This window comes from Triturus cristatus, chromosome 7 (genome assembly GCF_964204655.1).
Source record: "Triturus cristatus chromosome 7, aTriCri1.1, whole genome shotgun sequence".
In the NCBI taxonomy this organism is placed as follows: Eukaryota; Metazoa; Chordata; class Amphibia; order Caudata; family Salamandridae; genus Triturus; species Triturus cristatus.
The window spans coordinates 262,135,629-262,207,717 of NC_140590.1; the positions used below are offsets into that span (position 1 = coordinate 262,135,629).

A 72,089-nucleotide genomic window follows, 5' to 3' on the forward strand; every position below is an offset into this window, starting at 1 on the left:
CAGTGGATTCTTTGTTAGTCAGGGACAGTGAGGCATTTTATTATTCACTGACAGTTGGTTCTTTTAATCAGGGACAGCGGGGTCATTTATTATTCACTGACAGTGGGGTCTTTTATTACTCGTGGACAGTGGGTTGTATTTTTCATGGTCAGTGGGTTCTTTTGTTAGTCAGGGGCAGTGGGGTATTTTATTATTCACGGACAGTGGGGCGCAGATGGTCATGGCATTTTACCTCTAGCCTCAAAATATAATGAAATAATTGCCGTGCCGGAGGCTGTGCTTGGATTACTTTGCAGCGCGCGCTTTTCACTGGAGCGTACCATGGGGCTGGCAAACAGCTCAAATACACAGCACTTAGTGCCAATATCGTCAACAGTTGTCACAAAACACATAAGTACATAAATAAACCACACAACACTGTATTGTAAGTGGAGAAATATTGCTGCAGGTTTATTAGCATAACCAATATGCAAACATGGTGGGTTATCTTACGGGCGATCCCAGGGCAGGCCAGCCCCTATGCCGCCTGCCCGTCTGATAAGCCTAAAGTCACCATGGCAACGCCAAATGGTGTATACCAAATATTGGGAGGGGCCACCCCTCCCATCCGTGGACCCCCAGTCCACTTGCTTCACACGCCCCCTGCCCCGTGAGGGGTGGGCGGAGCATACATGGCAGCCCCCGGTTGCTCAGACCCACAACCGCCTGTCAGCTAACGGGGCGCCGTCGTTCTTCCAGGGGACAACGCTAAAACATCCCTGGGTATCCTGGCTTAGCACCCCGCGGTGCTGCTGCATGATGTACCCCTTGGTATGTGCAGACCCTGGATCGCCCTGTAACTCCTCCTGCAACACAAAGTAACATGTTAGAAAACCTAAGCCCCCCCCCTTTGTACCTCCGGACGCTGGGTAAGCGGAGGGGCGGGCAAGGCGAACGAGAGGGACAAGAGGGCGAGGAAGGGGCGGAGACCGTATAAATACCCCTGTCCCCTCCCCACCCCCGCCGGAAGTCGCCATCTGCTGGGGTCTCCCCTGACGGACCCAGGGACTAGACCTCTCACCCCTGTGCCTTCCTGTGGCACTAAGGCGGCCGCCCTTTTAGGGGGGGCTGCTGCGCAACCCCCCCCGGGCAGCCTTACATAGTGCCAATATCGGCAACAGTTGTCACAAAACACATAAGTACATAAATAAACCACACAACACTGTATTGTAAGTGGAGAAATATTGCTGCAGGTTTATTAGCATAACCAATATGCAAACATGGTGGGTTATCTTACGGGCGATCCCAGGGCAGGCCAGCCCCTATGCCGCCTGCCCGTCTGATAAGCCTAAAGTCACCATGGCAACGCCAAATGGTGTATACCAAATTTTGGGAGGGGCCACCCCTCCCATCCGTGGACCCCCAGTCCACTTGCTTCACATGCCCCCTGCGCCGTGAGGGGTGGGCGGAGCATACATGGCAGCCCCCGGTTGCTCAGACCCACAACTGCCTGTCGGCTAACGGGGCGCCGTCGTTCTTCCAGGGGACAACGCTAAAACATCCCTGGGTATCCTGGCTTAGCACCCCGCGGTGCTGCTGCATGCTGTACCCCTTGGTATGTGCAGACCCTGGATCGCCCTGTAACTCCTCCACAGCCTTGGGAGTGGCCACTGTCACTACCAGGGCCCCCCACCAAGGTAGACCTATTTACTTACAACCTGCTGCAGCCAAAGCTTCCCCTAGGTCCAGTAGGAGAAAGTCCATGCCTAAACTAGAGAGGTGCACCCCATCTCCCTCCAGGCACCCTGTGGACTTGACGTGTAAAAGACCATGCATGATGAAGCCAAGACCCTTTGCTCTGCGCAACTGCGCATGGCTCCCGGTAGGCCTTTTTACCTACAGCATGCTGATACCGGGCTTCTCCCAGGTCCAGCCAAAACAAGTCTACGCCCAACCGGACCGGCGGCCAGCATGCACCATCAGGACAGGTGCCCCCATCCTTTCTAAACTCCCCCGTGGATTTTTGACTGAAATGACCGTAAACCCAAAACTAGGCGTTGGTCCAAAGTTGCCTCTGCATGGCTGAATAACAATCCCTTTGACAAGACACTCCTGCCTGGCAGTGCCAATGCGGGAGGAGGTAAGCGTTGCAAGCCCGCCTTACTTCCTCTTTCACTCAGTTGGAGTATGTCCATCGCATTCCATCAGTCACCACCAAATGTGAAGCCTTGCCCTCCCAAAATTCTGCTAGTATACCAGGGAGAGACAGGACAGAGTGACCACAGAGGGGAACCAACGTGTAAAATTCTTCTCTATTTTGAATACTGGGAAAGCCAATTATTCTCCTGCTAATTTGTAGCTATAAAAGTGTTACCCCGGGGTTTCCCTTAATCATATGGACCATATCGCCCCCGTTGGAAGGCCACTTCCACAACCTGCATAGCTGCCAGCCAGTGCTGGAGGTCGGGAGAAGTTACCCGGTACCGATACTCGCATCAATGGTACCGGTTTCGTCGAACTCAAGGACGGGCTACTAAGTGAGCAACCAGGCTCTGCCCTTGTATCCAGACGTCAAACCCAAGCCCCTCTAAGTTCTGCTGCTTCACCTGCCTGTTAACATGAATCCCAGGGCAGACCACCGGCCTCTAACCCATGCATGGCCCTGCCTGAGCTAAAACACCTCTGAAAAGCATGACAACAGGCTAACCACCAGCATTGCATTCTGAATGTTCCTGACACTGCCAAGAAATATGTGCATAACTAAAGCAACTGTCCCCATGCCATAAAAGTATCAATTTAGCCTTCTATGAATGCAAGATGTGCTCTTGTGGCGATCCGCATTAGTGCTCCCTCCAAACCAGCAGCCCTAACCAGGCAGCCCGCACCCTATTGGCACTGGCACACTCCCGCCCCAGCTGCCCTAGAGTGCCTGGTCGTGTGTAGCCACAACCTCACGTTTTGTCACTGACGTTATATCGGGGTATGATGACACTTATCTAACTCTACTGCTGAGTGCCCGTTGCACCATCGCAAGTATGTCTTTGCCTACTCAGTGTCTGGCTGGAAAGTTGGATGACATAGGCAGCCCAGTCCCGGGCGAAAAAGCAGCTTTACAGTTTCTGGTGCTATAGACGGTACCCGTAGCCTGATGGAACAGAATGCAATTCCCTTGCTCCTGTTGAGCACAAACCTACAACCAAATGCTCACCATGGTTCAATACCTTGCTGCTACTAATCATTCCCTAGCAGAATGTTGACAAATCTATGTTCAGCAATGGCACTACTTAGCAGCCTGCATCCTTCTGCCAGTGCCGAAAAGACCTTTGTCATGCTGCCTGGCCTAATCAATCTTGCCCTGCTCTAGAAGCGCCCGCTTCAGCCCTAGAGCAAACAATTCGCCAGTACCCCAAACTGGCCCTGATGCGAGACAAACCATGCCAAGGCACACAGGTGAGTGTAATAGCTAATCGCAGGTCTAACAGCGTCAACAGGCATCCTCAGCTTACAATAGGAGTGATGGAGTAAGGGAATCCAGTGTGATAAAGATGACAGCCTCCCATCTGACCAACCGTGGTGGAAACCACTCCTGTATATTCTAGTACAAATGGTCCCAGTTCACCTGTCAATGCCTGATGTACGTGACCTAGGTACATGGTCCCTCTGCATGGCGGATGCCATTGAAACCAACATCCAATCCCCGATAAGTACCACTATCTACCTACGCTACAATCTTGCCTGGCGTTCCTTCATGCCCAGATATACCATGCGAAGATTGCTCTCCTCCGTCATTTGACCTGACCACACCTAGAAGAACAAACACAGCGAGAGGAAGCGGCCAGTGACCTGCCCCGAGACTCTACGAAATCTTCCTACCGAGTGATGTGAGAGCTCGCCACCAACCTCTGTCCAAGCCTGCCAACCCCACAAGTAGTTGGACCCCTATTGCTCCAAGAATTGGAGGGGGGGGGAGGAGGGGCAGTCCTCTCTGGAGATGTGTGTAATGGAGGACATGTGTCCTAGAGTACCTATTGTTTGGGTGCAAATATCAGTACCACGAGTACCTGATGTGTTTAATACTAATAACAGTACTAACAACTCAATCAGCACAGGGCTAGTTGCCCCCCGTCTTACAACCGTGTGTGACAAACAGGGAGATTAAAGGAAGGCTAACCCCAGTCAGACACAGAAAGACCCACCACGTGGCTGTGCCCAAAAACCACCATCCCGCATCAAACAGACCCGATGGAAAGACAACAAGAGCCTAACACTCAACACCCGCGTATACCCAGGAAATAACCAATCGTTCAACAATCGAGTAAATAACAAAGGACCTCCTTTCAGCATCTGAAAAGCCTAGCCATTTTAGAAGTAACCTGGGACCCCAATGCCAGACATCAGTGCAAGCCTCGGCACCTGTGGTGTGTGTGATCTTTGCCCACTTCCGTGTGAGCCAGCGCCCGCGATGCATACTTTCTTCATGATCTCTAAAGCACACGTAAACCACCCTAGCTGTTCCTTGCTGCTAGGTCATCCTACCCTAAGGAGCCCCAATGAACGACCCGGTAACATTAACACTCACTCAACACTAAGCGTAACTCTTTGCTTGGCCTAGGTGCTGAATGCAAAGTGACACCTCCCCCTGCTCCCGACCACAGTGGTGAAGCGTCCCAGGAGTGCCCGGCTAATATAAAAGACCCAGAAAGAACCGAGGGAGCCCTGCACAGCTACAAGTGTTTTCCAGAGTAAAAACTGGTCCGCAGGGCTACCCAGCATGCTCAGGCACTGGCTATGGCATACAGACCGGCCACCGACACACCGCGCATTTACTAGATGTTCCAAGTCCACTCGGTCTCATTTTCAAATGTCTATGCAAGTGAGCGCAAGGTGTTAAAACGATAAACATGAGCTCCAGTTACCTGACATACTGAGCACATAACAGCGCATCCCTAAATTTACTACGCGAGGAGCACTACCTACACCAGCCCATCTATTGGCTGATCAGTGCCTATAATTGCATATAGTGAACTAATTCCCCATCCTAGCACAGATTGCCCTGTCCCCTCCCCGCCCCCGCCGGAAGTCGCCATCTGCTGGGGTCTCCCCTGACGGACCCAGGGACTAGACCTCTCACCCCTGTGCCTTCCTGTGGCATTAAGGCGGCCGCCCTTTTAGGGGGGGCCGCTGCGCAACCCCCCCCCCCCCAGGCAGCCTTGCACAACAGCTCTAAAATCGAGTGCTGGAAAAGAGCCCCGTTGTTCGATGCTTTCTGAGCGTGTAAGGTCTGCGGCAGGTCCCGGCTGAGGCGGGGGCGCCTTCCCGCCTTTGGCCGCTGCTTGGACAGAGTGCGGCCGCCCAGCGTTACTAGGGGACCTCTGGGAACCCAGGAGTAACTGGCCGCCGATCACAATTAGGGATCTCGATCTTATGGTATATATTTCTTTATTTCCGTCGGTATTTATCCATATTTATGTTGTGTTTTGTGAACAAATTGTTGTAAGACTGTTTATTTCCACGTTTAACTGCTAAACGCGCCCTCATACTTTGATGTCTGTTCTGTTTCAGCAAATTAAGCAGCCCACTATATCAGAATACACCACAGCTGAATGTTACCCTTATTCCACAAGCATATGTTAACATATACCTTTATTTAAGTAAATGTACTCCCGATCCTTACCGTCCCATGCTGCCTATCCTGGAATTCATGAAAGACGGCAGGGAGAGTCGCTTGAAAGACGTCCGACTTTCTGTATTTGTCTGTCTGCTTTTATAACTAAGTGCAGACAAGACACACATCGTTGTTGTTAAAGGTTATCCTGTGATTGACGGGCAAGCAATGTGGAGACCTCGCAGCCTCAAGGAGGTGATCCCAGGGCTTCGGGTTCCAAATCATTTTGGCTGCAGTATAATTCTAAATATATAGAGCTGCAGATGTCAAGCCCCGCAGATACAAAGGCACTTAGAATCCATACCGTCTGACTGAAGAAGGCCCGTGTTATAATCCGCTCTCCCGAATGGAGTCGAAAAACCCTCAATTCTTTACACCTGCTTCTACCTGGTCTATCATTGTTGAGTCAGGAACAATTTTTACTCTCAGACTTTTTATGCTATTGGCAAATTTAGGCATGGGTCCTACTTGAAGGGGCCAAAAGGGAGTTCCCACCCTGGAAAAGGAAAGAACAGTCGTAAGATTTCAGTTTTCTCTCCGTTCAACTTTAATTTATTGTGAGTCCTTCAAGCAGTTGTTTTTAAAAGGATGGAATGGATATGGTCAGCCGCTTGGTTTAGACTGATGATGAACTGAGCATCATCAGCATAGAACAATGTTTCACCGCCCTATGAAAGGGTGGATGGGCGTATGGGTGGATGAATGCATGAAAGGATGGATGAGTGAAAGAATGAATGGATAAGTGAAAGAGTGGACGGACAATGAGAGAAAAGATGGTTGGATGAGTGAGAAAAAGGATGAATGGTTGAATGAAAGGTTAAATGGATAGATGAGTGGATGAATGGGTGGTAGGGTGGATGGGTGAGTGAAATGAAGAATGGCTAAAAGAAAAAGTGGAAGGGTGGATGAGTGAAAGGGAGCATGGATGGATGGATGGAAGGATGACTGAAAGGGTGGATTGATTAAAATCAAGAGGGGGAAATAGAAAGGGTTGAGTTTTGGCACCTTTTTTGTTTTCTCTTTTTATTAATGGGGTCGATGATGCTCTTCAAGCTCTGCGGGCCTACGCGCCCATCGTCGCACGGTGTTCGGTCCTTGTGTTGATGTACACCAACTATGCTGTGCTAATGTAAAGGACTCCGGTCAGCTTGCAGAGACTGATGGACACATTTGATGATTTTATGGAGGCCACAAAAATAAAAATTAATACATCTAAAACATACACAATGGCATGTGGTAAAAAGATGAAAAAGTGTAGGACTTTCTATATTAAGGGTTCCCCTATTGTGAGTGTGAACTCATTTTGTTATTTGGGAATCCTATTTTCTAATAATGGTTCATGGACCCAACATATACAAAATGCTCATCGAAAATGAACGGAGTTTGTGAAGGAGTCTTTGGTTCTCCCACAAACTTGGCAGCTGTCAAAGAAATGATCACCATATTTAAGGCGAGAGCGTTGTCGGCTGCCATGTATGGTAGCGGTCTCTGGGACTATACGCCCTGCAGACCCCTTCAGGTTGAGGAGAATGTTTTTCTTCAGCCTCCGCTGTGTACTCCGGCCTCTGTACCTTCATTTACTGTTCATATGGAGGCTGGGCTAACCCACCAGGAGGGCTCACTTTTGCTGAAGTCTATACTACTTTGGCATTCCAACTGGCAGAAGCTGAAACTCGTTTTACCAAGTAAATTCTTTCAGATTGTTTAGCATTGGCCCTCGCTTTTAAAATCCCCTGGCTCTCTTCCATTAACAAATCTTTTTAATCACTATTCGATTTCCCCGTGCCCTACGATCCATATAGTATGTTAGTTTTTCATGAGAGTGTAATTAAGGCTTCCTTTCTAAGTATTGAACATGAAAATAGAGCCCTTGTTGAGTCATTTTCTATACGTCAAATATTTCTCAGGAAGGTTACCAACAATACGTGTCCCTGGTGACTACTACCCAGCGGCGCTTTATTTTATCTCGGCTGCGGTTGGGCTTAGCACATTTTCTTGTTGCCTTCCCCATTATGAGGGAACTCATCGGTAAAGACCCCCATGCCCCTTTGAGGGCATTCCGAAACAAAGCACTCAGCATTTTATCTTATTTTGCAGCTTTTGTGATGATCTAAGGAGATAATATCTGAAACCGATCTTCCTTGCACAGAAGAGTAGGGGCCGCAATGCTGTATTGCGATATTTGTGTGCACAGGAGGCTCCCCTTATGCCTTAGCGTTGTTTATTTTACATACGGGGTGGGATTCACATTAGGAAAAGTATTTTCTTTTGACTCATAGTATGAGGTTGGAGCCAGGGATTTTTAACTGTGCTGTTTTTGTCTTGTGCACTGTATATCTATTTAAATGTTTATTACTCTTGATATATTGTTCTCTGTACTTTTATGACATATCATGATTGTGCCGAATAAAGATTTTGGATCGAGTGAGTAGACGGATGGATGGATGGATGGAGGAGTGAAATGATGATGAGTGAAAGAAGGGATGGATAGGTTTATTGCTTGTGGCTGCTCTACAACCAGCTCTGTGCATACGATGCCTCTAATGATTGTATCATCTGTTTGTAACATTTTCATTTATGTTATGTTTACGATGATGCACCGAATACCCCCACTTGTACCAATGGGGCCTGCCTGCAACTGTGCTGTTTGTTGTTGTATTTATTACGTTCCATGACTTGTCATGTGTTTTAAAAGCTTAATAAACACATTGGGGAGAGGAGTTGGCCCAACGGCTAGAGCGGTCGACCTCGAATCTGGGGAACGGGGTTCGAGTCTCGGCAATGACGCTGAACATCCCGTGATTCTGGGCAAATCACTTAATCTCCCCGTGCCTAACAACAAATGAATGTGTCCTCATGTAATGCCACTGGTGCTATGTAAAGTGCTCCGATACCAAAGATTCGGGTTAAGTTCGCGCTATATAAAACTCTGTTAAAAAAAAAAAACATTTACACACACAAAAAAATGCATAGACGAGTGAAACGGACTGTGAATGGGTGAGGAGTGAAAGAGCAATTGATGAATAAGTAAAAGGGTGGATGGATGCAGTGAGAGGGATGGATGAGCAAATAGGATGCATGAGTGAAAGAGTGGATGGGGGATGTCTGAATGAAAAGGTGGACAGATGATGGATGGATAGGTTAGGGGATGGATAGGTTCGATATGGATTGGCAGACAGACGGAATGGTGAAAGATTGAATGATGGATGAACGAATATATGGATGGCAGAATGTAACGGTTAAACAGTGGATATCAGTAGGTGGAAGGATAAATGGATAGATATTTGGATGGAAGAGACAAGAGTGATTTTATGGAGAGGGTTGCGATGACTTGTTACGCTTACTTTTTGCAATAAGAGCTTTGGTTCAAAGTGGGGGGTATTTTATTTTTCTGGCTACTCCGTGCATGAATGCCAACCTGGTTTGGATGAAGAATGTCAGGGTTTTCCTTGGAAAATCTCGACAATCTGCCCACTCTATTTAGTGTCGGGCAGACTATCATGTTTCTGCCGGCAGAGACTTGCTGGCTCTGCCAGTGAAAACCTTACACCGATGGCCCCTGAGTCTCGGAGCTGTCTGTGCAAGTACGTCAAACCATCTGAAGTATCAATTGGAGGTAGTCAGGGTAGGCCTTACTCCTGTACCATTTTGGAAAAAATCATCAAACCCTCTGTGCACACCCAGTATTATCCCAACTATCTCAACCATGTACCCTAGAGAGAGAGTGTCAAGTAGGTGATCTCATTTACCACTGATAGATGTATGAGACTGTATTTGTTTACTATGGAGATAAAGCTCTCCTTTGTCCATGTCATTTGGCTGTGGTCATCTTGCCATGGATCCTCTGAGAAGGACCATGATGGATGGGGTTCACTTATTCGTCAGTAGCTGATTAAATGTAATGATGTTTAACATGATCTAAATGTGAAAGAGGTTTCTGCTACATGTACAAACAAATCACATTTTTATTACATATTGCAGTTTTGGAAAGATAGAAACTGTTATATTGTCATGTGTTAATTATAAGTTAACATTGTGCAGGGTAAACCAGTGGACATGCTTTTTGTGAGGTCAAAACATTTGTTATCAACAGTCAAGCCATAAAGAGAGAATAATTACTAATATATAATATGATTTAATGCCCATTACGCCATTAATTTAATGATTATTTCTTCAAATTAGGGTTCTCAAAGCCTAGTCAATTACTTTTATTTATCGAAAATAGATAAGTGATCTGCTTCATTTTGAGGGAATGTTCATTTAGTAAAATCATGGTGAATGAAAGGAGAAAATATCCCAACAGTTAAAACTGATAGATTTGCTTTTCTTTGTCCACATAGAAATTATTACTCTAGCCTCTATACGGGAAACAACAGTAATTCGGTGTATAGATGAGAGATGATACATTTGTCTGGTCATCTTCAGGTGTAGTTTACTCTTATACATAGCTAGATATAAGAATACATGTGCTATTGGTGGCAGGTATTGGTATTGTCATGTAGACCTTATAAGAGATCTATTCTGCCACTCTATTAGGTCATTTAAGTCAATGGTGACGGTACATAGGTTTAGTGTTCAACAGTTCTCTTTCTCTATATGAAGGCTTTAAGTGTAGTTCCCTCTGCTGTCTACATTGATATCCCAAGAGCTATCCAGTATATATTGTTTTTTGAATAAGGTTTGTCCACATAAAGTTCAAAAAGTGGTTTGTCGCTTTTATAACTGTTTCTAACAAATGTCTTGTTCTCATTGCTATCCACTTTTTCTCTGGGTTACACATGCTGTAGTGTTGTCACTTGTCGCTACAAAATAACATTCAGGATTTTAATGCTTTTGCTGGAGATGATTCCAATAATGCAGGGAATAATAAAATATTCATATTTTGGAAATTGCAGCAGAGGCTCAGCTTCTAATATAAAAGTTACCAGATTGGTTTAGATGTGGCTACCTAAACCCTTACATTGAACTAGCAAACAAGGAATAACAGCGTGCAGGAACGCTTCATTTACATTTAATATGTAAACCCATGTTCTTCAAGAAAGAGAGAGTTGCTTTGCCCTGTATGCACAACTCCCCTACATTTTCCCTAAGAAAGAGACTGATGTATACCTGACTGGGTCATGGGTGGAATCAACGTCCACACATGGCTGAAACTGGTTTTGTTAAGCCAGCACAGTGTAAAGCTGCCAAATCCAGTTTTGTTTCTGATTGCCCACCACCATAATTGTACACGTCACCCCTTCATGCCCTGATATCTTCCCAGTTCCCCTGTAGGCCTACATGTGATTGATGATGCCCCTGTTCTTCCAGCATGTCTAACTCCCCACTACCTTTCTATGTCCCTGTAATGCTACTGTGAATGACTCACCCCAACCTTCCTGGCTTGTCAGAAGTCCCAATGTGTCCTGATGTGACTGCATTTCACTACGGACCTATGTGCATCTACCACTGGCCCATCTCTCCTGGCCTCTCAGAAGGCCCATAGTGTCCGGCGATCAATTCATGCACTTTCATGTCTACCTGTGATTGGTGGCAGATGTCCCATTATGTTCTAATATTGCTCCATTTTCCTATCGGCAATAATCTGGCTCTTTTCCAGTCCTGGTGGAACCATACATGAGACATAAATCATAGAAAAATGTGTATTTCACTCAATACTGTTGGGAAAGGCAATTTACCAAAACAGCATTTATCTATCACATTATGAGCCCAAAGTACCTGAACTGACAAGACTAATCATGTCAGTAATTTGCATTGTACTGTGCAATGCAACGGTAGGCTCTCAATCTAACGTGTCAGTACCCCTTAAGTTACAAAGGCGAATGACCTGCAAATCGGTCTTCTTGCCTTTGACTAACGAAATCCTGGATGGGCATGTTCTGTGCTCTTTACCCTCCACGCATCAGAAATGCAAGCTCTACCCTAGAGTAACCAGTTAGGCAGTGCTTAACTTGTGCAGGTGTTTGCTGGGGCTCAGTACCTTAACTCATTTTAGAGCACCAGTTCATAATTGCAATAACTGCTGAACGAGCAGACCATTGTAAATTTAGCCCAAAAGAACTGCTGCAGCACCTAATTTTGTGTGACGCGTACATATTTTTTTCAAAATGGTACCCTGCCATCACAAAAGACCAGTGGTACCAGTGCCACAAAAAAGCATCTCCCTAGCCCGGTTGCACTCTCTAGTTAGGGTAGCCAGCAGTTTGCCTCCCCTAGCAGATCTGAACCAGCCCGGTGGTAGCATAATTCTGTTCATTCTGCTCGCCTGCTGCTGAACGACTGACCAATGTGGGAGTAGCTGGCTGGCCTAGTATTGGGATGGCAAGATTTAGATTTATAACCTGAGCCAAAACAAACAGGAGCTCTCAGGTTGTCCCAAGGCAGTCAAATAAAACATCCAGGTTTCATTCATTGAAGTCGTTTTAGGTTGAGCCTGGGCAGCGCATGCGCTGCTCTGCGAGGCATGCTGTATTCAGGTACGGACTTGAAGCTCTGCCCACTCTCCGCCCATATTTTTCATTGGCTTGCGTCATTGTCCTTTGGAAACGGCGGCTTTTCATTGGTCAATAGGCTCAGTAGTCCCCCCTTGTCTCATTTTGTAACCTCCCATGAGGACACCTGCTATTACATGTTTTGTTACTCGGTAGGCTTTAATTACAGCCTTAAAGCACTATTTGCTTAAATGGACACGCTCTCCTCATTGCTTTAATTGATTTTTTTTTCCAAAGCACGGCATGCTCATACAGTGGTGGACATGCTTTTGGTTTATTTGCAGCACCAAACACGGCGCATGCTGTTTTTTTTTTTTTTAGTATTTATAAACTTTTTTTTTTAACTGACCCAGCCACGGCCTGTTCCTTAGACGAGCCGCATCTAAGGAAAGGGGCGAGGCCACCATTAAAGTGAAACCGCGGCATGGGGGCTTTTACACCAACATTTTTTTTTTGTAAAAGCACCCCATACCACGCTTTCACTTTAATGGCAGCTGCACCCTTTTCTTTACACATGGCTCATCTAAGGAAAAGGGCGCGGCCGACATTAATGTGCAAGCGCAACATGGGCGCTTTTACAAGCATTTGCAATGCAATAGGTGTCGCATTTACGAGAGTTTTGTAAAAGTGAGACCCTTTGCATCGCAAATGCTTGTTTTGTAAATGCTTGTTTTTGTTTTGTTTGCAAGTGTCATTGCAAGACAATGAAGACAAACGATTTATGAAATACATATAATAAGTTATAATCTACTTATCTCGGCATACATGCTGGATGCTACTTTTTGAAACAAATGGCATAATTCAAATTATGTAATTGTATTTCTGTTTTGATGTGCAAACCCAGCTGTGGGACAACATAGTGCTGAACGTAACAATCGGGCTAATATGCAAATTAAATCAGAGGACGAGCCATAACGAGAGATGTGGCCCAGTTAGTGGCATTGGGCAATGGTGGTTGGTGGCACCGGTGGTGACCCAACAAAATATTTGGGCCCTAGAAATAGTTTTTTTACAAGTTAAGAACTGCAGTTCGACAACTTACCTAACACTAAGACCCAGATTTCCAACACTCTCATGCAACAACACGCAACATCCAAAGTTGTTGCTTTGCGTGAGAGGGAGAGAGAAGGACAGCGCCATATCTACAGAGATATGGCACTAGCCTCCTCTCTCCCTAGTGCTGGAGCACAATCAGGCTGCTGAGTGCCCCACACACACCTTTGCACCATGGTGCAAAGGTGTCTGCATGAGTCTAGAATAGGCTTTGTACTGGAAGGGGAGCCTTCTAGTACAAAATACTATGCTTGGACTGACATTACAATTTTTCCTACTTTGGATGTGTGCTGCATAGTGGAGCACACCTGCACAGTCGAAAAAGACAGGAGAAATGAAAGCATTTCTCCATTTAACAAATGCTTTCAAATTGTATTCGTTTTTGGAACAAATCCCTGTCTACTATTGTTAGTAGATAGAGCTTAGCATCAAAAACCATGGGTGGTAGTACAGGAACGCCCATATACCGCCCCTTGATGCAGGGTAACGCAGAACAGTGATTCCCGCTGCTACCTTTTCCTACAAATCAATGCAAACACCAATTTGCGTTGGTTTGTAAATCCCCAAAACAATTCTTCATTAGTCCTGCATTAAAAAGTAACGCAAACCCGATGCAAAACCTTTGTAAATCTGGGCCTAGATCTTGAGTTGTAGAAGCCCAGTTCAAGCTACCTTGGGCTATAAGAAACGTTGAGGACCATGAGTGGGGCTCCTCTAATCCTGATGCTTCTGTTCCCTCCAATGCACCTGAACACCTGAGGAAGAGTATCCCCAGCTCTCCTTCCCTCAAGTTTCCTTTCCAGCTGCAGATTGTAGACACTGTCTACAGGGTAGAGGCAATCTCCTGGGTCCCAGTGTCTTATTCTGGCTTGCCATAACATTTCGAGAAATGCGTGTCACGTTCTCCAACTCTTTTGGCCAGTTCCTCTCACAGTTGCCTTTAATCCTTCCCACGCTCACTTATACCTTCTTATTTCTGCAGATCCCTCCTGTTACCCCTGCTAGTTGCCGCTCTGGCATATTGCTTCGCTGGCGGGCAACACTGCACATCTGCTTTGTCTGGTGAGATCTATAATTTTCACATTTTGTATCCTGTTTCTCCTGCTTCCTCACTCTCAACCGGTCTCTCTTTTACATCCTACTCACACCCCTATTGAGTTGACCTCAGGATGATGTACAACGCTTTCCAAATTACCAACGTAACATGATATAACATAGCACAGTCGCTGATTACATCTAGGCCTTGTTTAGCTCCCCCCAAAACTGAATATATACTCTATCCCTTCCATCAGGTCGCAGGGCGGCGTGTGCCCTCTGTTTGCCCATAGGGATGGCGTGCATGTGCTCCCTGGGTGGTGGAACACAATTGTGCCATATCTCATTCCATCTGGGACTAACCTAGGGTGGAGGGCTGCCAGGCATACTGCTTGCTTGCTTGCCATAGAGTTTCTTGGGTGACATAAACACCTCCAGTTTGAGGAGCCAGTGAAGAGTCCAGGACCACCTGCCCCAGAAACTGCTGGCACTGCAAGTGAGTGGCAAATGAAAAATGGAGTAATGGATGCAGCGGACCAGAAGAGACCTTTGCTGACAGCAACAAACAATGCAAGCAAGCTAGCCCTTGAGTAGTGCCAATGCTTTTTGGGGGTCTGCAGCCATATCCAAATTAAAGTCCTGCAACCATTTGTTGCCTGCCTCCTTACCCACCAGACATCGACTCCTGGGAGCAGACCCTGTCACTGGTGAGCTGAGGGGGTGACTTGAGATATCTGGAAATCGCACAAGGTCTTTTTAGGGATCCAGTCTCAATTGTGAAATGGCATACTGTTGCGCCAGAAGACGTTTATTAACCCCTAGTGAGTAATACACTTCTGCCGAGCTGTGGTTATATGACCTAGGTAAATCATGACTTTTGACTATCATCGGAGCTAGGGTGGAAGTAAAATAATATGCCCTATCCATCCTACAGCCCGTTAAGGAAACTTGCCCACAAAGGATGTCCCAAGGACTTTCAAGGATGCTGCTTACTAGCACTCAGGTACGTCTGGTATTACCACCTACCAGAATGACACCAAGTGGGACTACATGGGGAATGTGGTTCTCGTACACATGCCTAGGTACGCCTTTATAGGAAATACAACTAAGGCGATAAATGCACAGACTGGGAAAAAGTGGGGCCATGCAGGGCCTGCTGGGAGTCATAGCTAGGGTACTAGAAATCCTGACGTGAGACAGAGCTGGTCAAACGGCTGCTCTAGTCAGGATTGACTTGAGTGCTGATTTTGACACTGTCTCTCATGGTCTACTATTAGACAGGCTACATTGCGCAGGGGTGGGGGGCACGCTTTGGGTTGCCCGGCTAATTTCCTAGAGGGTCGTACCTTCCAAGTCACCCTACAATCATATGTTTGAACCATTTGACAGTTGAAACAGGGCGTGCCACAGGGCTCAGCTTTCAGCTCGACCCTCTTCAATCTGTATATGTGCCTGCTGGCAGACCTCTTGGAAAGCCATGGAGTGCAGACGGTGTTATATGCGGACGACATGCAACTGATTCTTACTTTGGCCCAAGACAACGGCCAAGCGGCAGAGGATTTTAAGCTATGTCTAGGTTACTTGGCTAACTGGATGAAAAACAGCTGCCTGAGATTAAATGCTAGCAAAACCGATATGTTTGAGGTAGGGAAGCAACCCTCTATCTGGTCCTCGATCTGGTGGCCCGGTGAGCTGGGTTCCCCACCGTCCCTGACCCATAAAGTTAAAAATCTTAGAGTTTGGTTTGACTCTACCCTATCTTTCTGGGAAAAAATCTCCCCCCTCACAGGTACCTGTTTTGAGATTCTAAAAATGATCAGGAAAATCCTCAGGCGTATTCTGGATTGTGCATAAAAACGGCTGTCCAGGCCCTTGTGGCTTCGAGACTGGACTATTGCAACGCCCTTTTATTTGGGGGCCTCCAAGAGACGCATACCTATGCTTCAGAGGGTGCAAAAGCCGACAGCATCTATGTTGCTGAACATCCCCAATTGTGCTCCCACAGGGCGAGCTCTGAAAACACTTCACAGGCTCCCTATGGAGGAAAGGATGTCATTTAAAGTCTTGTGCTATGTTCACAGAATATTGCAGGGCAAAGGCCCGAGATACCTTTTTCCGATGATTTGACCATACCATCCTTTGCGCTGTCTGAGATCTGCTGGAACAGGACTGGTCGGTGTCCCCAAATTCAACAGAAAGCGCTTTGGCGGTAACTTGATCTTACTTCCCCTACATCTCAGACTGGAACCCTCTCAAACTGTTTTCCGAAAACATCTTAAAATCTGGTTGTTTAGGAGAAGTCTAAATCAACAGTAGTGTCCGCCCAGTTCTTCCTCTCCCAGTCCTGGCAGAATTCAGCGCGGGGGCTCTCTGAACTGGAGTAACCATGTGCTTTGCAAGCTGCCACCATAAACATAAACATAAGCTGTAGTAATACCGGCAACACTAAGAGCCATCTCTGTGATATCGCAGAATTACTCTATACAACCACCTACAAATACTAACATTGCTATAGTGATATAAATGCCACTGTCTAATCCAGCTGTGGCAACACAGGGCACACTGGGACATACAACCAGGCAGTAGAAGGTGGAAGAGGTGTGGCGCAGCGGCCAGGGTGCCTGACTCTGGAACACGGGGTTCACGGTTCGAACCCCGGTGTCGGCGGCAGGTTAGCCCAGAACCATGTGACTCTGGGCAATAGCTCGCTTAATCTTCCTGACGACCCCCCATCGCCTTGACACCCTCGGGTAATTGTGCGCTTTACAAATACAGGATTTAATTTCAGTAGATGGACTACTTGGAGGTGAAAGTGCAGCAATACAAGGACCATCAAGAGGCACAGCTTGGGAAATAAGAAATGTAAAGAGGGTCTGTGCACAAATTAGCCATCTGTCAGATTAACAATAACCAAAATGTCATCTGAAATAAGTATTGTCTCCTAAATATGGTTTACAAAAATATTATGCAATTAGATGGGGATGTTGTATATTAACTCCAGAAGGGTGATATCTTTGTAGACCATATTTAGGACACTATTCTTTTGTCAGACAATATTTAGGGCACAATATTTTGGCATCATACCATAGATGGCCTTATGCTGCAAACAATTTATGAATTATACGGCCTCTTGCAGGTATAGCTAGAGCGATTGGACTACTGTACTACACAGCTTGGACGATCAATACACACCTGACTGGCAGAAACAGTGTGGACAATAAAGGGAATGCTGTGAGCTGTTATTAGGATAATACAAATCCTACGCAGGAAAAGAACTCTGGTAACGCAAGTCCTACTCGAAAGGCATCTCTGGTGATATAAATCCTACTGGGACAGGCAGTGATAGAAATACAAGTGCTACAGGGAGACAAGAGCGAGGGCGCTACCAGGCCTACTGGGAGGCAGGACAAGAACAATACGCTGCCTACTGAGAGACAGGACAAGGGCAATACAAGGCTTACTGAGAGACAGAGCTAGGGCAAAACATGGCCTACTGAGAGACAGGACAAAGGCAATACATGGCCTACTGGGAGACAGGACAAGGGTAATACATGACCTACTGGGGGACAGGACAAGGGCAATACGCAGCCTACTGAGAGACAGGACAAGGGCAAAACATGGTCCACTGAGAGACAGAAAAAGGGTAATACATGGCCTACTGGGAGACAGAGCAAGGCCAATACATGACCTTCTGGGAGACAGAACAATGTCAATACATAGCCTATTGCAAGGTAGGACAAGGGCAATACATGGCCTGCTGGGAGACAGAACAAGGGCAATAAATGACCTATTGGGAGACAGAGCAAAAGCAGTACATGGCCTACTGACAGACAGGATAAGGGCAATACATGGTCTACCGGAAGACAGGACAAGGCCAATGCATGGCCTACTGAGACAGAGCGATGGCACTACATGGCCTACTGGGAGACAAAGGACAAGGGCAATACATGGTCTGCTGGGAGGCAGGGCAAGGGCAATACACAGCCTACTGTGAGACAGGACAAGGGCAATACATGGCCTGCTGGGAGACAGAACAAGGGCAATAAATGACCTATTGGGAGACAGAGCAAAAGCAGTACATGGCCTACTGACAGACAGGATAAGGGCAATACATGGTCTACCGGAAGACAGGACAAGGCCAATGCATGGCCTACTGAGACAGGCCAAGACCAATACATGGCCTACTGGGAGACAGAGCGATGGCACTACATGGCCTACTAGGAGACAAAGGACAAGGGCAATACATGGTCTACTGGGAGGCAGGGCAAGGGCAATACACGGCCTACTGTGAGACAGGACAAGGGCAATACATGGCCCACTGAGAGACCAGGACAAGACAAATAAATGGCTTACTGGGAGACAGAACAATGGCAACACATGTCCCACTGAGAGACAGAAGAAGGGTAATACATGACCTTCTGGGAGACAGAACAATGTCAATACATAGCCTATTGCAAGGCAGGACAAGGGCAATACATGGCCTGCTGGGAGACAGAACAAGGGCAATAAATGACCTACTGGGAGACAGAGCAAAAGCAATACAGGGCCTACTGAGAGACAGGATAAGGGCAATACTTGGTCTACTGAGACAGGACAAGACCAATACATGGCCGACTGGGAGACAGAGCGAGGGCACTACATGGCCTACCGGGAGACACAAGACAAGGGCAATACATGGTCTGTTGGGAGGCAGGGCAAGGGCAATACACGGCCTACTGTGAGACAGGACAAGGGCAATACATGGCCCAGTGAGAGACAGGACAAGGGCAATACATGGCCTAGTGAGAGACAGGACAAGGGCAGTGCATGGCCTACTGAGAGACAGGACAAGACCAATACATGGCCTACTGGCAGACAGAGCGAGGGCACTACATGGCCTACTGAGAGACACAGGACAAGGGCAATACATAGCCTTTTGCAAGACAGGACATGGGCAATACATGGTCTACTGGGAGACAGCGCAATGTAAATAGATAGCCTATTGCAAGGCAGGGCATGGGAAATACATGGCCTACTGTAAGGCAGCACAAATGCAACACATCACCTACAGGTAGACAGAGCAAGAACAATACAAGGCTTACTGCGAGACAGAACAAACAGAACAATGGCAATAAACGGTCTACTGGGACACAGCACAAGGGCAACACTTGGCCTATTGAGAGACAGACCAAGGGCAGTACAAGGATTACTGGGATATAGAGCAATGGCAATATATGGCCTGCTGGGAGACAAAGTAAGGGCAATACATGGCCTATTAGGAGATAGAGCAATTGTAATACTGGGCCTACTGGGAGACATTTAAAGTGTAATACATGGACAACTGGGAAATACAGTTTCTAATGCAAGAAAATTCGGGCAATACAGGAACATATGGGAGACACAACTTAGAAAATACAAAGGATATTTAATAAACAACTAAGGTAGAAGCTACTGAGGGACACAACATAGCCAAAGTGAGGCATACCGAGACACAGCTAGGAAAATAGATCATTGAAATGCTAGATCTCACCTGCATGAAATTTCTAGCATGAAGAATACATCAGCATGGCTTTGCAAATCCCTTGCAAATTACACTCACTAATTAGAAGGAATTATCAATGGCCTGCGATAGAGATGGGCCACAAAACTAAACCTGAAACCCAGAAAGGCCAGAGCCTGCCAACAGTATGCTTTGAGGGTAACAGAGTCAGAATTTCAGAAAATCACATCCTCCTCCACTGTTTGGCATACCAGGAAATTCGGAACCCTATATGCCCGCGTTCTACAATCACTTCTTCTTGCGCTGCCTGGCATCAGGAAATCCTGAACCCTCAATACCTTCAACAATCACTTCCTCCTCCGCTGCCTGACATACCAGGATATCCATAACCGTCAATTACTACGTTTCTCAATCACTTCCTTCTCCGCTGCCTGGCATACCTGGACATCCGGAACCCTCAATACTTGCATTCCACAATCACTTCCTCCTCCGCTCTTTGGCATACCAGAACATCTGGAACCTTCTAAACATATGTTCTACAATCACTTCCTCCTCCGCTGCCTGGCATGCCAGGACATCCAGAACCATCAATTACTACGTTTCTCAATCACTTCCTTCTCCGCTGCCTGGCATACCTGGACATCCGGAACCCTCAATACTTGCATTCCACAATCACTTCCTCCTCCGCTCCCTGGCATACCAGAACATCTGGAACCTTCTAAACATATGTTCTACAATCACTTCCTCCTCCGCTCCCTGGCATACCAGAACATCTGGAACCTTCTATACATATGTTCTACAATCACTTCCTCCTCCGCTGCCTGGCATGCCAGGACATCCAGAACCCTGCATTAAAACGTTCCACAATAATTTCATCCTACAATTCCTGGCATACCAGAACAACCGAATCCTCAATACCGACTTTTCACATTCACTTCCTACCCTGCTTCTGGACATACCAGGACATCCGGAACCCTCAATGCCTACGTACTACAATCACTTTCTCGTCCGTTGTCTGGCAAACCAGGACATAAGGAACCCTCAAGGCCTACATTCTACGAGAAAAATGATCACTTCCCAAGAAAGAAGGCAGCCTTATTCATGAGAATACCAAAAGCAGCAAGGGAGCAACGTATGTCTCTGTCACAGTGGAGGGACCCGGTGCAAGTGAAAGGCGCAGCCTAGTCCACCCCCAGGAAACGTTGTGGGATGGGAAATCCTGACAGGGGATAGGTAGGGAAAGGGGAGTGGGTCGGTGTTAGGGTACTTAAGGAGCCAGGAGAGGTGGGTTCAGCCTCTTCCTGGCTCCTGTGCACCACTGGCTAGAGGGGAAAGGTTTAGTGAAAACCACCCACCCACCGTACACAGTTTGGAGGGCAGTGGCGGAGACTGTTTAGATCAGCAAATGCCTTAATAGGAAAGGTTGCAGGGGTGGGCGGTAGTTAAGGGGGAGTGGAGAGTCAGATGGGGGCGTATCCACCCCTCACGGGGTGGAATGAAGGTAGCACAGGTGAATGTAGATGTTGTGCGGGATTCTTGGATAAGGGCAAGGAGCCTTCATTGGAGGAAGTTTTTGGTAGGGGAAGTGAGAGATAGATTGGTGGCTGGAAGAAGGTCTGTGAGTGAAAGGGGAAAGATTAAAGCAAGGTCTGTGGTGTTGGGGTGAAAGCTTGGTGAGAAGTGAGAATTGTTCGGTGATGAACAGGATGACGGATCAATGATGTTTTGATGTGATGTTATTGTTGTTTCAAGGTTGAATAACTGTTTTAGCATTCCTGTCCTAATAAATGGCTGTTTACGCTTCAATGGTGCTATGGCGTGTGATTATTCAACGAAGAGACAACAGCGAGAAATAATGAGAAACAATAAAGAAATATGCATAACTGAGAAGCAAACAGCCCAAAAAGGCAATATAAACATTATTCATTTGTGTACAGTTTTACGTATCCCATGTGTTCTCTTTAGCAATACCTGTCTGACGTACCAAGCTAATAAAGTACTTTGTCTTCGACAGCATTGCCTTTCTCTGAAGAAGGGTGAGGCAGTGTACTGGGGCTAACAGGGGCTCCCTGGGGCTCTGCCTCCCACCTGTAACCAGAGACGGCCGCCCGTTGTAAAGTACACAGAGATACCAGAGGTTGAAAACAGAAACCTGCTCTCACTAGAAATACAGGTTCTCTGAAAGTACATATTTCAAAGTGCAGCAGTGGTTCTATTTCGAGATGGTGCTTCCTGGTTCCCCTGGCAGGCAGGGACATGCTGGTGCGATTCCAGGCAAGGTCTGTGAGTCTAGTGAGTCACTGGTGTCCATGTAATGTACTTTTCTAAATAATTTACTGTACATTGAACAGAGTGGCTGTACGTGATCATACAGCAGCCATCATATAATACAAGAATATTCCGCATACAAGGCTTCTGGTGAGACGAGCAGGAGCAGCCATGGTTCTTCGGGTATCCGTGGCTGCTCTACGGAGATCTCCCATCTACAGAGGGTTGGCCGGTCTGGAACTTGGTCCACACTGTGAAAATCAAGGCATTGTGTTTTGAAGTATCTACTCTGCTCCACCTGATAGGGCAGGGCCATCCTGCATTTGACTCTATGGATGCCAGGAATTCGAAAGAATGTCCACCTCATAGAGTAAAGGGAAAACCACGGAAGTTCAAGTCAGAGGAAGCTTCCCGCAGGACATCATGACCAGTTGGCAGGCTAGGGTCAGGGATCAGCCTTCTTTCCTCAATTCCCCCAAACCTGTGAGCTCCCCGCTGTGGGCCTACATAGACCAGAGCACCCATGGCGGGTGGGCTGCCGTCTTGACTGGTTAGTTCCAGCATTCTGCGGGCCAGCACTGGACTCTAAGGTTCGACTTCATCGATGTGCGCTGAGTATTCCATTCCCACAATTTGTCCTCCAGGTCCAAATCAGGAGAGGCCGTCTGCAGGAAGAAAGGGCATGACTTAGAAGAGGTTTAGTGAAGACAAGCAGTGGAAGGAGTACGTAGACATCATTCATAACATTGGTGCCGTCACTCTAGTCTATGAGGGAAGGGGAGCATCATGAAGTTTGTGTTTACGTAAAGTAGTACAGGGTGGCTCGTGGACAGGTTGTGACGTGTGTATGCCCCTCTCCCTTCTCTTCAAGTCCAACCTGCTCTCCCTGAATGCGCTACTGGGGCCCTTACCAGCTGTTATGGTTTGTGAGGGCATGAAATGGTGGCGAATGTCCCAATGTGTGAAAGATCTCTTTGAACGGGTTACAGCCACCTGTACGTAAGGTAGGGATGCCTGGGAGACGGTCTGTACCAAGCTCTCTTTTAGAGGAGGAGGAGTTTGTTTTGGAACATTTGCTCCACGTGTGCTGCATCGTCCCCCATTAGCTGCAGAGAATAGGTTGGGGTTGTACGCATGCCAAAGGAAGCTGAGGTGTCACCTTGTGCCCCTTTACTGCAACTGCTTGCATTTGTAAACAATGTATGTGTGTAATCTTAGGTCAGGAAGCTTTTAAACCCCATCACACTGGCAACATCCCCTTTATTTGTGAGAGAGGCCAAGTCAGGGGTTAATTGTGAATCTCCTATCTGAGAAGTAATACAGAACTTCAAACCATTGACCCTTTTATCATCCAATGAACTTCAAATGGCAGTGGATAAAGCAGAAAAAACATGCTTTGACAGCAAGTTAGCTTATTTAAATAAAATACACCCCTCACGTTTTGTTTAAAATGAAATCCCAAATTTCACATGTTTGCTTAGAAATAGTCTCAATTTCAGCCATTTTAAGCACAATTACACTTTGATGTGTGGAAACATACATGTGATTTACAACAAATAAAACAAATTAGAAAATGTTCTTTTCACATTTTTGAATGATTATGTAAACTTGTTTTTGGTAAACAGGGTTGGTCCATTACGAGTGAAGAGCGTTATAATGAGATTACAAAGGAGGAATCTTATAATGGGATTACATTACTTTTGCGACATCACTCCCTGTGACATCCATTCTGCCCATTGACTTTTTGTTTTGTCACTCACATTTGCTTGCTTTCAATTCGCTAGCTTTATTTGTTTTAGCTAGCCCAGCTTGTGTTTGTCACTCCCACAGCCAGTTCACTACCTCTCTGATTGGCTCCTTCTATGCTCCTACCAATAACTTCATGTTTAGAACATTTTTTTTTCTCTTCCTTGAAGTACTCCATGATAATACCTGTGTTTGCCAGCTGTATCGCGTGTGTGCTTCTCTTCCCAGCCCGCGCTCCGAGTTGTCTCCTTTCCTGTGTGCTGCTGTCCCCCCTCCTGTGCTCCATGTTCTTGTCCCTCATCTCAGTCCTTCTCCCCTGCCTTCCCTCGCTCTGGGTTGCTTCCTCTGTTGCTTTTCAACGCCCCCTTCCTCCATTGCCTTTGTTGCTTTTTCACCACCAACCCCAGCTGCAGCTGTTGCTTAGTGTCCACCCAGTTCCCCTCACTCCGTTGCTATTGGTGTTTAGTGCCTGCCAGTCCACCCCGTCTCTGTTGCTTTTCCCCACCCATCGGTTACCATTAATGTTTCCCTGCCCCCCCCACCCCCCACCCCCTCCATAGCGGTTTTCCCCCGGTCCACCCTCCATTTCTGGGTTCTAAAATTCATTTCCATTGTTGCTTTCTCCCACTTTCATTTTTTAAGCTCTTTGCGAAACTGGCTTTGCCAGTAGGTCTCAAAGGTGAGACCCGATGGCTATAGGCATCTGGGTGCCTGAAAGGCCATTTATGTGAGTGAGGCACTATCAGAGAGATGAGGTCAGCCGTGGAAAACTGAGCCGTGGGCCACTGATGCTCCAGCCACACGAATCCCTAAACTATGACTGCAAGCTTCAGAGAAACTCTTAGAATCGGCGGCCCTGTTGTAATGTCCGAGTCAGGGTAGAAATGCTACTGACGTGTACAATGAGCCCTAGGGACGTTTGTCTATTTGACAAATAAGCTGTATGTGTCAGCTGGTTTACCCTGGAGTGTGGGTTAAAAGCTGTGAATTTGAGTTTATTTTATCTCTCTTTTGATAGTGAGCAAGTGATCTCGTGTGAGCAGCGCCACTCATACCAGTGTAGGGTGTCACAGCACTTTACATCGCACACAGATTATACAGAACAGTGAATCATATGTGTAAACCAATGCATAGGAAATGTTAATAATACAATGAGGACTACAAATTGTAGGAGTCACATGCCATCCATACTGGTGGACAGTCATTGATCTCGAGAAACATAGATAGGATTTAAAACGTAACGTGGCTGGTGGGCGTCTGCTTTACTAATAAGAATTCATTTCTACCCCCAAAAAAACTTTTTAGCAACATTAGGATAAAGAAATACTGGGGAGAATACATAATGTATTAACCTATTTCTTTTAGTTGACGTGCCGCGGGTGATTAGAAGACTATTGGGAAAAATACATTCTCCCGATTATGTTTGTCCCGCTTTCCTCCTCTAAAATGTCGAATACCGTGTCCTGGAGGGCTGAGTGATTCCTGACGCCGCATCCTACCTGGCCATAAGTGAAACGAGTGCTGTCTCCCTCCCGCTGCCGCCATTCAATACGCGGCCGCTGTGTGGAGGGGACTACCTTTCCCAACAGCCCTAGCGCCGGACAGGAACCGGAACCCGCCGACTCTGCTATCCCGCCTGGAGGCGCTTAAAAACTGGCCTAACTACTGGCAAAGCGGGTGACTTTTCAGAATACCGTGTCCTGGAGGGCTGAGTGATTCCTGACGCCGCATCCTACCTGGCCATAAGTGAAACGAGTGCTGTCTCCCTCCCGCTGCCGCCATTCAATACGCGGCCGCTGTGTGGAGGGGACTACCTTTCCCAACAGCCCTAGCGCCGGACAGGAACCGGAACCCGCCGACTCTGCTATCCCGCCTGGAGGCGCTTAAAAACTGGCCTAACTACTGGCAAAGCGGGTGACTTTTCAGAATACCGTGTCCTGGAGGGCTGAGTGATTCCTGACGCCGCATCCTACCTGGCCATAAGTGAAACGAGTGCTGTCTCCCTCCCGCTGCCGCCATTCAATACGCGGCCGCTGTGTGGAGGGGACTACCTTTCCCAACAGCCCTAGCGCCGGACAGGAACCGGAACCCGCCGACTCTGCTATCCCGCCTGGAGGCGCTTAAAAACTGGCCTAACTACTGGCAAAGCGGGTGACTTTTCAGAATACCGTGTCCTGGAGGGCTGAGTGATTCCTGACGCCGCATCCTACCTGGCCATAAGTGAAACGAGTGCTGTCTCCCTCCCGCTGCCGCCATTCAATACGCGGCCGCTGTGTGGAGGGGACTACCTTTCCCAACAGCCCTAGCGCCGGACAGGAACCGGAACCCGCCGACTCTGCCATCCCGCCTGGAGGCGCTTAGAAACTGGCCTAACTACTGGCAAAGCGGGTGACTTTTCAGAATACCGTGTCCTGGAGGGCTGAGTGATTCCTGACGCCGCATCCTACCTGGCCATAAGTGAAACGAGTGCTGTCTCCCTCCCGCTGCCGCCATTCAATACGCGGCCGCTGTGTGGAGGGGACTACCTTTCCCAACAGCCCTAGCGCCGGACAGGAACCGGAACCCGCCGACTCTGCTATCCCGCCTGGAGGCGCTTAAAAACTGGCCTAACTACTGGCAAAGCGGGTGACTTTTCAGAATACCGTGTCCTGGAGGGCTGAGTGATTCCTGACGCCGCATCCTACCTGGCCATAAGTGAAACGAGTGCTGTCTCCCTCCCGCTGCCGCCATTCAATACGCGGCCGCTGTGTGGAGGGGACTACCTTTCCCAACAGCCCTAGCGCCGGACAGGAACCGGAACCCGCCGACTCTGCTATCCCGCCTGGAGGCGCTTAAAAACTGGCCTAACTACCGCCACGCGGGGACCGCGCGCGGGACTGCGCCGGGCTAAGCCCGGGCAAAGGGCGGGCCCTCTTAGGCCCTCAGAGGCACAAAGAGGCACGGGACGGCCCGAGCAGTAAGGCTTGTATTCAAAACATATTATCCGATTTATCGCTGAGGATATATTGTTTAGGGATTCACGCAAATATTGTTCTACAGCCCCACTGATTGTTTGTCACCTTAAAATTATAAGTTAAACGTATGTTAATTGTGATCCCGATTTAGTGTTACTGGAAATATAGGTTATTTTAGTCAATTCAAAATTAGACAGGATCATCCTACTGTTTATATTGTTGGTTGTAAATATGAATATGCGGGAAACTAGAAGTAAAGTCGTAACCGCAGGAAATAAGCTGACTGGTACTCTAGATGATTTTATTGTACGCACCAATAGTCTAATAGATCAAGGAATAGTATTAATGGAGAGAAGGGTATCCCAAGATCTAGCCTTTGCCAAGAGATCATCGATAGGCAATATTGCTGCGGCTCGCAGTCCTGATAAAACCATGCCTGAACCTCCCTTATTACAAGCACACGCACAGATACATAACAGTGCCACAATTGACCTGGTATCACAAAACCCAATCAGCACGGGATTAGAATTATTAAACCCTGTGGTAGAAACTCTGACTGGGGTACATTTAGATACTCAGGATGATACCATAACTCGAAAATTAAAAGGAAATAGGCAGGGGGCAATTCCAAAAAAGTGTGCAAAAAATAAAAGGTTAACTTATAAGAAGGTTAAGGCTAAAATTGTTAAGAAGGGTGTTTTTAAAGAGTCTGTGGTAAATGAAGATGGGATAAATCAGGAATCAGAACTTGAAGCTCCCAATCATAGGAAATTGTCTTTACCTATGATGGACGCTACCTTACCAGATGAGTCTTTAATTGATATCCTTGATGAGAGTAATATAGTGAGTAGGCTAGATGGTTATGAAGACAGGGAAAATTCTATGATATATACCTTGTCTACATTAATTAAATCTTTATTTGCCCCCATACAAGAAAGGCTCCAAGGCATAGAGCACCTACTCCAAACACTCCAAAAGGATATAAAAACACAGTTGGACACCCAGAAAAAAAAAGCGCCAAATAAAGAAATTATATTGGTGGACAAACCGGGGGTCTTAAAAGAGAACTTGCCGAAAGGGAAGAAAATAACTTCCATAATCCCTTTGTCAGAGTCCACCCGAAATGTAAATAAATCAGTAGTGAGTATAAGGACTCCTGGGGTATTAATGGCACCCGAAGTGACTGTGCCTACCACAGTTACGTGTGCTGCACCTATTCCTAATCAAGATAAATTGCAACAGGAAAAAATTGAAAAGAGCAGAAGCTTAGATTTGCCCCCGGATGCCTGCCCATATGTGGTAGTATTGACTGGGGTCCCTGAATTGGTACCCGATACTATGGAGCCCTTTGAAGCATTGAGAAACAAGGTGATTCACTGGCTAAACTCTAATTATCCTATACCTCTAGTTTTGGCCAGTAGAATCTTGATGGTTCGAAGGACATCATGGGTGGGCAGTAAGAGAAAGAAACTACAGGGTGACTGCGTGGTTATAACTTTTGAAAACCCGCAAACGGTAGATTATATCTGCCAGGGGAATCCTATAAATCAAGATTTACAAATTTCAGCTAGACCCCTATTCTATTTCTATACTCCAAATGAACAACTAGATGATAGATGGAGTTGGACTAGAAATGAAAATTGTGAGAGGGAAGGACGGAGAGATAAGTTGTATGGGGATTTAAACTTGTACAGACAAGGATGGAGGGAAGATGACCACTGGACTTTAATACAGCGAAGGTTCGGGAGAAATCAAAAGGGTGGCCCGCAACATTGGGGAAATTGGCCAGGCACACAGTCTGTTCCATTTGCCATCCCCTGTTATAACAGATTCAGTCCACTAGATATGGTCGACTGACTTTCAGGGTGTGAGAAATTTCCTGTTCTGTTACCGACTGCACATACTACCCTAAATCCACCAGCCTCTGGCCCCTCCAACGAAAATCTTGATAAGATCAGTATAAGTTTGTCCAATAGGACTTTGTCAGAAATCAAAGAATTTAATAATAAAGCTAGATTGTCGGGGCAAGAGTGTGTAAAAGGTAAAAAGAAACTACCACTTGATAATAGTTTAAACTTCGTCCCAAAGCCAAAAGGAAACATGACCGATCCTAGAGTTGAGATAGATAAGATTGACATAGGTCAGGTTGTCACAGACGAGGTAATATTATCCACTGAAAATAGAAACTGTAAGGTGATGTTTTGGAACGTGGCAGGACTAAAACACAAAATCTCTAATCCCTTATGGAAAACGGCAACGGACGGTGTGGATATCTTGGCCCTGCAAGAAACCTGGACAATAGATCCTATACATATAACTGGCTACAAAACTTATTGTACTCCCGCAGTAGGAGGGACACATGGGAGACCCAAAGGTGGTATAGTCACGTATCTCTCAAATTCATTATCATATGAGAGGGTACACTTTGATTATAACAGTAGTTACTATCATAAATTGGTGATAGATACCAAAACTGGGATCAGTCTTGTGATAGTTAATTTTTATAATAATATTCCGTGTACCGCTATTCAGAACACTATGAAAAGGCTAAATGAGGATCTACAAGGGGAGATAGTTAGCAAGACGAGGGAAGTAATGATTTTATGGGGGGGGATTTTTAATTGTCATCTTTGCAAAATGGGTCAAAAAGGAACTTGTGGATTAATGTTAGAGCAAGACATTAATCTTACACACTTTGACCATACTCTAACAGGGGACTTACTAAATGAGATATTATTTAATTGTGATCTGGGATATGCTAATGAATTAACTGAGTGCCCAACATCGTTTGCCCCGACCTTTATTGGAAGGGGCGCATCAACCATCATTGATTTTATTATTTGCTCGAATACTTCTGGATTTAGGGCTGCTACTTATAAGAATCGCCAATTACCACTGAGTGATCATTACCCACAAGTACTCGAAATTGATAGCCCATTTTTAGCATGCCAACATGATTGTCTACAGATACAGGCAGCCCCAGATGTGCTGATGGGGAGACAAAATGGGTATTCCCTTAAGTGGAGTAAGGTGGTCCTGAACGAATTCTTAGCTAAACTAGTTAATAGTTGTTCAGAAAGCTTTAGAGTTTGTTTAGATGAAAATTCAAAAAACGAAAACATAATGGAACATTTTAATATTATAGCAGCTACAATCAAAGAGAGTCTGAGGGTGGTTTTTAAAAATAGGACAAAAAATGCCAGAAGATGGTTTGATAAGGCGTGTACCAGAGCCTTGACTGAGCTCAAACATGCTATCCATTTGGAACCTCGAAACCCAATTCAAATAAGAGAGCTAAGGAATCGTTACAATCATGCATTAAAAGAAAGAAAGAAAAACATAAAGAGGATGGCCTGGGAACAATTATGCGATGCCTCACAAGCTAAAGATACAACAGCATTTTGGGGGGTGGTAAATGCGCCGCTCCTTTTTGATAATACTAAGGCACGTATAGAAATCGCAATTAATGAGGAGGACTGGGTTACACATTTTTCAAACCTTTACATGTGTCTTGAGCCGTCTTCGCAAGAGGTCTATGTCCCTTTTTGTGAGAATGAGCTGGAGGCACAAAAAATACCAGCCTCACGGCCGGAGGTTCCATGGGAGAAATGGGGGACATCTGAAAAACTAGTGGTAACACTGCCCGAGGTTCTATTGAGTTTAAAAGATACAAAGGGTGGAAAGGCATCGGGCCCAGATGGGATCCCAGCTGATCTGTATAAAGCTAACAGTGAGATCTGGGGTCCCATTCTGGTACAGCTTTTTAACGCAGCTCTGGCGAAGGGCCTGAGTCGGTCATGGTTTACATCAATTATTGTCCCCATTTTTAAAAAGGGAGACAGACAAAACTGTGCCTGCTATAGGCCAATATCCCTACTTGATTCGTCCATAAAAATCCTGGGAAGAGTAATTTTAGCTAAATTACAAAACTGGGCGGAGGAAAATGGAATAATAAGCGATCTTCAGTTTGGTTTCCAAAGAGGCATAGGAACTATAGAACAATGCTTAAACTTATTTTTTCTGCAACAGAAGTATACGTCGATAAAGAAGGAGCGATTATATCTTGTCTTTGTCGATCTTACTTCGGCTTTTGATTGCGTGTCCCACAATAAATTATGGAAAGTGATGCAAAGGATGGGAGTGGATGACTCAATCCTCTCCTTTTTGAGGGAGCTGTATTCTGGGGCTACAGCAACTGTTCGTTATGGAAAAGGGGGCGAATGCAGTAAATCCTTTGGGATAGGGCGCGGAGTACGCCAAGGATGTGTCCTGGCCCCCTTCCTGTTTTTGATTTATATAAATGGGCTGGAAGATCATTTATTGCAGGAGTGCGGGGATATGCCTGTTGCTGGCAATAGGCGCATTCCAGCACTACTGTATGCGGATGATGCCGTTTTAATGGCACGAACACCAAATGCCCTACAAAATCTAATAACATCTTTTAATAAATTCATGAACAGCTTAGATTTAAAAATTAACTGTAGCAAAACTTTTACCATGAATTGTGGAATACGAACTAAGAAAAGGATGAAAACCATCTCAATAAATAATGCTACTCTAGAAAACACTCCTACATTTTCTTATCTAGGTATCCTATTTCATGAGACTGGCACGTGGACAAATGCGATTAGGGCAAGAACTCTTTTGTTCTCAAAGACTATAATGGCCCTAAAGAGTTTTATACAGAAAATGGGAAAGAAGCCTTTTAGAGAAATTTTAACTATTTATAATGCAACGTGTATATCAGTGGCCATCTATGGAGCAGGACTCTGGGGGTATGCTAACATAGATACTATCCAAATAAATGAAAATAAGTTTATGCGGTACTTGCTGTCCGTGCCTGATAGTATTGCAACCCTAAATTGCCATGAGGAGTTAGGGCAGCCATATATTTCAGATATAATAAAAACTCAGCCCATTTTATTATGGCACAGGGTCTGGACTGTTAATGAATGTGTTGTAAACCGAGCCATAATCCAGGATGTGTTACAACTGGAAAATGTAAAAGTCTTCAAATGGTTAAACTATGTGAAGACTTTTTTGACAGAGATAGATTGTGAACAATATTTTGAGGATCCACTGTCAATGGTACACATCTCTAGAAAAATATTGAAAAAATCCTGTATGGAACATCTCAGGGAAAAAAGACTGTGTGAGGAAAGAAAGAAAAAGACTGTGTGTTCCCACCAGCTGATACTAAGTGGTCTAACTTTACAACCATATTTATGTCTCTCTATGGCAGCTCTTGACAGATTCCGTCTCACACGTTTTAGATTTAATATAGTTTTTAGATTATTAACTTTCCCACAAATGAATTCTTGGTCAAAAGAACTCTGTTTATGTCCATGTGATGAATTATCCTTGCAATCTGATATCCATGTGTTATTTTTCTGCAGATTTTATACCTTGCCTCGTAAGAAATTTATTGTCCCGATTCTTAAAGAGTTTCAATTAAATAGATGCCGCCCAGCGTTTTTAGAATTGCAAAGAATGGACACTGTATTTATTGTTGCCTCGCTGGCAGAATTTTTTAAAAATGTTTTTAAACTACGTAAATCAATGGACTGTTAACTGATTGAATTGCCCATATGGAAACCATTTGCACTTCTCCCCTGTAACAATAACTATGTATTGTTTTATTTTAAATTGTATTTGTATTTTTGTTGCTTTTATGGTTATTTCTTTTTAACCGAATAAAGTATTTTGAACTGACATGCAGCTCATGTAGGCTAGTTCATAGCTCACTGTGCTATATTAGGATTGTAATTTATAAACTGCAAGTAACAAAAGGGTCGCTGTGAAAAAAGCAGAACCCACTGAGCTATGTACATAACATACAATTCTGTGATCTGCATAATACACTTCTTTGCAGCAGGTATATTAACCCTCTACGCTGCTTTATGATGAGCCAAAATGCCAGGAGGCAAAGTTCGATCTCTTTTCAGCAAGTACATTAATCACCTAAGTTATATCGGCATCGCTATTGTTATCTGAAAATTGGTGGAAAAGTAAGGAACTCTGCAGCAGGAGCTTTTAAACCCATAAGTTATTCTCAAAACACAGCGCTCCTGAGCTCCGCGCCCGGTGCAGTGGCACAGGTCGCACTGCCCTAAAGACGGCCCTGACTGTGGGTTCAGCAGAAGATCCCTGGTCCAATAGTGTCCCTGTAGCTTCAGCAGGTCTGGTTCAGCAGGGGAGGCATAATCCAGTGCAGACTCTGTTGACCCAGTGCAGTGGGTGGTGGGAGTGAATCAAGAGCTGGTCGAGGGATGTCACTGTGGACTCCGCTGGAAGGGCTTGGTGCAGTGGTGTTTGCCACGGTGTGCTCAGTAGGAAGGGCCTCTTCCAGGGAAATCACGAAGGTCCCAGCAAGAGGGGCCTGGTCCAGTAATGTCACTGTGGACTCAGTAGAGGGAGCCTGGTCAGTGACGTCAGTGTTGGGTCAGCAGGAGGGGCGTGGTCTGGTAGTGCCACTGTAGACCCAGTAGAGGGAGTCTGGTCAGTGACGTCAGTGTTGGGTCAGCAGGAGGGGCGTGGTCTAGTGGTGCCACTGTAGGCCCAGTAGAGGGAGCCTGGTCAGTGACGTCAGTGTTGGGTCAGCAGGATGGGCGTGGTCAAGTGGTGTCACTGTGGGCCTGGCAGAAAGGGCCTGATCTAGTAATGTCACTGTGAACCCAATGAGGATGTGAACCTAGAAGGAGTGCTGTCACTATGGGCTTAGCAGGTGTGACCCAACCCTGTGCTGTTCCTGTATGGCGCCACCTGCACCTCGGGTCAGGGCGCCCTTAGTTGCATCTCGGGCGGCAGCCCACCACCGCCCCTCCTGCGCGGTGCACCGGAAGAGATTACTGCCCGGGGGCCCTCCAGTGATGTCATTGGAGGAAGCAAGGCTTCCGAAAGGGAGATATAAGGGGCAGGTTGGAGCAGGGTCATTCTCTTTGTCACCCCACTTTCTCCAGAGGTGCTGACTGGCAGCAGGTTACCCACCCATTCCTGGCAGAAAAACAGCAGAGGATACAGAGAAGTGGAATTTTATTTGGACTGACGGACCCTTTCACAGGGGGAGCATTCAGTTGGGCACCGGGCTGGCGGGAGAAGGGACTGACGTGCTGGTGGTCCTGGACTCTCCTGCCTACCCAAGATGCCAGAGTTATGAACTTTTGGGGGATGCCCCTGTGTTTTAGGTACCCCGGTGGAGACGATGCATTATGCGGTGCCCTGGTGTGGTACTTACCTCCGTAATGGAGGGCTGGAGAATGTTGCTACTAATGACTGCTGGTCAATGTGTTCCATCAATGTTTCAGGGATGCCCTGGGTGGTACTCAGGGGTCAGTGCCAGTTGGGGCCTGCTGGCACAATGAGCACAGGGGGTTTTCACCACAATGTGCGCTTCTTGATGGTTGCTGCAATGTTTATAATGTAAATACGGTCTTTCGCCAAACGTATGCACATTGTAGAAGATACCCTGAAGTAATGGTCACTTACCGTATGTAACGGTATCCCTACAAGCACTATATAGATGGAGCGCTAGGCATCTCCAAAAATGGTAAGCACTGGTCCACACACCACCAGGTGTAATGCTTCAGCATAGACAGTCCTCGCTCTCTAAAAACCTGGTTTGATAGAGAGCGGGCCTACACCTGAAGACAGGGAGGCACGTCTAATCATTTAAGTGGGGGCCCGTGCAAAAAGTGAGTTAAAAACCTATGCATTGCTCCAAATCACATTTTATCATATGGTATTACATGGTATTAAAAGCTGAAGTGTGGGGATTAGGGGAACTATTACCCCATCACCACTATTGTCGTCAATATGTTTCTGCCATTGGCTCTAATGAGTTTGCGGCATTCGTCAGGAGGAAAAACGGCTCCTATCTTGCCAATTTGGTGTCAGATATTGCCACTATCTTAGGGCGCCCTATGTCAACCTCTAACCTAACACTGGTGTTCTCAGATACCTGTGAAGAAAATACATATTTTTTATTCATATGGATGTGCTGTTCCAAAAGTAGGGAGTTGGTAACATCATACACACCATGCATGTGCAGAACTTGCATATGAGTGTGATATCACGTGACACTGCAAACGTCAAATTGGAATTAAAAGATTGATTTGTCATGAGTCGTGAGACCAGCTCACAACCTTACCCCAATGTAGGGTCCATAATGCCCCATAGGAGGAGGGTTCAGGGACCCCTGTAGTCCCACTCTAGACAGACACGCCGCATTCCCATGCATACTCCTACTGCCTCACGGTGTGTCCCTCGCTGTACACCTACGGACATCCACTCCTTCTCCCCGATGATGTTGGAATGGAGATTTTCTTGTCGTATATATAGGTGTACCTTAATCATGGAATGAGCTGATCTGCGGCACCTGTGAGCAACTTTGACTAACGTGGTCAATTCACCGTCAGATCCGATGTCTGAAACGCCCACGCCTGGAGGTCGTGTGGTGCTGCAGTAAACCCACGGGTGTGGTCGGTAAGCACGGCGTTAGTGAAACACCTGCGGTCGTGTAGACTAGCGCAAGTGTGTTTCGCCTAATGTCACCTGAATCTGCTTTGCATCTCATTGTCCTTCTGCAATTTAAGAAATGATTGACGTCGCTTATGCTTGAGTAAATGATCAAGTTAATGTGAATAAAGGACGACGCCGTGGCTGATCCACAAACGGTGTTGTCACTCCTTGAGACAGGATTGTGGGGGAGGGTTTGCGTAGTGGGCGAGTCGCACATGTATGCCCGCTGCGTTGGATGATCAGGCAGACCGCAGGTCAGTGACGCGAATGCAGGCAGAGCAGCAGAGCCCTGTCCCAGGGCTGTCACTGCAGTGTGGCCAGAAAGAGATTAGTCCAGTGAAGTCACGGTGGCCTGGTCAGGAGCAGCCGGCCCGGGAGTCACTGCATTGAGCAGAAATACCCAATCCAGTGCTGCTCCTGTGGGCTCAAAAGACAGTAGTCCTGGGATGTGACTGGGCCTGGCCAAGGCTGTCACTGGGTAGAGCACAGCAAGTCAGTCTAGTGCAGCCACTGTGGAGGCGGCAGGGGGGGGGGGGGCAAATCCATTGCTGTTAGTGTGGGCTAAACCAGGGGAGGGGGGCTTGTTGCAGTGGCTGCGTTGCCCATGAGGAGATGCAGCAACTGCACTCTGCCGTGAGGAGGAAGGAGGTGACGTGCCTCCGAGATGGAGCTGTGGCAGAGGAGACTACCCCTAACATATGATATGCACCATAGAGGAGATGAGGAGGGGGTGATGTATTCTATCGTGAGATGGGACGGTGCACCGTCACCCAGGAGCAGATGGGACAGGTGCATTGTCTCCCAGCAGGAGACAGGTGTAGTGTCTTCTTTGAGGACGTGGGGCAGTTTCAGTGTTACTCAGGAGGAAGTAGAACAGGTGCAGTGTCTTCTAAGAAGAGATTGGCCAGGTGCAGTGTCACTCAGGAGAAGATGGGACAGATGCAGTGTCTTCTAAGAAAAGATTGGGCAGGTGCAGTGTCACTCAGGAGAAGATGGGACAGATGCAGTGTCTTCTAAGAAAAGATTGGGCAGGTGCAGTGTCACTCAGGAGAAGATGAGGCAGGTGCAGTGTCTTCTAAGAAGAGATTGAGTAGGTGCAGTGTCACTCGGGAGCAGATGGGACAGGTGCAGTGTCTTCAAGCAAGATATTGGGCAGGTGCAGTGGCACACAGGAAAAGATGGAACAGGTGCATTGTCTCCCAGGAGATGCAGCAGATGTAGTGTCTTCTTTGAGGACGTTGGGCAGGTTCATTGTTACTCAGGAGAAGAAGAGATTGGCCAAGTGCTGTGTCACTCGGGAGAAGGTGGGACAGATGCAGTGTCTTCTAAGAAAAGATTGGGCAGGTGCGGTGCAGTGTCACTCAGGAGAAGATGGGGCAGGTGCAGTGTCTTCTAAGAAGAGAAGGGGCATGTGCAGTGTCACTCAGGAGCAGATGGGGACAGGAGCAGTGTCACTCGGGAGGAGATGGGACAGGTACAGTGTCTTCTAAGAAGAGATTGAGTAGGTGCAGTGTCACTCGGGAGCAGATGGGACAGGTGCAGTGTCTTCTAAGAAGAGATTGGGCAGGTGCAGTGTCACTCGGGAGGAGAAGGAACAGGTGCGGTATCTTCTGTGAAGAGATTCGGCAGGTGCAGTGTCACTCAGGAGGAAATGGAGCTGGCGCAGTGTCTTTTAAGAAGAGATTAGGCAGGTGCAGTGTCACTCGGGAGGAAAAGGGACAGGTGCGGTATCTTCTGGGAAGAGATTCGGCAGGTGCAGTGTCACTCAGGAGGAAATGGGGCTGGCGCAGTGTCTTTTAAGAAGAGATTAGGCAGGTGCAGTGTCACTTGGGAGGAAAAGGGACAGGTGCGGTATCTTCTGGGAAGAGATTCGGCAGGTACAGTGTCACTCAGGAGGAAATGGGGCTGGCGCAGTGTCTTTTAAGAAGAGATTAGGTAGGTGCAGTGTCACTCAGGAGGAAGTGGGACAAGTGCAGTGTCTTCTAAGAGTAGATTAGACAGGTGCAGTGTCATTCAGGAGGACATGGAGATGGTGCAGTGTCTTCTAAGAAGAGATTAGGCAGGTGCAGTGTCACTCGGGAGGAGACGGGGCAGGTGCAGTGTGTCTTCTGGGAAGAGATTCTGCAGGTGCAGTGTCACTGTTAGTCGCAGGCAAGTACAGCTTGATAACAGAGCATTGTTTTTAAACCTTATTTTAATGTCTGTTTTATTTTAACTGGCTGAAAATGTGATTTTTGCACTGACTTCCTGAGACTACTGAAAAGGTGTAACTTATTTTTCAAAAAATATGCGGACCTCCTAAATACGGTATTAATCGCTGACATTATTGTGCAGATCTCTAAATTTTGCCGTAAAACAGCCGACACGCCGGCAATCTTCCCCCATCCACCGCACCGCCCTGTGCTGTTTGAGTGGAGGGAAGTATTGTGGTTTTGGTCTCCTCACTTCTGGCGGGCCATCAGTGGTCGCCATTTTGGGAAGGAGACGGTCTAATCTCCTCCCTGTGCACCTCCCTTCCGGTATTTTAACCAGGGATGGCACCGAGGGGAGGCAAACACGCGCAGGCGCACCAAAGGCAAGCCCGTCTGCGCCCGTCAGCGTCCGGAACCCTCCAGCGCCAGAAATGCTGCCTAAATTATGCAAAGGGCATGCTTTACACGAGAAACCACCCTGAAACTTAATAATAACCCCCACAACTGCAAATACTCCATCGATGTGGCCAAATGGAGTGGCCCCATCAGCTGTAGAATCTGCAACTACAACTCTTGAAACTACTCAAACCACACCGATAAGAGACAATTCTAAACCTGTCTTTCTGCAAGGAGGGCTGGTTAATGTCCGATCGCTATGTAAACATGCTCAACACGTTAATGATCTTATCCTTACCGTCAACCTAGACTGTCTTTTCATAACAGAAACATGGCTAAAATCCTGATGTAATCCAGACATTGATTGCGCCCTCCCTTCTGACTGCCTTATTCATAGGCTGGACAGACCTGAACAGCGAGGTGGAGGTCTGGCTATTATCTATCGCAGTTCATTGAGATGTTCAGCATTTGAAATATCTGGCCTTAAATGAGCAGAGAGCATTGTTTTTTCTTTCCAATTAGAGGAATCCTTTGCCTTCTCAGGAAACTCGGTCTATCGCCCACCAGGCCCCAGTGATATATTTTTAGAAAGCGTAGGGGACATCGTGAGTGCACTCGCCCTTAGATTGGCTAATTTCACCCTTCTAGGACACTTCAATATTCACCAAGATGTCCGAAGTGACCCTGGGACCATACAATTCCGAGAAACCATGGCCACGCTTGGCCTAAAGCAGCACATATTGACCCCTACCCACGATGCAGGTCACATTTTAGATGACATCTGCTCAAACCTCACAACCCTTACGGTTAAAGAGCCAGTATGCCTCACCTGGTCTGATCACAAGCTAATACACCTGGAAATCAGGCGTCAGGCCATGACAAAACACACAGGTCATGCATACTCCAGCCTGATCCCAAAGCCTAGATGGAAGGATATGGCTACCCATCCTGATCTCAATCTAGCAGCCTCTGTAGTAAGCCTACACTAACAGGAGACCCAACAGAAGTTTCACATCATGGCTAACTAAGTTGAAAGATCACTTTGTGCCAGCCGGTCCTGAGAAATACCGCTGGATAAAGAAGCACTCAGCCGCTTGGTATACCAAAGAATTAAAGGAAATGCAGAGCCGCTGCAGAAAATTGGAACGCAGATGGCGACTCAATTACACTCAGACAGAGTGGACCAGCTTCAAGGCCGCTCTTAAAAATGACCATCAAAACATAAAAATTGCCAAGAAATCGTACTTCACCGATATGCTTGAACAGGCCAACTCTAACCAAAAAACAATTTTTAATACTGTGAGCTCCTTTTTAACCCCATGTCACTCAAACCAGAAATCCCCCTTTCACAGGCTCTCTGTGACCACATTGTGGATTTCTTCGAGGAAAAAGTCCAGCTGCTGAAAAAAGACTTTCCCCCTCCCACTTTGTCCCCTACTCACCCCAAGATTGCACTGGACAGCAACCAACTCTGCCTCCAAGTATTTCAAAATCTCAGCCTAGATCAAACACGTCAAGCAATTTTGGCTGTCAAATCTGGGTCTCCTTTTGATCCCTGTCCCCCTCTGATCTTACACGCCCTGATAGATATGGTCAACCCAATTATCCACAATATAATAAACACTTCACTGTCTACTGGGGAGGTTCCTAATGAGTGGAAACGTGCAGCAGTTAGACCCCTGCAAAAGAAACAGCTTGCTGATCCTACCACCCTCTCTGATCTCTGCCCCATTTGCCTCCTTCCTTGCCTAAGTAAGATAGCCGAAAAACTGGTCAATTCAGAACTTACGACCTACTGGGAAGGACCTAACATTCTACATCCAAACCAATCAGGTTTCAGATCGCGGCATTCAACTGAATCCGCCCTTCTGTTCACGGCTGAATCCCTAAAAGCTGCCCTGGACCAGGGAAAACACGCGGTGTTGGTCCTTTTGAACCTGTCAGCGGCTTTCAACATGGTCTCACATAACATTCTCCTAGACCGTCTCGGAACCTATGGCATTTCCCATCTTGAACTGGCCTGGCCCCCAGCCAATGGTGGCCGGCTGACACCCCTCCTCCCCCTAACATCGTAACTACTGCCAGAAACCTGGGGGTCAGGTTTGATTCTGCTCTGTCTTTTCATCAACAGGAGATATCTGTAGCTGGCACCTGCTTTTACTTAATCAAATCACTAAAAAGTTTTTTACCTACGTCCCTTTTCGACAAGGCAGACGGTTGCTACAGCCTTGATTACTTCTAGACTGGACTATTGCAACAGCCTTTATGCAGGAACTAATAAATCAGTATATCTAAGAAAAAGGCCCCCCTAAAGTTACTAGAGGTCCAAGAGAAGGGGGGAAGAGGGCAAGGGAAAACAATCAAAAACCTCTTTCAGGACCTATATTGCTTTTAACAGAGACCTATACAGGTTCTATCCTGCCAACCATAATTAAATGATTAAAGATACATCCAATACAGAGTATTATTTAGCAGTCATTTTATTTTTTCACTTTTTTCAATTTTTAAATTCTACTTCAATGATAACATCAGATACTTTATATACAATAGACATACGCATTAATTAGACCATCTAAGACAAAAAAGAAAAAACTTATTCTTAAATGTGAATACCCCCACCTTCTGAATGTTTTCGTTATTTTAACAGTATGAGTATGACTGATGTATGTTTGAGAATGAGAGCATGATGAGAGTATTTGTGTCATCTTAGTGGTGGGGTATTCACATTTAAGAATACGTTTATTCTTTCTGTCTTAGATGGTCTAATTAATACGTATGTCAATTGTATATAAAGTATCTGATGTTATCATTGAAGTAGAATTTAAAAATTGAAAAAAGTGAAAAAATAAAATGACTGCTAAATAATACTCTGTATTGGATGTATCTTTAATCATTTAATTATGGTTGGCAGGATATAACCTGTATAGGTCTCTGTTAAAAGCAATATAGGTCCTGAAAGAGGTTTTTGATTGGAACTAATAAATCAGTCCTTCATAAACTTCAGATGGTTCAACACGCTGCAGCAAGATTAGTACTCAAATGGCCCAGAAAATCCTATACATCGGTTGCCCTTAAAACATTGCACTGGCTACCTGTCCACAAAAGAATACTGTTCAAACGTCTAATAATCACTTTCAGAAGCTTTCATTCCTCTGGCCCCCATTACATTTGATCTAGGTTTACCCACTACGTACCTTGCCGCACGCTTAGATCTTCCAACTCAAATCTGTTAAAAACCCCCAAACTTCAAATGTATTTCCAAAGGAGGTAAATTCATTGCAGTGCTAGGCACAAAGGCATGGAATCAACTCCCTTGTAACCTCTGCTTCATTCAGTCAGAAACCCTTTTTAGGAAGTCCCAAAAAACCTGGATCTTCACCTCTTCGGATGCTCTATGCAGAGCTCTGATCTAACTCTTTCAATCCTGTTTCTCAGTAGCTGTTACGCTATACCCGCAACTCAACCAACTATAGTGCCATGATGCTTCTCGGAGTGACAGATGCGCTCTTTAAATACTACCTAACGTAACATAACATAACACTCAGGAGGACATGGATAAGGCGCAGTGTCTTCTAAGAAGAAAATCGTCAGGTGCAGTGTCACTCAGGAGGAGATGGGACAGGTGCAGTGCCTTCTAAAAAGAGATTGGGCAGGTGCATTGTCACTAAGGCGTAGATTGGGCAGGAGCAGTGCACTGTCTTCTAAAAAGAGATTGGGCAGGTGCAGTGTCACTCAGGAGCAGATGGGGCAGGTGCGGAGTCTTCTAGAAAGAGATCATGCAGGCACAGTGTCACACAAGTGAAATTGGGACGGGCAGCATTTCCTAAGAGGAGATATGGCAGGTGCAGTGTCTTCTAAGAAGAGATTGGGCAGGTGCAGTGTCACTCAGAAGCAGACGGGGCAGGTGCATTATCTTCTAGGAAGAGAGTGGGCAGGTGCAGTTCCACTCGGGAGGAGGTGGTGCAGGTGTGGTGTCTTCTACGAAGAGATCTGGCAGGTGCAATGTCACTCAGGAGTAGATGGGGCTTGGGCGTTGTCTTCTAAGGTGAGATTTGGCAGGTGCAGTGTCACTCAGGAGGAGATGGGGCAGGTGCTGTATCTTCTGGGAAGAGATTTTGCAGGTGCAGTGTCACTCAGGAGGAGATGCAGCAGAGGCGCTGTCAAGCAAGTGCAGATGAGACAGATGCACTGTCACTGAGGAGAGGGTGGGACAGGTGTGGTGTCTTCGAAGGAGAGATTGGGCAAATGCAGTGTCACTTGGGAGGAGATGGGACAGGTGCAGTGTCTTCTAAGAAAAGACTGGGTAGGTGCTGTGTCACTTGGGAGGAAGTGGGACAGGTGCAGTGTCTTCTAAGAAGAGATTGGGCAGGTGCAGTGTCACTCAGGAGGATGTGGGACAGGTGCAGTGTCTTCTAAGAAGAGATTAGGCAGGTGCAGTGTCACTCAGGAGTAGATGGGGCAGGTGCGGTGTCTTTTCGGAAGAGATGGAGCAGGCACAGTGTCACACAAGTGAAGTTGGGACAGGGTCAGCATTTCCTAAGAGGAGATATGGCAGGTGCAGTGTCTTCTAAGAAGAGATTGGGCAGGTGCAGTGCCACTCAGAAGGAGATGTCTTCTAAGTAGAGATTTAGCAGCAGGTTCAGTGTCACTCAGAAAGAAATGGGACAGGTTTGTTATCTTTTAAGAAGAGATTGGGCAGGTGCAGTGTCACTCAGGAGCAGATGGGGCAGGTGCAGTGTCACTCAGGAGCAGATGGGGCAGGTGCGGTGCCTTCTAGGAAGCCATTCGGGAGGAGGTTGGGCAGGTGTTGTGTCTTGTAAGAAGAGATTTTGCAGGTGCAGTGTCATTCAGGAGCAGTTGGGGCAGGTGTAGTGTCTTCTAAGAAGAGATTTGGCAGGTGCAGGGTCACCCAGGAGCAGTAGGAGCATGTGTCTTCTAGGAAAAGATGGGGGAAGTACAGTGTCACGCAAGTGAAGCTCGCACAGGTGCAGTGTCAGAGAAGATGGGGCAAGTGCGGTGTCTTTCAAGAAGAGATTTGGCAGATGCAGTGTCACTCAGAAGAAGATGGTGCAGGTGCAGTGTCACTCAGGAGCAGATGGGGCAGGTGCAGTGTCACTCAGGAGCAGATGGGGCAGGTGCGGTGCCTTCTAGGAAGCCACTCGGGAGGAGGTTGGGCAGGTGTTGTGTCTTGTAAGAAGAGATTTTGCAGGTGCAGTGTCATTCAGGAGCAGTTGGGGCAGGTGTAGTGTCTTCTAAGAAGAGATTTGGCAGGTGCAGGGTCACCCAGGAGCAGTAGGAGCATGTGTCTTCTAGGAAAAGATGGAGGAAGTACAGTGTCACGCAAGTGAAGCTCGCACAGGTGCAGTGTCAGAGAAGATGGGGCAAGTGCGGTGTCTTTCAAGAAGAGATTTGGCAGATGCAGTGTCACTCAGAAGAAGATGGCGCAGGTGCAGTGTCACTCAGGAGGGGATGGGGCAGATGTTGTGTATTTTAAGACGAAACTGTGCAGGTGCTGTGTCACTCGGGAGGAGATGCAGTGCCACACGAGTGAAGATGAAACAGGTGTAGCATTTCCTATGAAGAGATGTAGCAGGTGCAGTGTCTTCTAAAAGGTGATTGGGCAGTTGCAGTGTCACTAAGGAGCATATAGGGCAGGTGCGGGGTACCTTTAGGAAGAGGCTCGGCAGGTGCAGTGCCACTCGGGAGGTGGGGCAGGTGCGATGTCTTCTAAGAAGAGATTTGGCAGGTGCAGGGTCATTCAGGGGGAGCAGATGGGGCTGGTGCAGTATCTTCTAAGAATAAATTGTGCAGGTGCAATGTCACTCAGAAGCAGATGGGGCAGGTGCAGTGTCTTCTGGGAAGAGATTGGGCAGGTGCGGTGCCACTTGGGAGGAGGTGGAACTGGTGTGGTGTCTTCTATGAAGAGATTGGGCAGGTGCAGTGTCACTCAGGAGCAGATGAGGCAGGTGCGGGGTCTTCTAGGAAGAGATGGAGCAGGTACAGTGCCACAGAAGTGAAGCTGGCACAGGGGCAGCATTTCCTGTGAGGAGATGTAGGCAGTGCAGTGTCACTCTGGAGAAGATGGGGCAAGTGTGGTGTCTTCTAAGAAGAGATTTGGCAGGTGCAGTGTCACTAAGGAAAAGATGGAGCAGGAGCAGTGTCACTCAGAGGGGTTGGGGCAGGTGCAGCATTTCCAGGGAGGAGATGTCAGAGTTGGGGGTGGAGGAGGTGTAGTGTCTCCTTTAAGGCAATGATAGAGGGGCAGTGCCATACAAGAGGGGATTGGACAATTGAAGTCACTCAGATGGAGACAGAGCATGTGCAGCCTCTTCTACAAGGAGATGGGACAAGTGCAGTGTCACTCAGGAGGAGATGGGGCAGGAGCAGTGTCACTCAGGAGGAGATGGGGCAGGAGCAGTGTCACTAAGGAGGAGAGGGGGCAGATGCAGTTCCACTCAGGAGGAGATGGGGCAGGAGCAGTGTCACTCAGGAGGAGATGGGGCAGGAGCTGTGTCTTCTAAGACGAAATTGTGAAGGTGCTGTGTCACTCAAGAGGAAATGGGGCAAGTGCAGCGCCACGCGAGTGAAGAGGAGACAGGTGCAGCATTTACTATGAGGAGATGCAGCAGGTGCAGTGTTATGCAGGTGGGGTGGAGCAGGTGAAGTGTCTCCTTTGAGGAGATGATAGAGGTGCAGTGCCATACAAGAGGGCATGGGACAATTGTAGTCACTCAGATGTAGACAGAACATATGCAGAATCTTCACCGAGGAGATGGGGCAGGCGCAGTGTCACTAAGGAGACAGGGCAGGTGCAGTGTCACTCTGGAGGAGATGGGGCAGGAGCAGTATCTTCTATGGAGAGATTAGACGGGTGCAGTGTCACTCCGGAGGAGATGGAACAGGCGCAGTGTCACACAAGTGAAGATGAGACAGATGTAGCATTTCCAACGAAGAGATGAGACAGGTTCAGTGTCTTCTAAGAAGAGATTGTGCACGTGCAGTGTCACTCGGGAGCAGATGGGACAAGGACGGTGTCTCCTAAGAAGAGATTAGACAGGTGCAGTGTCGCTCAGGAGGAGATGGGGCAAGCGGGTGTCTTCTAAGAAGAGATTGGGCAGGTGCAGTGTCACTCAGAAGGAGATGGAGCACGTGCAGTGTCACACAGGAGGAGGTGGGACAGGTGTGGTTTCTTCTAAGAAGAGATTAGTCTGGTGCAGTGCCACCCAGGAGGGATGTAGCAGGAGCCGTGTCACTCAAGTGAATAAGGGACAAGTGTAGCATTTCCTATGAGATGAGACTGTTGCGGTGTCTTCTAAGAGGAGATCAGGCAGGTACAGTGCCACTAAGGAGGAGGTGGGCAGGTGATGTGTCACGCAAGTGAAGATGAGACTGGTGCAGCATTTCCTACGAGGAGATGGGACAGGTGCAGTGTCTTCTAAGAAGAGATTTGGCAGGTGCAGTGTCACTCGGGAGAAGACAGAGCAGGTGCATGTCACTCAGGAGGAGATGGGGCATGTGCAGTGTTCTGCAGGTGGATGAGGTGTAGTGTCTCCTTTATGCAGTGCCATACAAGAGGGTATGGGAGAATGTAATTCACTCAGATGGGGACAGAAAATGTGCAGACTCTTCTAAAATGAGTTGCGGCAGAAGCAGTCTAACTCAGGAGAAGCTTGGGCAGGTGCAGTGTCACTCAGGAGGAGATGGGGCAGGTGCAGTGCCACGCGAGTGAAGATGGGATCGATGCAGCATTTCCTATGAGGAGATGCAGCAGGTGCAGTGTTATGCAGGTGGGGTGGAGCAGGTGAAGTGTCTCCTTTGAGGAGATGATAGAGGTGCAGTGCCATACAAGAGGGGATGGGACAATTGCAATCACTCAATTGGAGAAAGAACATAGGCAGACTCTTTTCCGAGGAGATGGGGAGGTGCAACGTCACTCAGAAGGAGACAAGGTAGGTGCAGTGTCACTCAGGAGGAGATGAGGCAGGCGCTGTATCACTCGGGAGGATATGGGGCAGGTGCGGTGTCACTCCGGAGGAGATGGGGCAGGTGCCGTGTCACTCCGGAGGAGATGGGGCAGGTGCAGTGTCACGCAGGAGGAGATGAGGCAGGCGCTGTGTCACTCAGGAGGATATGGGGCAGGTGTGGTGTAACTCTGGAGGAGATGGGGCAGGTGCAGTGTCACGCAGGAGGAATTGGGGCAGGTGCCGTGTCACTCCGGAGGAGATGGGGCAGGTGCAGTGTCACGCAGGAGGAGATGAGGCAGGCGCTGTGTCACTCAGGAGGATATGGGGCAGGTGTGGTGTAACTCTGGAGGAGATGGGGCAGGTGCAGTGTCACGCAGGAGGAATTGGGGCAGGTGCAGTGTGACTCAGGAGGAGAGGGGTCAGGAGCAGTGTCTTTTAATAAGAGATTGGTCAGCTGCAGTGTCTTCTAAGAAGAGATTTGGCAGGTGCAGTGCCATACAAGAGGGGATGGGACAATTGCAATCACTCAATTGGAGAATGAACATGTGCAGACTCTTTTCCGAGGAGATGGGGAGATGCAACGTGACTCAGAAGGAGACAAGGTAGGTGCAGTGTCACTCAGGAGGAGATGGGGCAGGTGGTGTGTCACGCAGGAGTAGATGGGGCAGGTGCGGTGCCACACAGAACAAGACAGGCAGGTGCAGTGTCACGCAGGAGGAATTGGGACAGGTGCAGTGTGACTCAGAAGGAGAGGAGTCAGGAGCAGTGTCTTTTATTAAGAGATTGGGCATCTGCAGTGTCACTCAGGAAGAGATGGGGCAGATGCAGTGCCACGCAAGTGAAAATGAGACAGGTGCAGCATTTCCTATGAGGCGGTGTAGGAGGTGCAGTGTTACGCTGGTGTTTGTGGAACAGGTGAAGTGTTCACTTTCAGGAGATGATAGAGGTGCAGTGCCATACAAGAGGGTATGGGAGAATGTCAGTCACTCAGATGGAGACAGAAAATGTGCAGACTCTTCTAAAAGGAGCTGCGGCAGAAGCAGTCTAACTCAGGAGAAGCTGGGGCAGGTGCAGTGTCACTCAGGAGGAGATGGGGCAGGTGCAGTGCCACGCGAGTGAAGATGGGACAGGTGCTTTGTCACTCAGGAGATGAGGCAGGTAGAGTGCCACGCGAGTGAAGATGGGATCGATGCAGCATTTCCTATGAGGAGATGTAGCAGGTGCAGTGTTATGCAGGTGGATGAGGTGAAGTGTCTCCTTTGAGGAGATGATAGAGGTGCAGTGCCATACAAGAGGGGATGGGACAATTGCAATCACTCAACTGGAGAAAGAACATGTGCAGACTCTTTTCCGAGGAGATGGGGAGGTACGTCACTCAGAAGGAGACAAGGTAGGTGCAGTGTCACTCAGGAAGAGATGGGGCAGGCGCTGTGTCACTCAAGAGGAGATGGGGCAGGTGTGGTGTCACTAAGGAGGAGATGGGGCAGGTGCAGTATCACACAGAACAAGACAGGCAGGTGCAGTGTCATGCAGGAGGAATTGGGGCAGGTGCAGTGTGACTCAGGAGGAGAGGGGTCAGGAGCAGTGTCTTTTAATAAGAGATTAGGCAGCTGCAGTGTCACTCAGGAGGAGAAGGAGCAGGCGCTGTGTCACTCAGGAAGAGATGGGGCAGGTGCAGTGTCACTCAGGAGGAGATGGGGCATGTGCTGCATTTCCTATGAGGAGCTGTAGCAGGTGCAGTGTTATGCAGGTGGATGAGGTGTAGTGTCTCCTTTGAGGAGATGATAGAGGGGCAGTGCCATACAAGAGGGGATGGGACAATGTAATTCACTCAGTTGGAGACAAAACATGTGCAGATTCAGATTGGATACTGGGGTACCCTTATCAGTCCCTAGTATATGGTACACTATGTACCCTGGGCATAGGTACACCAGAGGCCTCCCAGGGGCTGCAGCATGTATTGTGCCACCCATGAGAGAACATTCAAAATGGCACCTTAGGTCTGCTACTGCAGCCTGTGTAAGGTGGCACATGCACCCCTTACTTAGATATAGGTTCCCTATATCTATTCTAAATCACTGCACATATAAACCTATCAGTCACCCCTATGGCAGGCCTTATCAATACTGAAGGCAGGGTGCTGGGTTTTATGTGAGAGGGTGCCCCTGCATGAGCAGAGCCCCTCTGCAGCCTTCGGAACCTATTTTCCGGGGTTGTCTGTGATGCAGCCAACCATATATATTTAAGTGCATTATAACCTTGCGGTAAATGCTAACTTTAAAAACTGGCGGGGAAGGTATGATTCCACCCTTCTAGAGGGACTTATGTGAAACACTGGTACACCCAGTACCGGCTTTCTCGACCTGGGCATCAAAAAATGGATGCTGCCAGCTACAGACACGAGTCTGCCCTCCTGCTGCTGAGCCAAGCTTGAGCAGAGGAAGGCCTGCCAATAGGTTTCCTGTCACAGGGAGGTGTGACCACCTCCCAGACAGGCTTTAGTGTATTGGGGCTGGGTGGGTGCACTGTGAGAGTGCCAGAAAGGCTGCACTGGGGGCACATTTGGTGTCCCTGTGCATAGTCCAGCTCAAACCGTTTGCAGGAGCCATTTGCTCCTGCTCTGGCGCGAAACTGGACAAAGGATATGGGTGTAGCCACCCCTCTGTCCTGACCCTCCCATAGGTGGGTCCCCAGAGTTTGTCCAACCCCTTCCTTGGGTATAAAGTAGAAACCCTGACTATAGGACTTTAGATTTTACCTGGACTAAACTCTGCAAGCAGAAACTAAGTACTTTGACAGTCTACACTTCGCTGGATGACAGAAGAATCTCCCTTGGAGTAAAGGACTTACTCCCCTGCAGCAGCAGGCACCTTACCACATCAGACTGGTTTGATCTCCCGAGCTCCTGAGGACTCCGACGATTTCTACAACACAGGAGGTGGGTTCCTGAGCGTCTCTGAGGTCGATCTGCTCTCTCAGCAATTCTGGAACCCGTATCCCTCGTGGGGACCGTGCAACCCGAACCCCTGGGCACCGTGTACTTTTGCAGCAGCATATGCTTTTGGCAGTCCCTGAGGCTGTGCTTTGGGCTACGTGTAGTCCTGACCCCGAGCAGTATTTCCACTAAAGATTTCCGGCCTCCGCTCCACAAGTGCTCCGTGGGCCTGTACTTCGTAATTCAGCTCGAGGTCCATTTGCGATCCCTGGTCCGTTGGCCTGTGGGTCCCTGTGAAGGTAAATTTGATTTCCCGTGGGCTTCCCTGGTTGCTCCAGACGTGCCCTGACTCCCCATTGCTTGGAGAGTCTCCAGGACCATGCTGGTCCTCACCATAACTTGTTTCCTCTGCCCGCGTGGGTTGCCGTTGCCAAGGCTTGTTGGTGTTCAATCCGGACACTGACCCCCCAGCACTCGACATCCTTCATAGGATAGCTCACCTCCGGCCTTTGGTCATCGTCAAAGTCTCCTGGTCTCCGTGGCTGCAGAGTCAAGCATCCTATCTTCTCACCTGAAGCACACGACATCGGTGGGCATTCGTCTACCGAGCACCTGGTCACCCTGAAGTGATCCAGACTCTGTCCCCTCTGCTTTGAGGTTCTTCTCACCTCGGATCCAGGCTTGGATTTAACCAAACACTTTTCATCTTCCCGGCAGCAGCACTTTTTCGCATCACGTCATTGAAAACGACGAGGGTCTCTGACACCACTTGACCCCTATGCACCCAGCTCCTCTGGGATAGGAAACAGTGGTACCCTGGTACTCGCAAGGTTGCTGGCCTTAGAACTTTCTAAGTTCCAAAGGGCTTGCTTGAAGTCCTCTCTGAAGTGTCCTTAAACTGAAATTTTCCATCCGCGACTTTCCCATAGAGTGGTACGGAGCTCGCGTCTGTGTTCTCACACCGCACTCGTCCTCCGTGGGCTCCCTGTGTCACTCCTTTGGGTGGTTCCTTGGGGTCCCAGCAATTCTACATGCTCTAGGCACTGTGTCTAGAGAAGTCGTTGTTGTTATACCATTTTTTTAGTGTATGGTTCGGTGTCCCCCCGGAGCCCACTGTGTATTGTGCTATTTACTGTTGTTCTATTGATCAAGTACTCTGTGCCTAGTGCTCTAATCTCATAAAGAGGTTAGTAGAGAGTGCTTAGTAATAAATACATATATTTTATATAACACTGGTGTGGTTCTCCTTTCATTTGGTCATTCAGGAGGTTCTGATCTGGTTAAACAAGCTGCTTTACATTCCTTCAAGACTTAGCCTGAAGGCTGCTCTCCACAGCTACCACTAGGATAGCTTTCTATTAAGGTTGTCTTTAACCTAATCATCAATAATGGTTGTTTGGACTGGTACAAGGTGCTCACTTTTAAATAGTGGACAGCATATGCCAGGCCAACTTCTCACAGCCAGGTGCAGTGTCACTCAGGAGGAGATGGGGCAGATGCAGTGTCACTCTGGAGGAGATGGGGCAGGAGCAGTGTCTTCTAAGAAGAGATTAGGTGGGTACAGTGTCACTCTGGAGGAGATGGAACAGGCGCAGTGTCACACAAGTGAAGATGAGACAGGTGTAGCATTTCCTACGAGGAGATGAGACAGGCGTGGTGTCACTCAGGAGGAGATGGGGCAGATGCAGTGTCACTCAGGAGGAGATGGGACAAGTGCAGTGTCACTCAGGAGGAGATGGGGCAGAAGCAGTGTCTTCTAAGAAGAGATTAGGTAGGTGCAGTGTCACTCAGGAGAAGATGGGGCAGGTGCAGCATTTCCTATGAGGAGAAGAGACAGGTGCGGTGTCTTCTAAGAAGAGATGCGGCAGGTGCAGTTTCACTCAGGAGGAGATGGGGCCGAAGCAGTGTCTTCTAAGAAGAAATTAGGCTGGTGCAATGTCACTCAGGAGGAGATGGGTCATGAGCAGTGTCTTCTAAGAACAGATTGTGCAGGTGCACTGTCACTCAGGAAGAGATGGGGCAGGTGTGGTGTCACTCAGGGGGAGATGGGGAAGGAGCAGTGTCCTCTAAGAAGAGATTAGGTGGGCACAGTGTTACTCAGGAAGAGATGGAGCAGGTGCAGTGTCACACAAGTGAAGATGAGACAGGTGTAGGCAGCATTTCTTATGAGGAGATGTAGCAGGTGCAGTGTTAAACAGGTGGGGTGGAGCAGGTGAAGTGTGTCCTTTGATGAGATTGTAGAGGTGCACTGCCATACAAGAGGGCATGGGACAATTGCAGTCACTCAGATGGAGACAGAACATGTGCAGACTCTTCTACTAAGAGATGGGGCAGGCGCAGTGTCACTAAGAAGTAGACAAGCCAGGTGCAGTGTCACTCGGAGAAGATGGGGCAGATGCAGGGTCACTCAAGAGGACATGGGGCAGGAGCAGTGTCTTCTAAGAAGGAGATAGGACAGGTGCAGAGTCACTCAGGAGCAGTGTCACTCAGGAGGAGATGGGGCAGGAGTAGTGTCTTCTAACAAGAGATTAAGCGGACGCAGTGTTCCTCAGGAGGCGATTAAACAGGTGCAGTGTCACACAAGTGAAGATGAGACAGATGTAACATTTTCTACGAGGAGATGAGACAGGCGCGGTGTCTTTTAGGAAGAGATTTGGCAGGTGCAGTGTCACTCGGAAGAAGATGGGTCATGAGCAGTGTCTTCTAAGAAGAGATTGTGCAAGTGAAGTGTCACTCGGGAGCAGATAGGACAGGTGCAGTGACTTCTAAGAAGAGATGGGGCAGGTGCTGTATCACTCAGGAGAAGATGGGTCATGAGCAGTGTCTTCTTAGAAGAGATTGTGCAGGTGCAGTGTCACTCGAGAGCAGATGGGGCAGGTGCAGTGACTTCTAAGAAGAGATGGGGCAGGTACGGTGTCACTCAGGAGGAGATGGGGCAGGTGCGGTGTCACACAGAAGATGGAGAAGGTGCAGCATTTCCTATGAGGAGATGTAGCAGGTGCAGTGTTTTCCAGGTGGATGAGGTTTAGTGTCTCCTTTGAGGAGATGAAATAGGGGATGGGACAATTGCGGTCACCCAATTAGGGAAAGAATAATAATAAAAGTAATAATAAAAGGCAATTGTTGCGCATGCAGCTACCCCAAATCGGGTGTCCCGGCCCTATAGTAGGCAGTGATTAAGGCAGAGGGCAGCACTAGACTAGTCATTCCAATTAAAAAGCCAGGTCTTCAAGGCCCTTCTGAATTCCAGTTCGGACTGCATCATGCGAAGGTGAGGGGGGAGGTTATTCCAAAATCTGGTGGTACCCACTTCGAATGTTCTGCTTCCCATTCTTGCTTTCACAAAGCCCGGTGTGGCGAGAAAGCGTTTGATTGGACCTTAGAGGTCTGTCTTGTTGATATGGGCGGAGTCTACTTCCCAGATAGATAGGCCCTCTCCCTTTGTCTGCTCGAAAGGCAAATGTCAGTGCATTAAATTCAATCCGCTTGGCTATCGGTAGCCAGTGCAGTTGTCTAAGGTACGGAGAGATGCGGTGTCGGAGCCGGACCCGGCAGACCAATCGGGCTGCCGCATTTTCAATGATCTGGAGTCTATGGATCAGTCCAAGCAGCAGACCCATGTACAAGCCGTTCGCATAATCAAGATGGGAAGTGATTAAAGCATGGACCACGGTTTTGCAGGTTGAGTCAGGCAGGAGGTTTATAAATTTCCTGATGGTTTTAATTTTGCCAATGGGTCGTAAGGGACAGATCTTTGTCCCACCTCACACCCAGATTTTTGACCGAGTGCAGAACATGTGCAGACTCTTTTCCGAGGAAATGGGGAGGTGCCGCGTCACTCAGAAGGAGACAAGGTAGGTGCAGTGTCACTCAGGAGGACATGGGGTCAGTGCAGTGTCACTCAGGAGGAAGGTGCGGTGTCACTCAGGAGTAGTTGGGGCAGGTGCAATGTCTTTTTTCATTCCCTATGATGAGATGTAGCAGGTGCAGTATTACGCAGGTGGGGGTGGAGGGGGTGTAGTGTCTCCTTTGAGGAGATGGTAGAGGTGAAGTGCCATGCAAGAGGGTTTGAGAGAATGTCAGTCACTCAGTTGGAGACAGAACATGTGCAGACTCTTCTCCGAGGAGATGGAGCAGGGGCAGTGTCACGCAGGAGGAGATGGGGCAAGTGTATTTTTTCTGTTATGGAGGAGGAGCAGGTGCAGTGCAGTGAACCTTTTGTACACTGAAGAGGAGGTGGAGCAGGCGCAGTGACCAGTAGCGGCTGTTACCAAACGAAGTGAGCGGAGGGAAATTAAAAAAAAAAAACACTTACCTGTTTACGGCTGCCACCTCTCCTCCATCAACTAGGCAAGCTTGAATCTGGTGGTGTAGCATGCATGGGACCCACGTCTTGGCACACCCTTCCCACTTAGGGCAACAAATGCAAATAGAACAGATGATGGGCTCTTGTTTTCGGTCCAGGGAGGACCTGGCCTGGCAGTTTGGGCTGGACTGTTCCCATGAGGAACAGGATCAAGACTGATTTGCATATGGCTGGGTATAAACTGGGGTGGCATAGTGAGCAAAAATAAAGATGGATTAAACCCAGATCTGTGACTGGGTGTGGATGTTTGCGTTTTCAGCATTCCGTCCATCATGTGTTCTTTTTGCTTTTATCTCTGGCTGTGAGCACTGTGTGATAGTTAGTCTGAGAGGTTGTTGGATGGTAATACTGAAGGACTTCCCCCAGCTGTCCACTCTCTGATAGTCAGTCTGAGATGCTGCTGTGGGATAGCAGAGTGACTACCCCAGCTGTGCATTGTGTGAAGGGGGGTTAGGGGAATTGGCCTACCCGTAGCTGTGCACTGTGTGATAATCAGTCTGAGATGCTGCTGCCAGGCACTAGAGTGGCCACCCCCCAGCAAAGCACAGCATGAAAAGAGGCGGGTGAGGGAGGCTGGTTTATCTCCAACTGTGCACTGTGTCATGGTCAATCCGAGATGCTGCTGGGGGTAGCAGAGTGACTAGCGCCAGCTGTGCATTGTGTGAAAGGAAGCGGAGTAACGTTAAACTGAACGATCTCCGGGTGTGCACAGAGTGATAGTCAGTCTGAAGCACTGCTGGAGGGAAGCAGAGATTGACTACCCCCAGCCGCGCACTGTTTGACATTCAGTCTGAACGTGCTGTGTGCACTCTAGTTCCAGCTGTGCATTGTGTGACAGTCAGTTTAGGATGCTGCTAGATCGTAACAAAGAGTGACTACCCCTGCTGTGCCCTGTGCGACAGTAAGTTTACGGCGCTGCTGGTAGATGGCTGCTCCACCTGTGCATTGAGTGAAAGGAGAGTTAGGGTAACTTTCCTGCCTTCAGCTGTCCATTCCTCCAGATGGAAATGCTCCGTCGTGTGATAAGCGGGGGCAAAGAGAGGGTGACTCGCTGACAGTGCGATGCTGCACCAGGGGAGAGAGTGGCTACCCCGTCTGTGCACTGTGTGAGGGGGCTTAGAAAGGGTGACTATATAGTGTGCGTTGCTGCGTAAGTTGCGAGTCGCTAAATCGGGGCGCTACTCCCAGCTGCGCCCCATGCAGCAGGAAGTCGGAGAGGGCTGACTGGTAGTGCGTGAGATGCGGCATAAGTTGAGAGTGACTGACCTGTGGCGCTACCCCCAGCTGTGCACCGTGTGATAGTCGGAGACGCTGCCGGAGTCCTGGGATCCCTCCTCAGCGGACGAGGCGCAGGAGCCGGGCGAGCGCGGGAGGGAGTCGGCGGAGGTGCTGCCATGCGGCGAGAGGCCGTCGGAGGTGGAGAGGCGCTCCCCCGCCAGCCCCTGCCGTTCCCCCAGCAGGCCCTGCAGCTCCCGGATGTAGTCCACGGCCGAGCGCAGGGTCTCCACCTTGCTCATCTTGCGGCTTGCGCCCTGGGCCTGGGGCACGTGGCGCCGCAGGTGCGCGAAGCCCAAGTTCACCAGCTTGACCCGGTTGCGCTCCCTCTCGTTGCGCCTCTCGGAGGTGGCCGAGACCAGGGGGTGGGGGCTGCCTCCACAGGTGCTGGGGGAGCGGCGCTTGGGGCAGCGGGGCCTGGTGGGCGGAGGGGGTCTGGCTGCTGGCGCCCCCTTCCTCCTGGCCCTCGGTTGGCCCTCAGTCACTGCGGCGGGCGGCGTGCTGCATGGCATGCTCTGCGCCCCGGGCAGGTCCATGCTCTGCCCAGGGCAGGTTGGTGCGAGCGAGAGCAGGTACTTCAGACCGGGCTTCTTGGCAGAGACTCGATTTTTGTCTTTTTTCACGAAGGAGTTCGAGAATTGTGCTTTGCTTCCGTGCCCCCACCTGTGGTGTCCTGGAATGAAGCAGGATCTGTTTGAAGGATGTATCTCCACCCTGCTGCCAGCCCAGACTTGCCTCGCACCATTCAGCCACCATCCCGGGCCTGTGCCGGGGAGCGCGTGTCAATCTCCCATCACAGCGGCTCCCGGCCAACCTGCTCCGCGCCTTTTATTCGCTTTTCATTAACTCCAGTCTCTTGTTTTCATACAGAACGAGCACAGAATGGCCGGAGGGAAGGGAGTGGGCCGTGGAGGGGTCGACGCGCCCCTGTAGCCAGAGGGAGGGAGGCCGAGATCTTATATAAAAAAAAGGCGCAGCTTATCAGGCAGGGTATAAGGTGCACGAGGCGCCTGTCATATATTAAAAACAATCTTCAATAATCAATGTAGCCACAACACAACCCATGCACTAAGAGCATTTCATAACAAATCATGTAATAAGAACATGGCCATTACTTTATGTCCATTTTGAAGAAAAAAAACAGGTACTGTGTCCTTTCCACAAGACCCTCTGCTATGAGTGTTCTGGAAACACCTCTGCAATAAGAGCATTCCACAATAACTGATGCATCTGATAGAGACTTCTAGCTGAAGATTCCCTACCTTTAAATTTACCAGGTTGTAAGGCTGGATCCAGAAACTTTTGCGTGAGCAATACCCCTAAGCGTCGTTGGATGTCTTCGTTCGGCTACGTGTGACGTCAGCATCGTCAGCATCGTTAGCGTCCGTAATGACGTCGGGTCATCTATATAGCCGCCACCCAGGCGCGTGGATATCAGTTTTTTTCTTTCCACGCCAGTTAAGCACTGATCCAGAGAAGAGCTACCCCTCTGTCTCTTTTGACAGGCATTTTGTAGACAAAAAGTTTCTCTTGTGTGTCAAGGATGTTATGTAGATGTACAAGGTTTAGGCTGTGGCACCTGTCATGCTCTATGTCGGTAACCGACCCCCACATCATCTGCTTGTGGTGCCTCAAGCGTGACCACGACACAAAGTCGTGCTCAGACTCCCAGGTCAACGTGCGGAAGGCCTTGCGGGTATTATAAAGAAACAACCTTGCGGGAGCATTCTTAGAAGCTTCTTGCTGCCCAGCAGTCAACACCGTCGAACGCGACTCCTTGGAAACTCCTCTACAATAAGAGCATTCCAGAATAACTGATGCATCTGATAGAGACTTCTAGCTGCAGATTCCCTACCTTTAAATTTACCAGGTTGTAAGGCTGGATCCAGAAACTTTTGCATGAGCAATACCCCTAAGCGTCGTTGGATGTCTCCGTTCGGCTACGTGTGACGTCAGCATCGTTAGCGTCGGTAATGGCGTCGGGTCATCTATATAGCCGCCACCCAGGCGCGTGGATATCAGTTTTTTTCTTTCCGCCTCAGTTAAGCACTGATCCAGAGAAGAGCTACCCCTCTGTCTCTTTTGACAGGCATTTTTCGACATTTTGTAGACAAAAAGTTTCTCTTGTGTGTCAAGGATGTTATGTAGATGTACAAGGTTTAGGCTGTGGCACCTGTCATGCTCTATGTCGGTAACCGACCCCCACATCATCTGCTTGTGGTGCCTCAAGCGTGACCACGACACAAAGTCGTGCTCAGACTCCCGGGTCAACGTGCGGAAGGCCTTGCGGGTATTATAAAGAAACAACCTTGCGGGAGCATTCTTAGAAGCTTCTTGCTGCCCAGCAGTCAACACCGTCGAACGCGACTCCTTGGAAACTCCTCTACAATAAGAGCATTCCAGAATAACTGATGCATCTGATAGAGACTTCTAGCTGCAGATTCCCTACCTTTAAATTTACCAGGTTGTAAGGCTGGATCCAGAAACTTTTGCGTGAGCAATACCCCTAAGCGTCGTTGGATGTCTCCGTTCGGCTACGTGTGACGTCAGCATCGTTAGCGTCGGTAATGGCGTCGGGTCATCTATATAGCCGCCACCCAGGCGCGTGGATATCAGTTTTTTTCTTTCCGCGCCAGTTAAGCACTGATCCAGAGAAGAGCTACCCCTCTGTCTCTTTTGACAGGCATTTTTCGACATTTTGTAGACAAAAAGTTTCTCTTGTGTGTCAAGGATGTTATGTAGATGTACAAGGTTTAGGCTGTGGCACCTGTCATGCTCTATGTCGGTAACCGACCCCCACATCATCTGCTTGTGGTGCCTCGAGCGTGACCACGACACAAAATCGTGCTCAGACTCCCGGGTCAACGTGCGGAAGGCCTTGCGGGTATTATAAAGAAACAACCTTGCGGGAGCATTCTTAGAAGCTTCTTGCTGCCCAGCAGTCAACACCGTCGAACGCGACTCCTTGGAAACTCCTCTACAATAAGAGCATTCCAGAATAACTGATGCAACAGGAACTTTCCAGAGTCACCGATGTAAGATCATTCCCCATGTCACTCTTGTAACACAGGACCCCGTATTACCCATGTAATAGGAACATTCCCCATGTAAGGAAAGCTTTCTCCCACGTAATAAAATTACCATTCCCGAATGTCCCATGTAGTAAGAACACTCCCAAACACTTTATCTGCCAAGAGCATTTTGGAAAAAAATATGTAATGACAACATGCTTGAATAACTTGTGTAACAGGAGCATTCCTCTTTAACCCACGTAATAAAAGAATTCCCTATTATTACCCAATGAAGTGAGAACATTCCCATTCCCAAATGACCTATGTAATAATACAATTTCATAGGTAATCCTCTAATAAGAGCACTCCACAAAAACCCGTGTTATAAGAACATTCCTCATTGCCTTATTTGATGAGAGCATTCTGAAAAATCCAATGTAATAAGAACTTAATCCAATATCCTTTGTGATGAGAGTATTCTAGACAGAGGCGCAACTAGAGCCACATTTCGGGGGGGGCTAAGAAAAAATTTCGGGGGGGGCTGAATCTTTTAAGCCATAGGCAGAGTGGAGCTGCAGGGGCTCTTAGAAGGGGTGAAGGCCTCATTAACATGCAAAATGGTCTTTTAAAGACCTGTGAAGTGCTCGGGTGCGGCTGTGTGTGTGCGCCGCGAGGCTGTCTCAGCCCGGGCTGCCACACACGACGGGGGGGGGGGGGGGGGCTGAAGCCCTGTGAGTCCAATGGGTGTTGCGCGCCTGATTCTAGACTTGCTCATGTAATACGAGCATTCCAGAATAACCACTGAATTATGATCAATCAGTAAGATCATTCCAGAGTGACCCATGTACGAAGAGGATTCCCCCTATCACCAAAGCAAAAACATCACCCATATCATTCATGTAATGAGAACATTTCGTAATTACCTTTGTAATGAGAACTTTCGCCTGTATCTCCTGTAACGAGCATTTCATAACAAAAACGAATATAGTAGGATTCCCCAATGTGATAAGAGCATTGTGAAAAAAACACAAGAAGAAGTAGCATTGGCCCGTCACACAAGCAATACAACATTCCACATTACACCGATGTAATAGGGACATCATACAATTACCTATGTAATGAGAGCATTTCCAAATAAAAACAGCAATGTTACCTGAGAATTCACACTTGAAGAGGATTCCACACTAGCCTGCATAATACAAGTCTTACTCAGTAACCCCAACAATAATAATTCCATGACAACCCATGGAAATGAAGCTTTCCCTTTAAAATCCATGTAACAGAAATATTCTCCAAGTATCTATGTAATCTGAGCCTATCCCAATAACTCTAGTAATGTGAACACTCCCAAAAGGCCATATAATAAAAGTATACATGACTGACTTGTGTAATAAGTGTATTCCAGAATAGCCCCAGAAATAAGAGCATGTTTTAGTAGGCCATGCAATAAGGGCATTTCACAATAACACATGTAATTAGAGGTAAAAAAACACTCTTGTGTAAGAAATATTGTGGAATAGAATATTGTCCAAAACAAGGTAGAATATAGTTTTTTAAATAAATATAGACAAAAAATTAGTATGCTTAATATTTTAATATAGTGAAATGTAATGTAATATAATGTAAATTATATAGTTTACATGTAGTAGGAAATTGGGTTACTGGTAGAGGGGAGTGAAACCCTACTCAAGCAGCAACTACAGTTTGTGAGGGTGAAACACAAGCAAACCCCAAATTAACCTTTGCTTAACCGTCTTGTAGCTTGGCACAAAAACAGTCAGGCGTAACATAGAGGAAATGTGTAATGTATTTATGCAGGTCTTCAAATAGTAATATAGTGAAAACACAAAACAAGACAAATCCCACACCAATTAAAAAACAGTGTAAAATGAAGTAAATTATTTGAGACCAAAATGACAAAAATCCAATCAGTAGAACTGTAGAAATGCAATTTCAAAGTTTTAAGTCAAAATAGTGCCTAGAAGTACAAAGCGCCAACTGTGGTTATCTTGTCACACCAGATTGGGACAAAGTCACAAGTTCAGGCTGACCGCAATGGAGTACAGGCCAGCCACAGAGATCAAGTTAAGCCCGCTGAACAAAAGTACCTTAAATTCTAGTTGCGGAGGGAGGTGAAGTCCCTCGTCAAGGATGCGTTGCAAAACAAAGGGAAAGCAAGGTCCCTGCATGGAGATACGTCATGCAGCAACGGTTCCAAAGGAGCTCCGGTGGTGATGTAAGGTCCAGGCGCTGGAGATGCGCCAGCTCCATGGAGCTACGGTCGAAATGTGATGTCCTGCGTGGAGATGCATTGCACAGTGGTGGTTCAGAGGGGCTGTAGGCTGCGATGCAAAATCCTGCATCAGGGATCCATCGTGCATTGATTTGGATGTGGAGTCTTGCGAGGCAGGGCGTCACACTACGCCGGTTCCTCTGGGACTACAGATGGGCTGGCAGAGCTCCTTCATGCCCAAGTCCAAGGGTGCAGGACTGGGGTGGCACCACTTGGGGGACATCACTCACTGCTGGCAGAGTCCAGGTGCAGGGTTGTTGGAGTCTGTTATGTTCCTGAATCTCTGATCAGGAGGGTAGCCACTGGCCCTTGGAGTCACTCTGGTGGTCCTGGGTTCAAGATGCAGGTCCAGTCCTTCCTCCAGGCAGCAGGGAAACAGAGGAGCAGTCCTTTTTGCAGAGCAGCCCAGCAGTCCTTCTGAGTCTTCCACAGGTCCAGAGGTGCACTGAAGAGTTAGATCTGAGGGTCCATTATTTATACCTGGTGCCCACTGTGAACTAGGAGAAAGTTCTGGAGGCTTCCACCTTTAGAGATGCTTGGAATTTCCTGCCTCGCTGGCCTGGCCCCAGATTGTCTGGGGTAACAACTGACTAGTGTCAAACCCTTTGTAAGTGTGCTCAGGAAAAGTCTTTGTGATGTGCAAGTGTGGTAGGTGACAGCTCCTTCCCTCATCAAGTCAGAGATGGCCCATCCTGCCAACACATGCTTCTCTGTCTCACTATCTGGGATCAATACACAAAGATCAACTGTCAGCTACACCTAGTTATTTGTCCCAGGATACAGACAGCAGACACCAAATGGTTGGTACAAGAAAATGCCAACTTTCGGGGAGGAGCCAAGATGGCGACCGGAGCAGACGCTTGAGCGCCCGGCTCCGTCGGCCTTTGGCCTCGGACTATCATCCTGCTTCCTATCCTCGCCGATTTTCGAGGTGCAACGTGTGCGACGACGCGCTGACCGCGCTGCCGCTTTCCCGGAGTCGTAGCCCGCCCGGACGCCGGAGTTCTTGGTGCTTTTGTTCTCCGCACTGGACCCCTGCTCTATTGTGGCCTTGGCCGGCCCCCTGGAAGCTCCGCAGTTACCGGACCCGCTAGCGTAAACCTGAGCCCCACGGTCCCGGTCCCACCTCACACCACGGACTGTCGCCAGATGAGCCGGGGGAGGGACGCCCAGACACCTCCCGCGCCCCGCAACTGATGGGCTGGAGCTACAGGGTAAGCCCCGGTGCGGAGGGTCTCCTGCCCCGTTCCGTGGACCGCGCTGTGGGAGGCTGCAGACCCCCTTCTTCTATTGCCTAGTCGGCTGCAGAGAGAACCCGAGGGAAGGGCAGCGATTGTTGGCTTTTCCCTGTTGCGGCGCAGACCTGAGGGGAATTGCCTCCTTGCTACGACCTCCCCCCCTGGCCACCGTACCGTGCTGCGGTAAAACATGGCGATGATTGCCTGCTCGCGGCTGGGGGATGCTACTCCGGTCTCGCCCGCTGCCCGCTTCGCCCTCCCTCTACCAGACACCAGCTCCACAGTGCCGTCCCGGATTGCTACCGATGGGGGGGAGCAGCCTCCGCTGACATGCGGCTCCGTTCTGGCTGCCCTGCGGGACTTGCGTCTACAAATGTGTCTTGGCTTGCAAGCGCTGAGTGAGCGGTTTGACTCCATACTGTCGGCTGCAGGTCGTGAGCGCCCCGTTCGCCATCAACAAGGCGTGGGTCTGCCAGTGCTTTTGTCCTCTTGCGGGGACGCAATGGCTGTTTATGATCGTGCTACACTGGTGCATGCCTCTGGCTTTACCGGCACCCAGGATCAATCGCTCTTCAGCTCAATTGCGGATACTTTGTCTCCCCGTTTATTGCTGCCTGCTTCGTTGTTGCATGCCTCATCGTGCCCGCAAGGGTATCCAGCAGAGCGACACCTGACGCCCTCGAGGAACTGTTCACGGCGGCCTACTGCTTCTTTTCTGTGGAACTCCTGTGCTTTACATGCTAGGTTTGGACTTTATGTGGTGTACAAGGGGACCTCAATAGATGGTCGGCGGCCATTTTGTGACTCTACTTCACCATCTTCTCCCAAGCGGCCATATTGTCTTTGTCTGCACGGGGGGCGGGGCCTTCATGTAGGGGCTGGTGTAATCTTAAGCCCGCGATCGGGCCAGGGCTAAACTGATTTATATCGCCATGGTTTCACGGATGGGCTGGACTGGGACTGGAACTGTTTGCATATGTTGTGCGCACTCGTCGCGGTTTGTCCGCCTTCACTTCAATTGTTGTGACACGTCATCTTCCCACGACCGCTTTTGGCGTAGTGGGTTCTCAGTGTGTGGAGGCCACAGCTGGCCGATGGTTTCGGGCGCTCTGGGGTAACGTAGGCTCCTCCCCACTTACCTCTCTGTTCTCTTATTTTTCTTCACTCTATTCCTACTTTCTCTCTTGTCTATATTTCGGGTTCATTGGGCGACAGGCACTATGCTGGGGGGGGGGCAGGCCGTAGCCTCCGCATTGGTGTAGGGTGGGGGGGTAATTCATTGTTTCTACTTAGTTCTATGGGCCTTTTTCTTTTCTGTTTCTGCGCTATACTTGTTTCGATTCGGGGTCCGGGTGTGGGGTGGATTGAGTGGGGGCGGCTCTGGAGGGGTGCATATTTACTCATGTGACTATCCTGTTATATAACTGCATCGCCTCACTGCCTGAGGTTTTCCTTCTATGACCGTTTTAATGATGCTGCTGCTCTCCCGTGTGGTGAAGCTATCTTGCGGACTCGAATCTCCTTGGTTCTCATTCTTTACTGATTTTTCCCTGATAAAATTATATTGAAAAACCTTAAAATTAACCTTCACTTCTCCTTCCCCTGGTGTCAAGGATCTCTCCAGTGTATACCTAACGACCCGTTGCTAACCTTGACCGCTGATGCACAGGGGATGTAATGTTTGTACCAGTGCTTAAATGTACCGTGGCCGGCCTGACGGTTGTAGGCCCGTATTTGTTCTTTTAATATGCACAAATAAAGGTTTTAAAAAAAAAAAAAAAAAAAAAAAATGCCAACTTTCTAAAAGTATCATTTTCGGAATTGTGACTTAAAATCTGACTGTACCATTAAAGAGGGCATTAAATTACTATTCTTTAGACACCAAACTTGACATTCCTACCTGCTCCCAATTGAAGTTATCACTTATGAAATGTCATAACCCAAGTTATCCTATAGGAGAGGCAAGCCTTTCTGAAGTTAAAATTGATTTTAAGAGTTTTTTACCAGAACATGTATAACTTAAAAGTACATGTCCAGATTTTTAAATATACGGCACCCGGCCCTGTAGTTGTTTAAGGCCTGTCCTAGAGGTGACATATGTATAAAAAGTAAGGTTTGGCCTGGCAAAAGGTTTGTTTTTCCAGGTCGAAATCGCAGTTTAAAACTGCACCACAGGCACTGCAATAGCAGACCTGAGACGTGTTTAAAAGGCTTAAGTGGGTGTGACAATGAGTGCTGCATGCCCTCTAGTAGCATTTAATTTACAAGCTCTTGGTACATGTAGTACCATTGTGCTAGGAACTTACCAGTACATTAAGGTGCCGATTCCGATCCGTTAAAACCCGGGTACGAATGGTCGTACGGAGCGTTTTCTCCGTACGACTCGTACCCGGGAAATCCTCCTTACAAATCAGCAAGTACGATTCGTACAGAAATACAATTTCCGTACGATTCGTACAAAACTACGTGCGGCGAAAAAATACCCACAATTCCGATCCGGTACATCGCGTACGTGACATTCGGCAGCGTTTTACGGACCAGCAAGTACGATTCGTGCCTACGTCACTCCGCACGGCTAATATTTTACGGCAGCCAAAAACTCCCGGGAAATTGAGGACGACGCGAAGAAGGAGCATCTGTACGCGACGGACAGCCATGGACCCCATCCTACGTGTAATCCCGGCCCTCCTAGCCTACGACCTGGTGCACAGAAACCGACGCAGATGCCACAGAAGGTCAGAACAGCACCCATGGTCAAAGGGGGGGGGCGGGCGAGGGGCATGCAACTCAACCCCTACCCAAATTATGCCACATATATCATGTACATACAGTACCTCCAGGGTCTGGTCACTTCGGGGGGCGTGTCCACCAAGGCCTGTGTCCCGCCACAACGGAAGTGGACGTGGACGCGTCCCGTCACCACAACAATGGTGGTACGGGCCGTACCCACGCCCTCAGAGCGTGGGTACGGGTCGTACCACGTGTACCCCTACGTCACCCCAACAATGGTGGTACGGCCCATACCCACACCCTCAAAGCGTGGGTACGGGCCGTACTCCTACGTCACACCAACAATGGTGGTACGGCCCGTACACACGCCCTCAGAGCGTGGGTACGGCCCGTACCCCTACGTCACCCCAACAATGGTGGTACGGCCCGTACCCACGCCCCCAGAGCGCTGTTGGAGTGACATAGGGGTATGCGTGGTACGACCCGTACCCACGCTCTGAGGGCGTGGGTACGGCCTGTACCACCATTGTTGGGGTGACGTAGGGGTACGGCCCGTACCCACGCTCTGAGGGCGTGTGTACGGCCCGTACCACCATTGTTGGGGTGACGTAGCGGTACGCGTGGTATAACCCGTACCCACGCCCTCAGAGCGTGGGTACGGGCCGCACCCCTACGTCACCCCAACAATGGTGGTACGGCCCGTACCCACGCCATCAGAGCGTGGTTACGGGCCGTACCCCTACGTCACCCCAACAATGGTGGTACGGGCCGTACACACGCCCTCTGAGCTTGGGTACGGGCCGTACCCCTACATCACCCCAACAATGGTGGTACGGCCCATACCCACGCCCTCAAAGCGTGGGTACGGGCCGTACTCCTACGTCACACCAACAATGGTGGTACGGCCCATACACACGCCCTCAGAGCGTGGGTACGGCCCGTACCCCTACGTCACCCCAACAATGGTGGTACGGCCCGTACCCACGCCCCCAGAGCGCTGTTGGAGTGACGTAGGGGTATGCGTGGTACGACCCGTACCCACGCTCTGAGGGCGTGGGTACGGCCTGTACCACCATTGTTGGGGTGACGTAGGGGTACGGCCCGTACCCACGCTCTGAGGGCATGTGTACGGCCCGTACCACCATTGTTGGGGTGACGTAGGGGTACGCGTGGTATAACCCGTACCCACGCCCTCAGAGCGTGGGTACGGGCCGCACCCCTATGTCACCCCAACAATGGTGGTACGGCCCGTACCCACGCCATAAGAGCGTGGTTACGGGCCGTACCCCTACGTCACCCCAACAATGGTGGTACGGGCCGTACACACGCCCTCAGAGCGTGGGTACGGGCCGTACCCCTACGTCACCCCAACAATGGTGGTACGGGCCGTACACACGCCCTCAGAGCGTGGGTACGGGCCGTACCCCTACGTCACACCAACAATGGTGGTACGGCCCGTACACACGCCCTCAGAGCGTGGGTACGGGCCGTACCCCTATGTCACCCCAACAATAGTGGTATGGGCCATACACACGCCCTCAGAGCGTGGGTACGGGCCGTACCACCATAGTTGTGGTGATGTAGGGGTACGGACCATACACATGCTCTCAGAGCGTGGGTACGGACCGCATCACGCGTACCCCTAGGGCACCAGTACATCAGTGATATAAGGCGTACACATGCCACAAATGTTGTCATAGGGCCTGGTGCAGCATCTAACCAGTATATTGGGGGGGTGTATGCCCAGGAGAGCAGTGTACTGCACCAAGGGTGCAGGCGGGTGGGTGGGTGTCTGCCTAGGATTCACATCAATGGACAGAGACATGGGGGTGGGTGCAGAGGAATACCTGCAGCGGACAGAGACATATGAAGGGTGGGTGCATATCACTCCCAGCAGTGCCCAGACATATGAGGGGTGGGTGCCTATCACTCCCAGCAGTGCCCAGACATATGAGGGGTGGGTGCCTATCCCTCCCAGCAGTGTCCAGACATATGGGGGGTGGGTGCCTATCACTCCCAGCAGTGCCCAGACATATGAGGGGTGGGTGCCTATCACTCCCAGCAGTGGACAGAGACATGGGGGTGGGTGCAGAGGAATACCTGCAGTGGACAGAGACATTTGAGGGGTGGGTGCATATCACTCCCAGCAGTGCCCAGACATATGAGGGGTGGGTGCCTATCACTCCCAGCAGTGCCCAGACATATGAGGGGTGGGTGCCTATCACTCCCAGCAGTGCCCAGACATATGAGGGGTGGGTGCATATCACTCCCTGCAGTGGACAGAGACATGGGTGTGTGTACATCATCCTCAGATGACCACAACTCCATGGGTGTATGAACGCATCCACAATTTGCGACTATGTTGAGAGTGCCATAACAACACATCACTGACAGCAGTGTCCCACTCCCATGAGGATGGATGTCCTTCCCCCACTGCATGACACACCACATGTGTGTGTGATGACAAATGGCACATGCATACCCACCCCTTGCGGATGCAGCACAATACACACACTGAGATAATGCCACAAGACTGTATAGTCATGTGAAAGCCTACTAAACTAAGAGAGCCAAAGGGAACACACACTGTCACGCACATTCCAGGACTGATAGGAATGTACAGGTGCTGGGACAGCCACCAAGTTGTTGTCTCCCATGGAAGGAATAGGGTGGAGTTCCCACAGATACAATGACCACAATTGTGAGTCAGGTGCCCAAATACCCTGCAGAACAAGTAACATATGTGTGCTAGGCTGGGAGTACACACATGCATAGTGCGTAAAAGGGACCATTTCTCCATGAAGGCATGGCAACATACTCTATACACAAGTACAGTGACTACCAAGGATGGCACAGACGATGCAGGCGGAGACATTGCTCAGCAGGCATGGCCATAGTTGAAGGGATCCGTCACCCACCAATGAAATGTAGACACAGGTCAGCGCAACAATTGTGCAACTCCCTGCAGGGAAGATGTCAGGTGCCACAGAGGAAGGAACACTCCTTGGGACAATGTCTCCAAACACAAAGAGCATACATGACCAAAGATTATTTGCAGAGACCTTGTGATGGCACGCAGATACCAGGGTCCACCCCATGAGCAGCACACTACAACATTTTCCAGACACCTAACACATTATCACCACCCCAACTCAGGGAGCATCAGCACCAAGATCAATACCAGAAAAGCAATAGTGTGCAAAGGAAAAACAAAATGCTTTATTCAGCATTAAATTAAAACGTATAAAAGGACACTATTTACAAAGGCCATAGGCCAGTCCAGATGCAAAGTCCTGGAGGGGGACACATGGCCACGCGTCTCCCCTAGCTTGCCTGCACATTTGACACTTCATGTTCATCCACTGGGGGGGGGCATCATGTGGGGGAAGGACCAGGCACCGCAGGGACAGGAGGGAGAAGGGTAGGTGTTGTGGGTGCAGGGACGGACGACTCCACCACAGGGGGTGGGGCAGCGCCAAAGGTGGTGGTTAGCAGGGCACTGCACACGTCCGCAAGCTCGGCCAGCGTCTCCCCTGCACCCGAAGAAACCACAGGTCCCATGGAGGGGGGGGGGGGGTCGGAGGGATGGGTTGCAGCGCTACTGGGGGAGGTGGTGGACAGGGGGGGGCTCAACTCCCTTACCCGTGGAGTGCCTTGCCTGTTTGCGGGCTGGTGAACCAGTGGGGCTGAGGCCCAGTACAGCCAAGTAGGTGTCCTTCTCAGATTGTGGGGCAGGGGAGCCAAGGGGAGTGACATTGGAGGGACTGGGGAGTGAGGAATGCGGACTCCGACTGTGGCTGCGTGTCTGCCTGTGTGCCCCAGACCCAGTGGGTATGCCTTCTTCTCCCTGAGTGTGCGTGACAGGAGGTGTGCACTTGCCCTTCCGTGTTGGTGTGCTGCCTGTGTCTGGTGGGGTGCGTGCCTGGGAAAGTCTGGGTGTGCTTGGGACAGGCATGGAAGTGGGAAGTGTGGATGGAGCAGGGGTAGGGGGGGACGAAGCGCTGCAGGAGACTCACTGCTGCCGTCAGTGACGAGTCCATGGACCTCAGCAACATCCGTTGGTCAGACATCGCTGATGACATGCCCTCCATGTACGACACCATCTGTGTCAGCAGTCTGGTGTGGCCATGGAGGACACTCAGCAGCGATGTCTGGCCAACCTGCAACTGCCGCTGAATGTCCACAGACTCGGCAGTGAGGGCAGCAGGGGAGACAGGGGCAGGGGGTGCGGTGCCTGGCACGAAGGAGACATGTTGTTGCCCTACACGGACAGAAGGGACCGGAGCAACTGGGAGGGCGGTGATGGGAATGGAGGGGGCGGTGATAGATGTAGTGCTGCTGCCAGCTGTTGGAGCAGCCTCCGCCCCCTCTGGGAGTTCAGCTTCGGACCCGTCAGCGTCGTAGTCGGTGTTGGTACTAGACAGGTCCTCCGCCTGACTCCCCTCGCCCTCCGTGCCACTTGCTGCGCCAGACTCGCCAGCACTGGTGGCACCGGTGCTGGATCCCTCCTCCACGTCCGTGCAGGTGTCTCCCTCGGTGTCCCCCGACGATGCTGTGGGCAAGGTGAAGAGACAGGAAATAATCAGACACCTGTATACATATGACACATGAGTCCAAACAAAATAGCTCACAGTGCATTTCATGAAAAGCATCATGAGTAACATCTACAATACTCCGCACATATGTAAGCCCTGCACTCCCCAGTTGGTTGACCCATCATGCCCCTTGGAAACAATAAAAATCCGGACACAACAGCTAATAACTCGATATCCAATTAGACAGAGGATATGGTGTCTGGGAATTGTTGAGCACAGCCAGACTATGAAGGCATGCCACCTCTTGTTCACTGTGAAAGAAACAGTATTGGTGCACCCAAGGGCAAATAACTAACGCCAATGCTGAAGGTGTCCCCACACTCAGAGACCTGTGAGTAATTAGGAAAGCCAAAATAAATAAATTGTGAACCCTTGGGAATCACAACACTTTACACAATCAACGTGTTTGGAATGTGTGAATGTGCCACTTTTTGATCAGAACACACATGTGCCTGTATAACAGAAGTCACACAAGGAGGTGCACAGAAAACTACATTTACACAGTCATTGTATGAGCTGGCAGCCCAAATCAAATAAGCCACAGTAAAGAAGAAATGGGGTATCAGTAAGTACATATACATGGCACCATGGTGGTCTGGATGACTTGACACTTGTAAGTTGGTATCATCAACAACCAAGGACTTACCCAAATGCAACCACACAGTGGGAACATTTATATGTATAATCTCTAAACAAATAATTTTCAAAACTGTGCCTTCGTTTTTAATGTGCCAGCGTGTCCACGAAAAAAAAAAGGTGGTGTCTTGTGCACTTCCTTGGGAGGCATCTGTCATGCAGGCACATTATTGTCATTCACCACAAAACATCAAAGTCATGCATATCAACTACTGAGACATGTTGACAAGTGTAGTGACTGCCAACGTCCAAGACTGCTTGACTAACAACTTGAATCATGCCACCTGTCACATGGCCATCTGTAACATCATGACACATTTGGCAACACATCTGACCCACTACCTGTCATGTGGAGTGGCACACATGTCCAAACACAGGACAATGCATTAGCTAATGGCCCTGCAATTGTGTTGGAACAAGGAGTACCTGCACTGAGGAGACACCCTCATGGGAACCAAGATTGTCCACACAGATGTCAGCACACACAGACCAAACTACGTAGCATCTGGACCACACACCGTTGCCAAAAATGGATGAGCAGGAACCATGTCTTTTAACTTTTGACGCATGCTGCAAAGCACAAACATTAAACCCTGCACAACATGACTGGGTCACTGCATGTTGAGTGTCTGTCCAGACAATTATCGCACACAGGTCAGACCTGGCAAGGAGACATAAGGTTTGGACATGTAGGCCTTGCCCGCACAAACCCCCCGTACCTGAGACAATGTGATTGAGACAGAGCAAGTACTTACACCTCTTAATCTGGGTTTAGTAAAATGTGCATCAAGAACTCCTAAATGTACTCAACATCACCTTGTGCGGCTGACCACTCATATTAGTGACAAACAACCATCATCAGATAGTTGTACATAGACACACAGGCACTGGCCAGTGTGAGTATGCACAAGCCAAATGGGGTCACCCTGTACAGTGGACACATGTAGCACACTTTACGTAAATACAAATGAGGCCAGGGAACAATGCCACAGAGGCCAACCTATGCTGAACACACCGAGAATGTCCACAGTGATGGATGACACACATGATTTCTAGGAAAAGGTGTCTCAGGGGACTGTAGTGGGCACACTGCTCCATGGTCCTGGAATGATCTGACTGCAACAGGAGCAACCGTCCCCGCACTATTCATATCTCCCACTCATGCACATCATGTCTGAGGCCACAACATTGGTCATGCATGCTGCAAGTCTGTTCATTTTAAGCCTCACACTCCTATGTTGAGACTCAGCATCAGTGCCAACAATTATGGACCCCCAAATGACTGAACAGGACAGGGCACAGGCAAGGTACCAACACATGTCACAGACCACCCCCACACATGATGCTGCAAGCATTGTGCACTTGGAATAACTGGCAGCCTAGATGACCATGTGCAAGAGTGATTACACACAGACCAGGGAACACATGTCAAGGAGGGGACGGGAGGAAGAACAGCACCGGCTGACTTGGGGGAACAGGATATGCACTGCACATATAAACCCTGGCAGTGTATCCAGGCGACTGAGCACTTCCAAAAGCTGGTGACACACAACAAACACACATGTACCTACCCCCTCCTTGCTGCTGTCTCTCCTGTAACCGCCCATCCATGTCAGGGAAGACCACCGCCAGGACACGCTTCATTTGGTGGGTCAGTCGTCGATGCCCGCCGTGGGGGCGTAGAGGTGAGTCCCCCAGCAGGACCCGGGCGATCCTCCTCGTCCAGCACCGGATGTCCTGCCAGCGTTTCCTCACTTGGGGTAGGCGCCGACACCGACCCTCCACCGACATCACGGCCCTGACGGCCCGCTTCCAAATTCTCCCCTTCTCGTAGGCGGTTACCTGTGAGGATGACAAAGTGAGACAACATCACTACACCTGCTCCATGTCCCAGAGACACACGTTTGAACATCTTTGCTTTTTTGAACAGGGCATAGTATGCAGCCAACTAATAGCACCTTTGTCATAGGGACATTAGCCTCTGGGGAAGCCCAAATGCACTACATGGCATTGAAAGTACACAGGTGGCATGAGGGGTGCGACACACTCACTGATCATGGCTCACACTGTGCATCACAAGCAACACAAGGATGATGGACAGCACCTCAAAGCAGTCACATGCCCCAGGCCACTGACGCAACCTCAGCAGAGTAGACAGACACACATAGGCACAGATCAATCACCTGGCATTGGCAACAGCAGATACAAACCTCACTCTGCACATGTGCCACTTGACTGGGGGGTGTCACAGGTGTGGGGCTAGCTGAGCACGTCAGACACACACACAGCACGGCTTCCTTCTCACATCAGATGGGTAGAGCATATGCCTCCTCCATGCAGCTGTGGTGCAACACTCCACATAGACACTCACCCACATGACAGGGAACATTCACACACATCAATGTCCAGGGGGCGTACACATCATTTGGACACTCTCACCACAGCTACACTCAACTCACACACATCTGTGGGTTCAGTCACCTGTCACACCGGGGGGACCACAGAATCACATCAGGACTATAGAACTAAAAAGCCAAAGAGGATTAGCCAGGCTGAATGTGCCATGCACCATGCAGTGATTGTCACAGTAAGCACAATGCAAGTGAGGAGTGCAGACATGAACTACATCATGCTCTGCATGGGAGACATAAGGCATTCCCCCCCCTGGGACCCACTCTAAACAACATTGCATGTCTGTCACACCTGGACAAAATGCCAGAAGTGACAGTCACAAAAAAGGGGCACAGTCAAAGCTAGTGGAGTCAGCACTCACCTGCTTCCCTGGTCTCCCATACAGGCTGGGGTACTGTGGGAGGATGACGTCCAGCAACGCCTCATTCTCCTCCTGGGTGAATGGCTGGGCCCTCTCCACAGACCTCGACATGGTGACAGAGGAAGCAATGACAGCAGCAGTGGTGTGGAATGAAAGGTTGTGCCCTCTCATGGGTCCTGGCTGACTTATATCTGCCTTGCTGGGCTGTTTCATTTACAGGAGTACAGAGTGATTGGTTAGACTCGTTAGCATCCTACGTTTCCTCCAATCCGTTTAAACATACACCAGTGAGTGCCTTTGCATGGTTCAAAATTTGAGCATCATGTCAAGTCAACAACCACTTTGCAACATTGTATATTGTCTCCAACCGACTTTTGCTGGCCACCTGATGAAACAATTTGAACTGGAAACTCGGTCTCCATGACAACCAGCATGCATTTAGGCCATTATACTTGTCCCTCATGTGTCCCCTATGTAATTTGACAATCCACACACAGG

General features: G+C 48.7%; 1 protein-coding gene across 3 annotated transcripts; it reads right to left on the minus strand.

The window, feature by feature from the left end:
* Positions 1–9,591: 9,591 nt before the first annotated feature.
* LOC146809361 (achaete-scute homolog 1-like) lies at positions 9,592–55,068 on the minus strand. Of its 3 annotated transcripts, none has more exons than XM_085616162.1 (2): positions 54,979–55,068; positions 9,592–22,635 (listed from the first exon to the last, which is right to left on the minus strand). In XM_085616162.1, exon 2 carries the CDS (start codon positions 18,829–18,831, stop codon positions 17,581–17,583), a length of 1,251 nt encoding a protein of 416 aa, XP_085472288.1. In that variant the 5' UTR covers positions 18,832–22,635; positions 54,979–55,068; the 3' UTR covers positions 9,592–17,580. The 3 variants fall into 3 exon arrangements, with proteins under 3 accessions (XP_085472288.1, XP_085472289.1, XP_085472287.1); XM_085616163.1 differs by lacking the exon at positions 54,979–55,068 and adding an exon at positions 54,307–54,972; XM_085616161.1 differs by lacking the exon at positions 54,979–55,068 and adding an exon at positions 52,990–54,296.
* Between the last annotated feature and the right edge of the window lie 17,021 nt (positions 55,069–72,089).

Excerpts from the sequence above, each read along its gene's own strand:
- LOC146809361 (XM_085616162.1), bottom strand. The coding sequence starts at position 18,831 with ATGTATTGGTCTTGTCCTGTCTCAGTAGACCAAGTATTGCCCTTATCC.